This window comes from Natator depressus, chromosome 3, assembly GCF_965152275.1.
Source record: "Natator depressus isolate rNatDep1 chromosome 3, rNatDep2.hap1, whole genome shotgun sequence".
In the NCBI taxonomy this organism is placed as follows: domain Eukaryota; kingdom Metazoa; phylum Chordata; order Testudines; family Cheloniidae; genus Natator; species Natator depressus.
In genome coordinates, this window is record NC_134236.1 from 191,404,122 (window position 1) to 191,476,210 (window position 72,089).

Sequence of the window (72,089 nt, forward strand, 5' to 3'; positions counted from 1 at the left end):
TCGTGGAGCCTGTCGCTGTCTGGGGACTCTACCAGCAGGTTCCCCAGCATGGCATCCATGAGGTTTGGCAAGACCCTATGCAGATCCTGCAAAGCAAGGGAGAGCCATGGGTCAAAGATAGGGAAACTGGGGCTACACCTGCCACAGGATGGGAAGAAGGGTCTCTGGGATGCGCTGATGAGACCCCCAAAACACATATCCTGGCCTCCCTCATTCACATCCCACTGCAGGCAATTAGCCAGGATTCATGGCAGGATGACAGCAGGCTCTTTGATCCATGATTTAAGCATGATCTACCTGGAGGTGGGTGGTGTCCTTCTCTGTGCCCAGGATGAAGACAGCATGCGGAGCAGCTCGAAGGAGGTGGTTCTCTAGCTCTGGCTCCAGGGCAGCTGTCATGGTGCTGGCAAGAGAGAGGAGCTGGTATTAGACTGGGCAGTGCGGAGGTGGCACTGGCACCAACCCGGACGTGAAACTGCAGGGAAATAGACACATCTTGATGAGAATGGAAACTGAAGCACCGAGCCGGGGAATGACAAGGCCAAGGTTTCCCAGACAGACAGTGACAGGGTAGGAATAGAGCCTGTTCCCTGGACCCTACTGCCCCCTCCTCTATCTGATCCTGGGAGTGAGCCTCTCCCCAAAGCCATTGCAAAGTAACTGGAGTGAAAAAAACGGCCCAGCCAGGAGCATGTGAACCTTCCCAGCACCTCTGCCACAGGAGTCACCCTTGGGAGGTGACCGGGGAGTGGGAGGGGCAGTGATGCTTAGCCGGGGGCCTCAGCAGCACCAGGATTAGGGTAACCAGGCAGGAGGGTCTCGGTACCTGAGGTTGCCCACAGCAATCAGGGAGTTAGCAAGGATGGCGCTGGGTGGAGAGATATCGGGCAGCTCCTCAATGAGCTCCTGTGAGACCCAAAGGAGACAAAGGAGCGTGAGATTTGGGCCTGACTGACGCTTCTCAGTGAGGAGATGACACAGCCAGCACCCCAAACAGCCCGCAGGTCCCCCCACCTGCCACCCGCTCCTCCGATTCCTATGCATCAATGACCAATCTCAGAATTTCTCCCATCTCTTCTCCCCAATCTTCAGCCCCAGCAATCCCTGCCCTCAGCTGCCTCTCCAGCACCAGCCATCCCCCATCCATTAGGCCGGGGTGACCCCTGCCCCTCCCATATCTCTGTCCTCCCTCCAGCAGCTGGGCGCTGTGTCTCACTCACCACAATAATCTCTAAAACAGCCACCCTGCAGCAGGGCGGCTCCAATGTGTCCTGCTCTCTCTGCTGTGCAGCGAGACATGCGGGGTGGATGGCATGCAGGAACATGAGCTGCTGGGCCTCGTCCTGCACCCACCAGGAGTGGGGTTAGGGGAGAGAGAGCCAGTTAGCCAGGGACCTCCCTGCCCCACCCACCCCAGCTGCAGGACTCAGGCCTGAACGGGGTGTAGTCCAAATCACCCACGACTCCTACACAAACAGGGTCAGGAACTGGGACAGTGCCTGTGAGGGGAGGAGACCCCGGCTGGAGTGTGACAAACACCCCCATCTTGGGGGTCCCAGATGATGGTGGAGAAAAGACCCTGTTACGGCTGGTGGATCATCAGAGACAAGACCCTCTGCAGGGGGTCAGGGTGCTGGGAAGGGGCAGGACAATCTCAGTTCCAGCACAGCTGGGGAATGTTTCCACCTCCACATTCTCATGTCCACGGCCGCCTCCTCCTCGGCCATCTGCATTCCTCCTCCTCATCCTCTGAGTCCCTGGCGGTCCCTGCACCAGGGAGAGAAGGGGACAGGGTGACTCATAGAATCATAGAATCATAGAATATCAGGGTTGGAAGGGACCTCAGGAGGTCATCTAGTCCAACCCCCTGCTCAAAGCAGGACGAATCCCCAATTAAATCATCCCAGACAGGGCTTTGTCAAGCCTGACCTTAAAAACTTCTAAGGAAGGAGATTCTACCACCTCCCTAGGTAACGCATTCCAGTGTTTCACCACCCTGCTAGTGAAAAAGTTTTTCCTAATATCCAACCTAAACCTCCCCCACTGCAACTTGAGACCATTACTCCTTGTCCTGTCCTCTTCTACCACTGAGAATAGTCTAGAACCATCCTCTCTGGAACCACCTCTCAGGTAGTTGAAAGCAGCTATCAAATCCCCCCTCATTCTTCTCTTCTGCAGACTAAACAATCCCAGTTCCCTCAGCCTCTCCTCATAAGTCATGTGTTCCAGACCCCTAATCATTTTTGTTGCCCTTCGCTGGACTCTCTCCAATTTATCCACATCCTTCTTGTAGTGTGGGGCCCAAAACTGGACACAGTACTCCAGATGAGGCCTCACCAATGTTGAATAGAGGGGAACGATCACGTCCCTCCATCTGCTCGCTATGCCCCTACTTATACATCCCAAAATGCCATTGGCCTTCTTGGCAACAAGGGCACACTGCTGACTCATATCCAGCTTCTCGTCCACTGTCACCCCGAGGTCCTTTTCCGCAGAACTGCTGCCTAGCCATTCGGTCCCTAGTCTGTAGCGGTGCATTGGGTTCTTCCGTCCTAAGTGTAGGACCCTGCACTTATCCTTATTGAACCTCATCAGATTTCTTTTGGCCCAATCCTCCAATTTGTCTAGGTCCCTCTGTATCCTATCCCTTCCCTCCAGCATATCTACCACTCCTCCTAGTTTAGTATCATCCGCAAATTTGCTGAGAGTGCAATCCACATCATCCTCCAGATCATTTATGAAGATATTGAACAAAACCGGCCCCAGGACTGACCCCTGGGGCACTCCACTTGACACCGGCTGCCAACTAGACATGGAGCCATTGATCACTACCTGTTGAGCCCGACAATCTAGCCAACTTTCTACCCACCTTATAGTGCATTCATCCAGCCCATACTTCTTTAACTTGCTGTCAAGAATACTGTGGGAGACCGTGTCAAAAGCTTTGCTAAAGTCAAGAAACAATACATCCACTGCTTTCCCTTCATCCACAGAACCAGTAATCTCATCATAGAAGGCGATCAGATTAGTCAGGCATGACCTTCCCTTGGTGAAGGGAAGTCATGCCTGACTCCTGCTGCCACGCGGGGAAAGGACAGGGCATGGTGGGGCAATGTGTCCCCTTCCCACCACCAGGACTCGGGGCAGATCAGGCCCCACACTCACGCCTCTCAGTGATGCCTTCAGCCCCCAACTCCTTCAGGAGCCCATAGCACAGAGGCCTGCCCCCACGGTGTCCTGGACTCCCTGCGTGGTGTCTCACCCGCCCCCACCTGGAGCATCAAGGACCAAAGTGGCAGCATCTAGTATCAGTGGGGTTCATGTGGATCAGGCCACACACCTGGGCTGGGGATCCGCCCCCACAGCACTGGTCAAGTGCCTGGGCCCAGGGAGTTCACAGCCCCCTCCTCACACCTCCCTGAGCCCAGCCTGGCTCATCACCTGGAACAAAGCAGCGGGACACCTCGGGCTCGCTGCTGCCTCAGTCCTGGCGCTGCTGCTGTCCCATGGGGAGCGGGCCGAGCTGCTGGTGCTTCTACAGGGTTCCTCCACCTCCTGCCTTCGGGAGGCTGGAAGGTCCTCAGTGACCGGGCAGGGCGATGCCTCCTGCTGAGAATCAGGGCTGGGCTCCTGGGGCCTGTGCTTCCCACACAACAAGCCCGAGAGCCACCCAGCCAGCTCCCGTCCTGGGCTGAGTCCTGCCTGCCCAGCCGCATCCTGGGACAGATCCATTTCCGCCTGGCCGGTGCCCCTCCCACATCGGCGCCTGCCCCCGGAGGGGGTTTCCTCCGCCAGAAGGCTGGGCGCTTCCACCTCCTGGCTCGGCCAGGAGCTCCTTCCCTGCCAGAGGGAACAAAGGGACTGCTCTGCTCCTGGGGAAGATGGCAGCTGCTTCCCTCAGGCTCTGGGGCCACCTGCAGAGCCTTCTTCCTCAACATCCTCAGGAGTCTGGCCATCCTGGAACCGAGCGGGGAGCAGCCGTGAGTCTGGGTCCAAGGCAGCCTCTCACTAACCAGCCTTTTTGTCCCTCCCCATCCCTGTCCCTGCCAGAGCAGCTCCTCCTACCCACGCAGGGGTGCAGGGAGTGCAATCTACACACACTGCCAGGAGTTCATTGCATCATCTGCTCCCAACGTTGCCCCTCCTCATCCCTGGTGCAGCAATACCCTCAAGGGGAGTCGCCTCCTTTTCCAGCACTGGGGTCAGTCACAAAGACCACCTGTCACTTTGGACAAGCAGCTCCCTCCTGCCGTCCAGGGCCACACTCCCCATCCAGGCTAGGAAAGGAACAGAATCCAGGAGTCCAGACTTCTCCTGGGAAACCATTCCCCACGTCAAAGTCCCTAGGCATAGAAAGCACAGGGTGTGACAAAGTGGGACTGTTCTTAATGTTTCCTCTGAATATTAAGGGGGTGCCTCAGTTTCCCCTATGCAGTTCTTCAGTATCTAGGTGGTGGGAGAAGGGTGTAAGATCGTTGCAGAGCCCTAGAGGGCAGCTGTGTGAGGGGTCTGGACACAGAGAATGGCCGACACCCTGTTTCCTGGCAACTGATGGCCTGGCCCTTCCCCCCTGCAAGGTGAGAGCTAAAGGGTTGGAGAACAAAGGTATCTGGTGACCTCCTGACCTGGGAAAGGAACAAAGCCCAGAGGAGGAGAGGCTGGAGAGAGTTTCAGTTTGGGGCTGGCTGGGGACATGGAGTGAAGTGCAGACGGGGTTGTCTGGCTCACTGACCCCCAAAATGGACCCAGCTGAGGGGTCTTGTTCTCTGCACCTACAAGCTCTGGTTTAGACCATGTTCCTCTCGTCTAATAAACCTTCTGTTTTACTGGCTGGCTGAGAGTCACGTCTGACTGCGAAGTTGGGGTGCAGGACCTTCTGGCTTCCCCAGGACCCTGCCTGGGTGGACTCGCTGTGGGAAGCACACGGAGGGGCAGAGGAGGCTGAATGCTCCGAGGTCAGGAAGATGGAAGCTGTGTGAGCTGTGTGTCCTGAAGACAGACTGCTCACAGAAAGGAGACTTCCCCACAGTCCTGACTGGCTTCGTAGGGAGCAGTTCCAGAGCATCGCCCAGGGACTCCGTGACACAGGGTCCCCTTGTTTCCCATTGATTTCCATGCTCAGCAGTTCCCAGGGTCTGGCCCAGTTCAGAGACTCTCAGTCTTGGGAACAGCCTCCCACAAGGGAAGGGCTGGGATCCCCATTGCTGGGACCTTTCCAAACACACTGGAGATGGCTCTGGAGAGACTCCTGGCATCGGTTTGCAAACCCAATCTCCTTTGGCAGAAGCCCCTCCATGGACTGAGAGCGAGGGGCTCCTGGGGTCAGTTTGCAAATCCGATCTCCTTTCGGAGAGATTCTCTCCCCTCTTTCTGCCTCTCCGCAGACAGACGGGGGATGCCAAAGAGGAACCCTAAGGCCTCTCACTTGCTCTAGGTGATGCAGCGATGAAGGGCGGATGTTCAGGGTCGCAAGCTGTCGCACGCCCTCCTCCTTATTCACCAAGCCCAAGGAAGGCTGGAAAGGGTGGTGACCTGAGGAATTACCCTGCTCAGCCAGCAGGCAGGGTGATGACACTGGGTGATCGACTGGCTGTGAAAAAAGAGTCTGTCTTATTGCCAAGGGACGGAGTAACTTAGCCAGCAGCAGGGGGTGCAAAACACTACCCTAGTGCGGGGGGGACAGCGCCTCCGAGTTCCTGACACCCCAGCACTTTACACACCTTCCTAGAGCCTGCTGCTCTTAACAATTTCAAAATAATAAAATACAAATAAAATAGAATATTTCAGCTCTTCTATTATCTCATAATCTGATTTGAGAAAATGTGATAGGACACCTCTTAGCCAATCAGGGTAGAGGGGTGGGAGGCTGCGGGTTCTCACCACAGAGCCCAAAGGGTGGCCCCGGTCACAGGTGTGGATCACTCTCTGAGCACTATTTCAGTCCCACATTTTTGGGTGGACATCCCACAATGGGAGCTGCAGAGCACCCCCCCAGGACACACACACACACAGACACCCCTCTCCTGGTGGTGGGAGGGGAAAAAGGGAAAGGACAAAAGAATTAAGAGATGAAGAGAAAGGAGGGAGGGATGGAGGAAAAGGTAAAACCACACAAAGGAGAAACCCTAATGTCCCCAGTGATTCTAAGGGACAAAATCCTAGGTGTTTGGCTGAAAATTCTGCCACCTTCAACTAGTGTTCTCCATGCCTAGATTTCTGCTGGCAACAGATGGATCAGGCTGAACAAGTTCCAAACCTCTCAGAGGCTCTTACCTTCTCAACAGGGACGTCTGTTTTCTAGTAAAATCAGTAAAAGGAAAGGAGAAAACTTCAAAGAGGTTCCTCCTCGTGCTCACGAACGTGAACCCTAATACTCTCTCAGTCCTCAAAGAGAGACCTCGAGAAGGAGACTTGCTGAAGCAAAGCCACAGGGATCTCTTGACGTTCCCCTGGCCCTGCGCCCATGTCCTGCCTGGCTGATGTCAGCATCTCTCTGTGAGGTCACCACCTCCCCATCACCTTGGACCAATAGGCTGAGCTCCTGCAAAAGGCCTTTGTGATCTCATTGCCACACCCACCCCTCCCCTCCACAGCTAATGTCCTGCTGCTGGCCAGACTCAATGAGGGTTTATTCTGGGAAGCAAGCCAGCTAGACACAAGGGTGCAGGAAGTGCAACCTACACACACTGCCAGGAGTTCTTTGCATCATCTGCTCCCAACGTTCCCCCTCGTCATCCCTGGTGCAGCAATACCCTCAAGGGGAGTCTCCTCCTTTTCCAGCACTGGGGTCAGTCACAAAGACCATCGTTCACTTTGGACAAGCAGCTGCCTCCTGCCATCCCAGGCCACACTCCGAATCCAGGCTAGAGAAGGAACTGAATCCAGGAGTCCAGACTTCTCCTGGGAAACCATTCCCCACGTCAAGGTCCAACTCAGCCAATCGGGGTAGAGGCTGAAGGGCAGGGGGCTGCGGGTTCTCACCAGAGAGACCAAAGGATGGCCCCGGTCACCGGTGGGGATCACTTTCTGAGCACTATTTCAGTCCCACATTTTTGGGTGCACCTCCCACAATGGGAGCTGCAGAGCACCCCCCGGGGAACACACACACACACACCCCTCTCCTGGTGGTGGGATGGGGAACTGGGGAAAGGACAAAAGAAGTAAGAGATGAAGAGAAAAGAGGGAGGGACGGAGGAAAAGGTAAAAGCACCCAAAGGACAAACCCTAATGTCCCCAGTGATTCTAAGGGACAAAATCCTAGGTGTTTGGCTGAAAATTCTGCCACCTTCAACTAGTGTTTTCCATGCCTAGAATTCACCTGGCACCAGATGGATCAGATGGAACAGGTTCTAAACCTCTCAGAGGCTCTTACCTTCTCAACTGGGACGTCTGTTTTCTCGTAAAATCTGTAAAAGGAAAGGAGAAAACTTCAAAGAGGTTCCTCCTCGTGCTCACGTACATGAACCCTAATACTCTCTCAGTTCTCAAAGAGAGACCTCGAGAAGGAGACTTGATGAAGCAAAGCCACAAGGATCTCTTGACGTTCCCCTGGCCCTGCGCCCCTGTCCTGCCTGGCTGATGTCAGCATCTCTCTGTGAGGTCACCACCTCCCCATCACCTTTGACCAATAGGCTGAGCTCCTGCCAAAGGCCTTTGTGATCTCACTGCCACACCCACCCCTCCCCTGCACAGCTAATCTCCTGACGCTGGCCAGACACTTTGGAAGTGTGAGCTACTAGTACCCTGTGGATCACCCCACTCAATGAGGGCTCATTCTAGGAAGCAAGCCGGCTAGACAGTAAAACATCAGAGGCTGCTCCCAATGCTACTCTCAGTTTTTCAGAAATTAGGAGACTGTATGGCCAGAAGAGGCCATTAGAGCATCTCATCTGACCCCCTGCGTATCACAGGCCTCCTGTAGACCACAATAGCTCCTGTTGGGGCAAACACATTCCGGAAAGGCATCTAGTCTTCATTAAATGACATCAAGAGATGGAGAATCCACCACTTTCCTTGGTAGCTAGTTCCTGTGGTGAATCATTCTCGCTGTTGAATATTTGTTCCTTATTTGAAATATGAATTTCTCTCTTTTCACCTTCCAGCCATTGGGTCTTGTGATGCCGTGCTCTGCTAGATTAATGAGCCCCTTCATACCCTATATTTTCTCTCCATTAAGGCACTTCAACACTTCAATGAAGTCACCTTTCAATCTTCTTTCAATAAGCTAAACAGGTTGAGCTCTTTCAATAGCTCACGAGAAGGCATTTTTCTCCAGCCCTCAGAACATTTGGTGGCTCTTTGCTGCCCCAGCTCCAATGTCTCAACATCTTTTTCAAATGAGAACACCAAAACCGTATTCCAGGGTATGTCTACACTACAAAATTAGGTCGAATTTATAGAAGTCGGTTTTGTAGAAAGCATTTTTATACGGTTGATTGTGTGCGTCCCCACACAAATGCTCAAAGTGCATGTAGTCGGCGGAGTGTATCCACAGTACCGAGGCAACCGTCCGCTTCCGGAGTGTTGCACTCTGGGTAGCTATCCCACAGTTCCCGCAGTCTCCGCTGCCCATTTGAATTCTGGGTAGAAATCCCAGTGCCTGATGGGGCTAAAATATTGTGGCGGGTGGTTCTGGGTACATATCGTCAGGCCCCCCTTCCCTCCCTCCTTCCGTGAAAGCAAGGGCAGACAATCGTTTTGCACCTTTTTTCTTGAGTTACCTGTGCAGACGTCATATCACAGCAAGCATGGAGCCCGCTCAGCTAACCTTCACCGTATGTCTCCTGGGTGCTGGCAGACGTAGTAATGCATTGCTACACAGCAGCAGTTTATTGCCTTTTGGCAGCAGACAGTGCAGTATGACTGATAGCCGTCGTCGATGTAGTCCTGGGTGCTCTTTTAACCGACCTTGATGAGGTCAGGGGCGCCTGGGCAAACATGGGAGTGACTCAGCCAGGTCATTTCCCTTTTAAGTTTCGTCTCATGGCGATTCAGTCCTACCGGCAGTGCACTGTCTTTTAATCAGCAGCCAGCAGATGATGGCCAGCAGTCATACTGCACCATCTTCTGCCGAGCACCCAGGAGATGATGATGGCTAGCGGTCGTACTGCACAGTCTGCTGCCAGCAAGATGTATAAAGATAGATGAAGTGGCTCAAAACAAGAAATAGACCAGATTTGTTTTGTATTCATTTTCTCCTCCCTCCCTCCACGAAATCAACGGCCTGCTGAACCCAGCTTTTGAGTTCTATCCTTGAGGTTTTGAGTTCTATCCTTGAGGGGGTCATTCTGTTTCTCGCAAAGCCACCCCCTTTGTTGATTTTAATTCCCTGTATGCCAACCCCGTAAGCCGTGTCATCAGTCGCCCCTCCCTCCGTCAGAGCAACGGCAGACAATCGTTCCGTGCCTTTTTTCTGTGCAGACACCATATCACAGCAAGCATGGAGCCCGCTCAGATCACTTTGGCAATTAGGAGCACATTAAACACCACATGCATTATCCAGCAGTATATGCAGCACCAGAACCTGGAAAGCAAAACCAGGCAAGTAGGCGACGTCAGCGCAGTGACGAGAGCGATGAGGACATGGACACAGACTTCTCTCAAAGCACGGTCCCTGACAATGTGGGCATCATGGTTCTTATGGGGCAGGTTCATGCCGTGGAACGCCGATTCTGGGCTCAGGAAACAAGCACAGACTGGTGGGACCACAGAGTGTTGCAGCTCTGGAACGATTCCCAGTGGCTGCGAAACTTCTGTATGCATAAGGGCACTTTCATGGAACTTTGTGACTTGCTTTCCCCTACCCTGAGGCGCACAAATACCAAGATGAGAGGAGCCCTCACAGTTGAGAAGCGAGTGGCAATAGCCCTGTGGAAGCTTGCACAGCTACCTGTCAGTCGAGAATCAATTTGGAGTGGGCAAATCTACTGTGGGGGCTGCTGTGATGCAAGTAGCCAACGCAATCAAAGATCTGCTGATATCAAGGGTAGTGACCCTGGGAAATGTGCAGGTCATAGTCAATGGCTTTGTTGCAATGGGATTCCCTAACTCTGGTGGGGCCATAGATGGAACCCATATCCCTATCTTGGCACCGGAGCACCAAGCAGGCGAGTACATAAACCACAAGGGGTACTTTTCAGTAGTGCTGCAAGCACTGGTGGATCACAAGGGACGTTTCACCAACATCAACGTGGGATGGCCAGGAAAGGTACATGATGCTCGCATCTTCAGGAACTCTGGTCTGTTTCAAAAGCTGCAGGAAGGGACTTTATTCCCAGAACAGAAAATAATGTTGAAATGCCTATCGTTATCCTTGGGGACCCAGCCTACTCCTTAATGCCATAGCTCATGAAGCTGTACACAGGCAGCCTGGACAGTAGTCAGGAGCTGTTCAACTACAGGCTGAGCAAGTGCAGAATGGTGGTAGAATGTGCTTTAGGACTTTTAAAAGCACGCTGGTGCAGTTTACTGACTCGGTTAGATCTCAGCAAAACCAATATTCCCATTGTTATTACTGCTTGCTGTGCGCTCCACAATATCTATGAGAGTAAGGGGGAGATGTTTATGGCGGGGTGGGAGGTTGAGGCAAATCGCCTGGTTGCTGGTAACGCACAGCCAGACACCAGGGCGGTTAGAAGAGCACAGGAGGGCACGGTGCGCATCAGAGAAGCTTTGAAAACCAGTTGCATGACTGGCCAGGCTACGGTGTGACAGTTCTGTTTGTTTCTCCTTGATGAAACCTCCCGCCCCTTGTTTCACTTTACTTCCCTGTAAGCTAACCACCCTCTCCTCTTCCCTTTGATCACCGCTTGCAGAGGCAATAAAGTCATTGTTGCTTCACATTCATGCATTCTTTATTAATTCATCACACAAATAGGGGGATAACTGCCAATGTAGCTCAGGAGGGGTGGTGGAGGAGAGAAGCACCAGGAGGGGTGGTGGAGGAGGGAAGGACAAGGCCACACAGAACTTTAAAAGTTTAAAACTTTAAAACTTATTGAATGCCAACCTTCTGTTGCTTGGGCAATCCTCTGGGGTGGAGTGGCTGGGTGGCCAGAGGCCACCCACCGTGTTCTTGGGTGTCTGGGTGAGGAGGCTATGGAACTTGGGGAGGAGGGCGGTTGGTTACACAGGGGCTGTAGCGGCAGTCTGTGCTCCTGCTGCCTTTCCTGCAGCTCAACCATATGCTGGAGCATATTAGTTTGATCCTCCAGCAGCCTCAGCATTGAATCCTGCCTCCTCTCATCACGCTGCCGCCACCTTTCAGCTTCAGCCCTCTCTTCAGCCCGCCACTTACTCTCTTCAGCCCGCCACCTTTCCTCCCAGTCATTTTGTGCTTTCCTGCACTCTGACATTGTCTGCCTCCACGCATTCGTCTGTGCTCCGTCAGTGTGGGAGGACAGCATGAGCTCAGAGAACACTTCATCACGAGTGCGTTTTTTTCGCCTTCTAATCTTCGCTAGCCTCTGGGAAGGAGACGATCCTGTGATCCTTGAAACACATGCAGCTGGTGGAGAAAAAAAAAGGGACAGTGGTATTTCAAAAGACACATTTTGTAGAACAATGGGTACACTCTTTCACAGTAAACCTTACTGTTAACATTACATACATAGCACATGTGCTTTCATTATAAGGTCACATTTTGCCTCCCCCCACCTCGTGGCTAACACTGGGGAACATTTCTGTTCAGCCACAGGCAAACAGCCCAGCAGGAATGGGCACCTCTGAATGTCCCCTTAAGAAAAGCACCCTATTTCAACCAGGTGACCATGAATGAGATCACTGTTCTGAGGATAACACAGAGAGATAAAGAACGGATGTTGTTTGAACGCCAGCAAACATACACTGCAATGCTTTGTTCTCCAATGATTCCCTAGTACGTGCTACTGGCCTGGAGTGGTAAAGTGTCCTACCATGGTGGATGGAATAAGGCTGCCCTCCCAAGAAACCTTTTGCAAAGGCTTTGGGAGTACATTCAGGAGAGCCACGAATGCCAGGGCAAATTTTTCATTCAACATGCTTGCTTTTAAACCATGTATAGTATTTTAAAAGGTACACTCACCGGAGGTCCCTTCTCTGCCTGGTAGGTCCGGGAGGCAGCCTTGGGTGGGTTTGGGGGGTACTAGCTCCAGGTCCAGGGTGAGAAACAGTTCCTGGCTGTTGGGAAAACTGGTTTCTCCGCTTGCTTGCTGTGAGCTATCTGCAACCTCATCATCATCATCTTCTTCGTCCCCAAAACCTGCTTCCGTGTTGCCTCCATCTCCATTGAAGGAGTCAAACAACATGGCTGGGGTAGTGGTGGCTGAACCCCCTAAAATGGCATGCAGCTCATCATAGAAGCAGCATGTTTTGGGCTCTGACCCGGAGCGGCCGTTTGCCTTTCTGGTTTTCTGGTAGGCTTGCCTCAGCTCCTTAAGTTTCACGCGGCACTGCTTCGGGTCCCTGTGATCGCCTCTGTCCTTCATGCCCTGGGAGATTTTGAAAAATGTTTTGGCATTTCGAAAACTGGAACGGAGTTCTGGTAGCACAGATTCCTCTTCCCATACAGTGATCAGATCCCGTACCTCCCGTTCGGTCCATGCTGGAGCTCTTTTGCGATTCTGGGACTCCATCCATGGTCACCTCTCCTGATGAGCTCTGCATGGTCACCTCTGCTGATGAGCTCTGCATGGTCACCTGCAGCTTGCCACGCTGGCCAAACTGGAAATTGAAATTCAAAAGTTCGCGGGCCTTTTCCTGTCTACCTGGCCAGTGCATCTGACTGGAGAGTGCTGTCCAGAACGGTCACAATGGAGCACTCTGGGATACCTCACGGAGGCCAATACTGTCTAATTGTGTCCACAGTACCCCAAATTTGACCCAGCAAGGCCGATTTCAGCGCTAATCCCCTTGTTGGGGGTGGAGAAAGGAAATCGATTTTAAAAGCCCTTTAAGTCGTAAAAAAGGGCTTCGTTGTGTGGACAGGTGCAGGGTTAAATCGATTTAATGCTGCTAAATTCGACCTCAACTCCTAGTGTAGACCAGGGCTTACTGATGCTGTGTCACCTCCCTATCCTGCTCACGGCTCTGCTCCTACGTCTAATGATGGCTTTAGTCCTGTTCACCACAGCATCACACTGGGAGCTCATGTTGACGGGCTTCTCCACTTTGGCCCCAAAATCCCGTTCAGAGTCACTGCTTTCCTCGACACACTTCCCCATTCTGGAGGTGTGACCGGCATGCCCTGTTGCTAGCTATAGGACCTTGCATTTGGCTCTGGTCAAATTTCTTTGCTTTGAATGGGTCCAGTTTATCAAATGAGCCAGATCCCTCTGTATAACTGCCCTCTCCTCATCAGTAATTACCACGCTGCCAGTATTTTGTCACCCACCAGTCTTCTCAGCAGGGATTGTATGTTCGCTCCTAAATCACTGATAAAAATTATTTTAAAAAATTTGTCCTTGAGAGCTTCTTCAGAGCCTTAGTACCCAGGACCTGCGCCCCACAGCACAGTGAGAAAAGGCCGTCCAGCCCTGCTGGTACATAGGGGAGAAGCACAGAACAAACACACCTTTAAGACCTGTGTTGTCCATTGGCTCTGAAAAACATGTGGGGATCAGCAGCTTACAAATGCACCGCAGGCCTGTAGTGTAGACAGGTCCCAACTGTGTCTCGGTTTCCCACCCTCTAAAATGGGGAGGACCAACAAAACCTTGATTAGCTCTATTTGATAGTTGGGGAAACCGAGGCACCCAGCAGTGAAGAGACTCACTCCTAAGCCCAAAAGCAGGAATAGAAAATGGCAGGTCTTCTGATAGCCAGTCCTGGGACCTAGCCCCGCTTATCCTGGCCTCGCTGCTCTAACTTTGGTCACAGCCTCCTTGTCTTTTCCTCCATGTCCCTTCACCCCATGTCACTGCAGAAGAAAGATTTTCTGTTAGCCAGCTGGCTCTAATGCACGTGGATGTCATTCGAAAAGACGTGGTCTTGCTCAGTCCCATGTTATGGTTGGCTGAAGGAACCACTTGGTGACATTCTAGGGCCTGAGTTATACAGGAGGTGCCACTAGATGCACATAATGGTCCTTTCTGACCTTAACATCTGTCAATCTCTACATTTTCTGCTGCTAGGAAGATAACTCTGGACCTATTTTCTCTCATTCACTTTCAGTTGGAATGATTTAAATCCAGGCCAAAGGATTTCCTCTTCCATTGTGTCTTCAGCATCTTTGAGAGCAAACAGTTACTGTTAGCCCACAGGTTTCCAGTTCAAACCTGACCCAGGGTGACATGGCCAGGAAAGGGGTTGGAGCTGAACTGCACCTAGCCCAGGTTATGCAGCTCCCTAGGGTGAAGGCAATAATTCTGGGGGTCACGTGACAAGAAGCAGCATATGACTAGGACCCAGGCCTCCTGAGAGATATAAGGGCAACCTGTGCTCAGCCAGAAGAGAGACCCCAAGGGGAGCAGGCATGGGACGGGCTTGGATAGTCCTTTAAAGGTCAGGGACAATTTGTGTGCAGGTGGTTCCCAAGCTGGATTGGGGAAACTGCCTCCTATTTGCACCCCCCGCTTCCCCTCTCCCACAGAGTCGAATTCAGAGTTTAGAAACAGAAAGGGGTATTTCTCCAAGGTGCTCCAAGGTCTCTTTGAACACCATAGCTTGTTTACAAATATAAATGCACGGTGCTCTGAAAGGGTCCATGATGATAGGATCTGCCAGAACTCAGCTCTATTCATTTCAAAGAATAAAGGACATTTGCCCCCAGGATCACTATGGACGTTAAAGGTTTGAAGATTGCTCCAGTTATCCCGGGAGACCCATCTTATTCCCGGCTTCCCTGGCTCATGAGGCCATTCACAGGCCACATGGACAAAAGGAAAGAACTGTTTAACTGTTGCCCCAGTAATTGCAGAGTGACAGTGGAGTGTGTGTTTGTCCGTTTTAAAGGAAGATGGTGCTGTTTGCAGAATAGGTTGGAGGCAGGAGAGAAAAGTGTGTCAAAGATTACAGTGGCATTTGGTATTTTGCCAAATATTGGGGAGAGTAAGGGAGAAAATATTAGCAGTGGGTGGGAGGCTGAGGTGCAGAGACATGCTCATTGGGTCCTACCAGCAGCATGTGCTGCAACAGGGCACTTTGGCTTTGAATTGCCTCCAGGAGCTGCCTGTGCCACTCCCTATATTTTTCCATGCTGTCTTTGGCCATGGCGACACTGTCCCTGGCAATTGCCACCTTGTCTTTGGCCACTGTAACGATCTCCCTGGAAAGATCCCTGTCTGTTTCCCTGTCGGTCTCCAAATTCCACCTCCACTTCTCCACTGTTTTTAGGTATTTGTGGTAGGCGGGTAGGGAACTCTGCAATGAGGTCCATAAACATTTCAACTTTTTTTTCCCACTCAGGCTAGACAGCCAGTCAGCATTGATAGAGGCCTGTCCTTGAGAGTGTGGCCACTGAGCTTGCTGTGACTCAGGGAGTAGGAAAAAACCGACAAGTTGTTATTGTTCTTATTCCCAAGAGGGTGGTATCATTTTTACATGCATTTCAGACTTACCCTCCTGGAGATTCTTCAGAGATGGTAAGTGCTGTGTGCATGAGGAAGGCTAGATCGGGATATTTGACTGTGCAGTATCTGCTCTTTGAGTTTGCCATTTGCATCCGAGACTGCAGAAGGCTGGGAATTGTGTAATTGGCATTGTAGTTGTGCAGTGCCTTCGAGGTGCTTATATAATGTCAGAGGGCTAAGTGGAAGGCATCTGGGAGCAAGCTGGATTGCAAACCCCTCGACATCTCTGAAGGAGGCCACATATCCGTTTTTATACTGGACTGTCCCCTTTTTTGGTCCGATACACAACGGAGGACGTCATTTTGAAGAGCATGCCACTCTGCCCCCGCTGGCATGCAAGGTCACACTGGCAAGTGCAGGGTAGTGCACTCTTCCAAATGACATCCCCCAGGTAGCGTGACCTTACATGCACCATGCGTATGAGGTCGCACAGGTAGGGGCAGGGTCATGCCATTCCTGGAAGTGCCAGAATGTATGGTATTCCAGGAACATGTGAGTGGCCCCTGTGACAGGTTTAGTCACAGAGATCCCCTTGGGACTGTCACCTGAGGTGCTGCAATTACCTCAGTTTTCCCTGCCAGCCTGGGACTCCAGAACCCTGCCTTGATGAGCCAGACATGCTAGCCTGCTGCAACCCAGACTCAGGGTCTGGGCCACCCCCCAAAGCTGCAGACTTTAACCAAAAACAGCTCAGCGGGTTACTTCTCCAGCACCCAGACACCCAGTTCCCAATGGGATCCAAACCCCAAATAAATCCGTTTTACTCTGTATAAAGCTGATACAGGGTAAATTTGTAAACTGTTCACCCTCTATGTCACTGATAGAGAGATATGCACAGCTCTTTGCTCCCCCAGGTATTAATCACTTACTCTGGGTTTATTGATAAACAAAAGTGATTTTATTAAGTATAAAAAGTAGGATTTAAGTGGTTTCAAGGAATAACAGACACAACAAAATAAGTAGCTAAGCTGCTACTAGACCTCTCAAGGTCCCTTCCAGATCTATGATTCTATGAAAAGTAGCACTAGAAACCAACCCCCCCCCACCCCCGCCGCCCACACACACACCTACCCACCTGATCTCCAAATGTCTCAGGTGGCTAGTGTGAGGTGGGAATAGACCAAGAAGAAGGGGAATATTGTCTCCCCAGTGAAAGAAGCTGTGAGGCTGGCGATCAGATCACCATTATCTGGGTTGAAAAATGTAACTTGCTCAGTTTCATAGTTTACATAGATCCGTACCTTCTTGGGTGGCTCACTCAGTGGCAGGGGGCTCTCAGGGGCGGTGAGAAGTGAGTAGTGATCCCTGGTCTGTTCTAGCCCCCAGATCCCCTCCTCAGGGGTAAATTTGATTTGTTCTTTCCTCCTCACAGACTCTCTGGTGACCCCTATGACCCAGATTCTCCCCATCTCCTCCACTTCCCAGTAAATTCTCCCTGAAGTGAATCCCTCAGAGCCCAGCACACAGGAAACTTGGTCAAATCTCTTGAGATTCTCACACAGAACCTGAGGTTTGGATTGCCATGTCACAGTCTTCAGGTCCTTAGACAGCTTCAGCCTAGGATTAGCTGTGGATGGATCCAGAGTCACCTTCACTTCTGGAAGAGAGAATCAGAGCATCAGAGGCAGAGCTCAGCTCTGGGGGAGGACTTAGCAACCCTGCTCTGGCCAGGACAGCCCCTAATTTTCTGTCTTGCTGCCAGGAGCTGACACTACTAGAGCTGGCCAAGGATTAACTGCAGCTCCCTCCGCCCAGGTACCTGGATCTGCTGCTGTGCTGTTTGCAGGTCTGGGATGGCCGGGTCTAGGCCCACCCAGGACTAAGGCCCATCCACTCAACTAACGGAGAGGAACCACTAAGCCCAGGCCACAGTTGAGTACCTGGGACAACAAAGGAGAAACCAGGAGCAGGAGTGAGCTAAAATATGAGGGATCTGGAGGGGGACACCGAGCAGAGAACCCCTGCTGGCACCCCCCAGCCCCCACCCGCCATAGGCCTCTCAGAAGACAGTGGACACTGGCCAGAGGTGTGATCAGACAAGGGAGAGTAAAAAGGCCACACAGTCACAGAGCACCACCCCCGTCCAGCTTCCACCTCCTGGCGTGATGGATGCTGTCTTGGCCAGCACCAGGAGGAGGCTGAAGAGGAGGTCCTGTGACTTATCTGCCTCTGCCTCTCTCCTCCCTTGCTGTCTCTTCTCCTTTGGTACTCTGCTGACACTGGTCCTGGCATTTGCTCACGGGCAGCAAACGAGGAGTGGGGGTATCACTACACTCCTGCCAGGACCCTTTGGCTTGCGCAGAGGTAAAGAGATCCCTGCCCGGCTTTGGGGGAAGAATGGGGTTTCTGTGGCACTAAAACCCCATTCAAAAAAAAGGGCTTGAATGCCACTCTGGAGTGTTCTGGCACCATTCCAGAGCTGCCTACCGCTGCCATTTCTTGGGGAAGATTGTATTGACCAGGTGCACATTATTTGTAAATACGCAAATTAGCACAAGAAATAATTTGTAGACATTTCACACATGAAGCTTCACAAAATATTGCAGCTATGGTTGTAACAGCTCTGGCCTTCTTCATGGGCATACACACACAGATTTGCATCAAAATAACTAAGGATGTGATATCAAACTGACTGAGTTATTCTGGTTCCAGTTACCAGGTCGGCAAACTCAAAAATCTACTAGGCCCAGAGAATGAAGTTAAGATCCCAGGGGGTTTCAAAATGCTTAAGTGACTTAGTCAAAACACTTAGTACCTCAGGGCTCAGTTCTGCTTGGGGGGAGATGGCATGGTATGGTATTGCCACTCTTACTTCTGCGCTGCTGTCTGCAGAGCTGGGCCCTCAGTTAGCAGTTGCCACTCTCTGGCCACCCAGATCTGAAGGCACAGGAGAAGTAAGCGTGGCAATACCGCAATCCCCCTAAAATAATCTTGTGACCCCTCTGCAACTCCCTTTTCGGTCAGGACCCCCAATTTGAGAAACACTGGTCTCCACCATGAAATCTGTAGAGTATAGGGTAAAAGCACACAGAAGATCAGTTTTCACAGGGGAAGACGAGATTTCACAGTCTGTGGCGTGTTTTTCATGGGCGTGAATTTGGTAGGGCCATAACTATAGTTATAGATATCTTGCTACTAGGAAGAGAATATTCAGCAACTTAATGATTAGATAATGTCAATACAGGGTCAATATTCGGCATAAAACAAGGACTAACCCGAAAATGCATGGCTAAATTCAGTGGAGAATTAGGTCCATAATGCCTAGGAGAAAATATCCCCTCACTACTCACCGCTTTACCAAAAGGGCACATCCCTAGTCTATAAAAAAACTAGGGAACCATCCGTCTCTTCCCATCCCCACTGAAATTACTATTTTTAATCCTTTACTTTTCACGTGAGACTCACTCATTGTAAAAGAGGGGGAAGCAGAGAACTATTGGGGTCAGGTCAGATTTTGACACTGGTAAAACATCAGCTTTATTTACCTCGATATACTTGAGTTTTTCTCCAACCTGAAAACAAGCACAAGCATAGAGATCAGAACTCCCCTGAACACAGATAGTCTGACTATGACAACAATGCTTACAGAGTTTAGACTAAAGATAAAAGGAACTTACAAAGATCAGTCTTGAGCTCGTCTAAAAAACAAATAAAAAGAAATTAATATCTAATAAATTACAAAGAAGCTCTTGTTCAAGTAAGTCCATATTTTGATAATGGTTTTGCTCATAAAGAATTCCTTTACTTAGAAACTGAAACCAAAAACTTAGTTAACTTTAAGTTAAGGTTAATATTATCAAAACAAACTGTATAGTCTAGTATGGTGATAGACAGACAGACAGACAGATAGATAGATAAGAGGATGCATAGAACTCCTTCAATAGCTGTTTCACTGGAGGAATAGAGATGAGAACTCTACTGAACACAGACAGATTCATAGATATTTAGGTCAGAAGGGACCATTATGATCATCTAGTCTGACCTCCTGCACAACACAGGCCACAGAATTTCACCCACCACTCCTACAAAAAAAACCCTCACACCTATATCTGTGCTATTGAAGTCCTCAAATCGTAGTTTAAAGACTTCAAGGAGCAGAGAATTCTCCAGCAAGTGACCCGTGCCCCATGCTACAGAGGAAGGTGAAAAACCTCCAGGGCCTCTTCCAATCTGCCCTGGAGGAAAATTTCTTCCCAACCCCAAATATGGCGATCAGCTAAACCCTGAGCATATGGGCAAGATTCATCAGCCAGATACTACAGAAAATTCTGAGTATGATAACATTTCTTGCAGAGTTTATACTAAAGATAAAAGGAACTTACCAAGCTCAACCTGGAGCTTTACTAAAAAAACAAATAAAAATAAATTAATACATAACAAATTACAAAAGAGCTCTTGTTCGATGAATACACATTTACCTAGCTACTGAAACTGAAAACTTAGTTAATTTTAAGGGAAGGTTAATATTTTCAAAACAAACTATAGAAGTATATCTCTATATCTATATAGCTATATAGATCAGGAGGATGTGTAGGACTGGTCAAATAGCTATTCCATGGGAGGAATAGCAGCTTACACCTGCTGCCCTCTAATGTAGGTAGTCCTTTAGCTCAAATGGTAGTGGGGCATACTACAATATTAAAGGGCTGGGATGCAAAATTTAATGATGTGGGCTGAAGACATCTTAATTACAGATTTTTTTAAAACTAAAAACCTATGAACCTATTAACAAACTATGTTGAAATAATGTTATTTAGGTTGCCAGGTCAAGCACTCAAAATTAGAAAATGCCAGAATTAAGTTTCCTTGTACAACTTTAATTCAGGCCCCTTTTGCATACGCATACAGTCTTTAATGAAATGATCACATAGTAGTTTTTTCACAGGACTCTTGTCTCATTCCATACACAGGCCTATTCAATCCCCATGTAAACCAAAAGGGCCTCCAGGACCAGAAAAAAAAACATGGATCAATTGATTCTGGGGAACAACAACTGAAAAAACAGGAATGGAAGTGCGGGTCACAGGTTTACAATCAGGGTTCCAAAGGGAAGACATGGAGCAGAGAACATTGGAAAGTGCACACTGCTCCTCAAAAGAGTCCAGGAAGCTAGCTGATACCGTGCAGAGGAACTCTGCCGAGAGATGTGAATGGACAAGTGCACAAAATTGAGTCCCACAGTCTTAGTCGCAGGGAACTCCTCCATCTAACCCCTCCTCCCTGATTGATATATGGCCAACAGGAGGTTGAGGAGGAGGTTCCACAACTTCATGGAGCCAAGGATAGGAAATGCATAAATAAAAAGGTACAGGGAAAAGCGCAACCAGAACCTCAACAAGAGGTTCTGGAGGAGGCAGAAAAGAGACTGCAACCTGATGCACTGTAGGTATGCATGTGCCAGGGCCTCCATCTCACCACAATAAAAAACATCCGGGGAGTCTGAAAACCACATCAGCAACACATCCATGAACTGGGGTTCAGCAAGGAGGCCTACACACTCGGTGACTACAATGGACCTGGCTGCAGAGATCAACTTCCAGGTCCTGAGGAGGTTCTTGTGAAAGACCAGCAGCCTTGAGAGATCTTGAGGGAGACCTCTTGGATGGAGATAAAACAGCAGCCAGTCATATCAGAGCCTTTGGAGGTGGCTGAGGAAGGTGTGCTCCATGTCAGACTATGCTCAGTATAAAGGAGATCCTACAGGGCCACAAGTGGAAAGCATGGACTTTGTTGTGAATGCAACCTATGCCGTGCCCTCCCTCTTCCAGAGGGAGGCTCGCAATACCTTCAGAGACCTAGTGCTTCCCCAGGCAGAAGAAACTCCAGGACTTCCCTCTGGAGGTTGGCCAGAGTATCCAGGGGTGGGTTTAGGCTGTTGAACTGGTGTCCAAATGACTGGAGGATAGCTAATGTGATGCCAATTTTTGAAAAGGCCTCCAGAGGTGACCCCAGCAATTGCAGGCTGGTAAGTCTGACTTCAGTACAGGGCAAACTGGTTGAAGCTATAGTAAAGAACAAAATTGTCAGACACACAGACGAACATAATTTGTTGGGGAAGAGTCAACATGTTTTTTGTAAAGGGAAATCATGCCTCACCAATCTACTAGAATTCTTTGAGGGGGTCAACAAGCATGTAGACAAGGAGGATCCAGTAGATAAGTGTATTTAGATTTTCAGAAAGCCTTTGACAAGGTCCCTCACCAAAGGCTCTTAATCAAAGTAAGCAGTCATGGGATAAGAGGGAAGGTCCTCTCATGGATTGGTAACTGGTTAAAAGATAGGAAACAAAGGATAGGAATAAATGGTCAGTTTTCAGAATGCAGAGAGGTAAATAGTGGTGTCCCCCAGGGGTGTGTACTGGAAAAAGGGGTAAACACTGGGTTATCTGCAGCACAAGAACAGGAGGCAAAAGAATGTTGTAGATGGTACTGCAGACTTGAAGTATCCTTTCTTTCACATATAGTGCCACTCCCTCACCAGCATGACCTGCTCTGTCCTTCCGATATATTTTGTACCCTGGTATTACAGTGTCCCATTCATTATCTTCATTCCACCAAGCTTCTGTGATGCCTATTATATCAATATACTCATTTAATATGAGGCACTCTAGTTCACCCATCTTATTATTTAGACAGCTAGCACTGGTATATAAGTACTTGAAAAACTTGTCACTTTTTAGCTGTCTCCCATTACATGATGTAATTGAACGGGACTTTTTTTCATTTGACTGTTTCTCATCAGATCCTGCCTGTATTTTATCATCTTCCATCCTCTCCTCCTTACTAGGACATAGAGAATCTCCATTAAAAGATTCTCCCCTAAGGGATGTCGCTGTCCGAAGGACATGCTCCTCCGCACCTGTCGGCTTCCCCCCAGCCCTTAATTTAAAAACTGCTCAACGACCTTTTTAATTTTAAGTGCCAGCAATCTGGTTCCATTTTGGTTTAGATAAGTTCATGGAGGACAGGTCCATCAATGTCTATTAGCCATGCTTTGGGTGTCCCTTAACCTCTGACTGCTAGAAGCTGGGACCGGATGACAGGGGCTGTATCACTCAATATATTGCCCTGTTCTCTTCACTTCCTCGGAAGCATCTGGAACTAGCCACAGTTGAAAGACAGGATATGGGGCTTGATGGATCATTGGTCTGACCCAGTATAGGCTGTTCTTATGTTCTTATTAGGAGCATCAAAATATTTTGGTTCAACAGTATAGACACGTTTTGTTTCATAGTGTTAAAATGTTTGATTTCAAGTTGCTTGTGTTCAGTTATTTCATTTATACCTGTATATTACATTAAAATATTAAATATGGAGCACAGACATAATACTATACGTATTATATAAATACAATATAATTTAAAAATAATATTTTAATATAATATAAAAGTCAAAACAAAATGAATTAAAACGATGATGTCAAAACAAAACATTTTGACGTTGTTTGACGTCACATTTCATCTTTTTCCTATTGAAAAGTTCATCAAAACATTTAAATGAAACTTCATCTTTTGTTGGAAAACTCTTCAGTTACAAATTCTTTGACCAGCCCTAATTGTTGCAGGACTGTGTGTCCATTGTGTCAATCTCTTTCATTGTCCTAAACTCAAGGTTTAACTCAGGAAATAGCTATGTCTAGGAATCACTGGGCTACTAGTAGTCTGTCGACAGACTCCAGGAGGAAAAGGTTCGGCCCAGACCATTCATGGTGCCTTTGCTGACAGAGTCAGAGAGGGTTATGACTGGGCTTCAACCGTGGAGAAGGGCATCACCAAGATCTTCCAGGCCAGTTTGGGCCTCAAACACCCAAGAGACACCCCCCCGGTGGTCTTTAAATTTCCATCCAGGACAGATCTGTGAAATGCCACAGGAGACCTTCTCTCCGCTGGTGAGTCCTTTCTTGCTCAGCCAATTGCACCTCTATCTGCCAGCCCATGAACTGTTCCTGCTGCTGACAGAGCTGGGTTTGCAGCAGCTGCAGCCATGCAGTGGGGTCTGCTGCTATAGCTAGGCAGGATCATGAGATTGTTGCATCAGTAGAAGAGATCTTCCATGATCCCTCATCCCATTAACCACATCATCCAGAGAAAAAGAGACAAACTCTCATTTTCTCCCCTTCTTTGGAGACATTTACATACAATTGCTAACACATTGTCACTGGCCCGAAACGTTTACCTCTCTCGCTCTCCATTTCTGATTTAAAGAAAAAAAAGGGAAAAATATGCAATCTCATGCTGTCAGGTACCTGAGGATAATTCAGACTGTAATTTAATGTAGCTGAGCTGTGATTATTAAAGAGATTGACTGACAGTGTGACATGGATAGACCTCACTTTGGAGGCCAGAATACAGTCAATCAGAAGCTAGAATATCTTAATGTAGATTTAGTTGGTGCTTTATTTTATGTCTTTGTAAGTAGATGAATTTTGATGTGTTCTTTCAAAATTATGATGAGAGCATCACCCTATGAGCTTGTTTTTCTCTAATTTGTCAAAAAATGCAAATATGCCCTTCCTTATATCTTGCATACCATTCTGTAGGGCACATTTCAAAGAACATTACAACAAACGCAAAACTTCCCCAAACTGTTTTTAAGCCTGAACTCCATGCTGAGCAGATGTGCCACCAGCCTTCCCACCCCCCCAAAAAAAGTCAAAAAAGAAAGTATTTTAAACTCTCAAACTTTTATAATTGTGGAAATTAAAACTTACGGTTCCACTTTTAAAAATATTAAAAAATAAAACTACTGAAAACCATACTTAGTCACCCAAACAAATTGAACTCTAGCAAGAAGTCAATATAGGAGTAAAGCTTGTGAGTAGAGAACTGAAATCTTGGCACTGGTTCTACAGCATACTTGCCTCTGATACTAAATGTGATCCTTCAACATGACCCTGATCTCATTCTGTGTTAGTGCCAGAATGTTATGATCTCAGCTTTGGAATTTATATAGAAATGCTCAAGCTTAACTGGAAACAAATGGTTTTGTGTTGGAATATCCTTGTTTTGTGTAAGTGTAGGGATGTGGGTGTGCATGGAGTTGGCAAGGGTCAATGTTGGTGAGGTGGTGGGAAATGATTGTGGGGGTCATGGCAATGTGGAAAGGCAAGTAAGAGTCATGGGCCAGGATGCGACTCACGAGTGAGAGTGTAGAGGCAGAGTCAGGCAGCTGGCAGAGACCATCTGAAAGTTGAAGGGCAGAGGGAGACATGGGCGAGGAAGACAGAGGGAGTTGGGGGATGTGTAATGTCAGGTCGGGTGGGTATGTGGATCAGGGAAGTTGCATCCCCTCGTGGAACAAGGTTTATAACAGGGAGAGGGTTATGACACTTACCAAGGTCATCAACGAGTTTCCCTAAAAACAAGAACAGAATGTATTGTAGGTTTCTCAATAGCACATCACATAAATAATTCCATAAGAGTTCGGGCTCAGGGCCTACTTCAGTCCCATAAAAGTCAATGGAAAGACAATTATCCCAAATGGAAAATGCTGTTAACTTTAAGAACTTGAGGCTGTGGTTAAAACAAACCATAAAATAATGTTCTAGTGAAGAAATTTACCAAAACACAAGTTTAAGATGTCAGAAAGGCTGGAAATTCACAGTTCTGCTTCTGAGACTGACCTTTTCCCAGCCACTCTGCCCCAGCCACCATCTACATAAAGGTTATGTTATAAACTTAGGAGGAAGTGAAAAACACCTTCACCTCATTGACATCCCAGTGAGTGACAGAGTGAAGGGTCACTGTAACGTACACTTGCCCCCACCCAAACTCCTGCCATCCTTGGGGCTCTTTGGGGTGCACTGCAGAGACTTGCAGGGTAGGAGCAGGGCGGGCAGCAACTCTGCTTTGCATGTAATAACTACCGAGCTGACCATTCGTTCATCAGAACCCCTAACAGAGGCCCGGAAGGCACCAGCAACTTGTTCCAAAGCTCGAGATGCCCCCCCCCCACTGCAGTTCCCATAGAAGAGCCTTACCTTTCTCTGCAACATGCGCCGCTATGAGAGAAGGGGAGAGACTTGTTAGAAAGGGGGAGAGTCCAGTACAAATGCTGCACGGTCTACAGAGCACTGGTTGGCTGGTAATGAACTGTATCAACAGACTTCCACTAGAACCACTCCCACTGACCCCCTTGTATTGTGTCTCACAGGGGCCTGCACTTGCCTGTCGTAGCGATCCTCCCGCCTGTGGTTAAAGTTCTCCTGTTCAACTGGAACCCAAACCCTGTAACATATTTGTGCAGCCTCCTCAACTGACTTGGGGAATAAAGATCAGCTTGGCTGGATTGGACTGGTTCTGAGCTAGGCCCAACAGCATGAAACTAACCAAATCTCCTCAGCTACCCAGGCTTCAGTCACAGCCCATTTCAATACTCCTGTGGAGAACAGCCTCCTGTGCCTGACTGGGAGCCAGCCCCTGAGAATGGCTATCCACGCTGAACTTGGGAGTACAGAAAAATACAGAATTGCTGGAAAGGAGATAGTGACTCCGCAGCCCCATAGGATTGGGCACCATTGCTTCACCGCTGTGCAGGATAAAACATTCTTTGAAAAACCGGGCTACAAGAGAGGAAATGGGACTGACACTACCAGAGCTAGCAGGCAATTTGTGAGTCTCAGACACTGCAGTGATGAACATCATGGGAAAGCCAATAAGGAAATGAATAGCTCCATATTCAGAGCAGGGTTTGGGTGGTGACAGTCAATAATGCCACGCTGCAGGAAGGGAAATAATAATTGCAGGTGTTATTTTTAAAGTGGTCTCTATTTAGCTAATCATTGGTCCTCTACCTTAGATCTTAATAAGCTAAAGGAAGGGGGCGGCCACCTTCGTAGACAGGGCCCTGAGAGGCAGGGGTTAGAACCCTAGCCTGGGACTCGCACCATGGCTCAATTCCTGGCTCTACCACAGACTCTCTGTGTGAGTGAGGGCATGTCATCAAGGGCTTGTCTCCACCTAAAAGTTGGGCTGCTTTAACCCTGCTGCTGTACAATACCTGGCTGTGCTCTCAGCTAAGGGTTGTGAAGTGCACAAAACCAATCAGAGGCATATGTAAGCCCAGAACTCTCATTTCCAAGCCCACTGCAGTGTTCTTAGGCTAAGGGCATTTTGACAGGTGAGCATCTCTCTACTGTGCTGCACAGGTGCTCTATTAGCACTCTGGTTTTCCAAAGGGAAGGGCTCATCATTTCATATTGTAAATCATGGACATTGGTTTTGGTATTTCGTTTCATCCGTTATTAGCTATGGGAATCCAGTGATATGTTTCATGTGGCTCCTAGGCCCTTCATTTATTTCCCAAGATATGGGCAAAAAAGTAATGGAAGACTTCAGATTTCCCTCACAAATTCCACCCGAGGGCCTGTCCTGAACTCCCAGTTTAGGGTAATCTGACTTTTCTTGAGAAATTTAGAGAGGCTGCAAAATGTGGCTTCACATAAAAATGTAGCTGCATCTTTAACTGTGGAGAAGCCACCTCCACTCTCATCTCATTTATATTTTAAAGCAAATCTCTGAGTACATTGTAGTGCCCCCTTATAACTTTACCTTTTGCCTTGTGTTGCTTCCAGAAGAAGTAGCTTGCTGTGAAAGTGAGAAAACCCACAACAACCAGGAGTATGTACACAGCCACCTTCCAGGGGTAGCCTCTCAGGAAGAATGGATCTGTAAGACAAAGCCTCATCCTCATTAACTTGGAAACATTGATAGAACAGATGTGTGCGACCTTTGTGATGATCATGGCATTGTGCCACTGGTTGGAAGCAGAGGTGGTCAGGAATTTTTCAACTAAATTGTTTTGGTTTTTTTGTCAGAAAATGCCACTTCATCATAACCAAATATTTTTACAGGAAAGGGTTCTTGGGTCCAGGATGGGATTTCTGGTCAAAACCAGAGAAGGAGTGAAACCCCTGAATATCCACTAGCCTAGTGGCAAGGACACTCACAGAGGATATCCAGGGTCAAATTCCTGCTGATTTGGAGCAGGGATTTGACCTAGCAGACTATTGTGACTCTTCTCTCTCTTGTTTTTAATGAAAACTTTTGAAAAGTGTCAGTTTTGTCCCCATGGGGAAAAGGAATTTGTTTTGAAAACTAGAAAATCTTCATGGGACAGGAAATCATTTCCCTCCCAGCTCCAGTTTGTGAGAGCCCATTCTGGCTGCACAAAGGGGCCTTTTCTACACTACAGAAATTTTCCAAGCCTCCCTGTCCATTGTGAATGCCAATTCAACTCCAGGCATGTTAACTGTGTTAACAATAATAAGACACACTATTAAACACTCCTCCCCCCAAAATTAGCCATGTTTCATTATACTTCATCTGCAGCTTGGAAGGCCGGTTCATGAAGTCTAACCTCCCCTAAATTCACCACACATGGTATTTAATGAATAGCCTCTGAGCAGCTCTATTCACATGCAGGTTGTAAATCCAACATTTAAATTAGCCCTAAACATACCCCCTTTTTGGTGAGTGGCTGAACTGTGTGGCTTTGATGAACACCAACCTGCAATGTAGACTACAGACTCTTTCCATGGGTTGAGGTGGGAGTTCCTGACAGAGCAGGACAGATCCTGAATGGAAGTTTCTGTTACAATAATGGAAATTTGTCCTTCAAACAGGCCGTTATCACGTTGAGTTATTTTTTCTGTCAGGGATGGTAAGTGCTTCCCACTGAGGTCTCTCCACTGCACCTGGGGCTCCGGGTACCATCCAGCAGATTCACACACCATGTGGATTCCTCTGCTCTGGTAGCTGTCGATAGAGATGCGAGGAGTAGAACCCAGACCTGGAGGGAAATGGAGTGAACCTGTGTGAACCCTACACAAGCATTATGCATCTCTTCAGCCTGGAAGGTAAGTGTTTAATTCTTCAGGAGAAGGGAAAAGTGGATCATTGTCCCTCCTGCAGAAGGGCAAGAGCCTTTCACTGTGTCACTGCCGGGCTCTGGCTGTGAGAAGTGTTTCATTATTGCCTGAGTCCTAAAGCTGGAAGCCTATCTCAATGTGAATAGCATATTTCAGCTCCAGGATAAAATGATAGGCCGTATCATTGAACAGAGAGAGCAGCCCAACTAAACTGGCTGTGAGCTCCAGGAAATAACAATTCCAGTGGCAGGCAGTTGAAGCCAGACAAAATATGGTGCAAATTTTTTACAATGTGTACTTAATCACTGGAACAAAGGACATGGTGGATTCTCCATCTCCTGTAGTCCTTCAATCAGAATTGTAAGTCTCTTCCTTAAAAATAAATTAATTAATAAATAATTGCTCTAGCTCACCCATAAGTTACTGGGCTGGATGTAGGAATCACTGGGTGAAATTCTCTGGCCTGTGTCATACAGAGGATCAGATTAGATGATCATAAAAGTGCTTTCTGGCTTTAACATCTATGATTCTATGGAATGTTTGAGGGGCTGAGGATTAGAAACCTTAAGTACCAAGCTGCAGTAGCAGGTGAGCAGTTACTGCACAGCCTTAGTACAGAGTAAGGGAGAGGAGCATATGTGGCCTGTTGCCTCTCCCCGGCCCCCACTCTCTCTCACACACACACACACACATTTGCGACCAGGACTCGTATGACAATTGTCTAGAGAGATGACATGCAGAAGCAGATTGAGCCAGTGGTAAAAATTAAGTGCCAGCAGGTTAAGAGTTAACAATCTCAGATCCACGCAGGTGAAGATTTAACAGCAATCAGTGCTGTAATTCTCTACTCATGCCTCAGGCCTGTTTATTTGAGAAGTTCAGTTATTTATTGGGACAAGTTTAAAGAATGAAGAAAGGGTGATGCAGCAGTATATTGTATTTATAGTCTCTTTAAAATTAGTTGTTTAATCACCAGAAGGCCTCCCATTTTCAGGGGTCTCTCACATGAAGCAGATACATGCAGGGGCTGTATGCTGAAAGTTTGTAGGAGCCATCTTGTCATGTCATAACAAGAGTTCTGGTTTAAACTTTATATCCCTGGTCCTGCTCTGTTTCCTGACGTCTGTAGCACACTCATAAGGAAGATACTCTCAGAAGCCTGACAATGCTAGAAAGCAAGACAAACCTAGTGTAGACACGGTTATACTGGCAAGGATGCGACCATTCCCTGTAAAACTTGATTTGCTCAGTGTGGGTGAAATAAGGTGTTACAAAGTCACTTTGCCAGTATAAGCCACCAGGAACACTTTGCCGGTATAGTGTATGTACTACAAAGAGGGCCTGAAACATAAGCCCTTGTATCAGAGGCCTGGTGTGAGGCCTGAGGCCTGAACTAAAGTAGTTTTGTTGATATAAAGCAAAGAAGCAAAGTCGGATTTTGCCTGCTTGGAAGCAGACAGAAAATGGCAAGAATAGGGCTGATATTGCAGAAACACACATTCCTAAGTAGTATTAGGCACAAATATATGCAAGCACATTCCAGAAAGGTGGCACCAGAACACCTCGATAGCAAACACGTTCCCCAAAGAGAACAGGAACACACTGAGCCATCTTAAGGAAAAGGTCAAGATGACAGCATGATGGATAGCAATTTTTTGATCGAACCAACATGTACAAGCTAATGGGTGTCTCCTCGATACGTCAATGGGTGGCACCCTAATACGTCAGAGGGTGGCACCGTGGCACATCCTGAGTAAAGTGTAACTTGTTTGTATCTGTGTATAAAGATGTATCTCAGAAGGCGTGTCTTTGTCTGGCCGAGGGGAGAATGGAAAGTCCCGCCATTCACTGAGCTGGTCCATTGTCACGGGCATACATGTGTTAGTGTACCATAACGACTGAGCTGGTGCCTTAGCACCATGTCTTGTCAGCAATAAACCTGACCAAGTACCTTTGCTGAAAACCGAGTCTGTGGATCTATTGGGTGGTTCAATCAAAGTCTGCTGTCTCTGCTATCTGCGCAGAGCTGGAAAGCATGCTGAAAGAACACACACACAGCCAAATATCTATCAACATCTGACGACAGTGTACTCTGGGAACAAACTCCTCGGGTAGACCTGGGCTGTGGCACCATGGGCTGCTGCAGGTTTTAGTGACTAAGTTGCTAAACATAGGCCTTGTGAAGCAGCAGTGATTTCACACAAGGTGTGAGTTTAAAACCATCTAGTTAAACAAATATGGAACTGATTTTTCCATAAGAGAGGCCTTTTAGAATATAGAATATCATAGAATATCAGGGTTGGAAGGGACCTCAGGAGACCATCTAGTCCAACCCCCTGTTCAAAACAGGACCGATCCCCAGTTAAATCATCCCAGCCAGGGCTTTGTCAATCCTGACCTTAAAAACCTCTAAGGAAGGAGATTCTACCACCTCCCTAGGTAACCCATTCCAGTACTTCACCACCCTCCTAAGTGAAAAAGTTTTTCCTAATATCCAACTGTAGCGGGGTAGTCACCCCGCTCCGGCCCTGAAGGGGTTAAAACAGCCCAGGGAGAGGGCTTCCCTGGGGAGTCAATAGTAAAAGCAGCCCTGGAGAGGGCTGTGGCTGAGAACAGCTAGGCTGATTGGGGGAAGCAGCCACAGCTGGGGCCACGCCCCAATCAGGGCCCAGCTGGTCCTTATAAGAGGGCTGTGGGCCAGAAGTTGGAGGAGTCTCACTCTAGCCCTGGAGTGGGAAGGGCTAGCTGCCTGGGAGTAAGGTACCTGAGGTGGAGCAGTGCTGGGGAATGGCAAAGGAGCTGAGGAGCTCCAGCCTGGCACCTCTCCAGACTGAGGCCTTGTTGCAGGCCTACAAAAGGTACTGGGGCTACAGAGGTGCAAGCCTGGGATTAGGCAGAGGCAGCAGGTCCTAACCCCTTGCCAATGATGAGTGGCCATTACAGTCTGCAGTCTGCCCCAGTGAGTGGGGGCTAGTTGATGACTGGCAGTCACCACTGAGACAACGTGGGGATAGAGCACTGGGGATTCCCTGGGATGGGATACCCAGACTCCAGGGGTACTGCTGGGGCAGCACCCCAAGGTAAAGGGGCATTGGGGTCTGGGAGGAACACACTGGCAAGTGAGACATCAGCCTGCAGAGGGCACTCTGTAAACTGGAAAAGAGCTAATTCCCAGGTGACCAGCAGGAGGCGCCGTGCCGGTGAGTCTCACCCTCACTACACCAACCTAAGTCTCCCCCACTGCAACTTGAGACCATTACTTCTCGTTCTGTCATCGGCTACCACTGAGAACAGCCTAGATCCATCCTCTTTGGAACCCCCTTTCAAGTAGTTGAAAGCAGCTATCAAATCCCACCTCATTCTTCTCTTCTGCAGACTAAATAACCCCAGTTGCCTCAGCCTCTCCTCAGAAGTCATGTGCTCCAGCCCGCTAATCATTTTTGTTGCCCTCTGCTGGACTCTCTCCAATTTTTCCACATCCTTCTTGTAGTGTGGGGCCCAAAACTGGACACAGTACTCCAGATGAGGCCTCACCAATGCCGAATAGAGGGGAATGATTACGTCCCTCGATCTGCCAGCAATGCTCCTACTTATACATCTCAAAATGCTGTCAGCCTTCTTGGCATCAAGGGCACACTGTTGACTCATATCCAGCTTCTCATCCACTGTAACCCCTCAGTCCTTTTCTGCAGAACTGCTGCCTAGCCACTCAGTCCCTAGTCTGTAGTGGTGCATGGGATTCTTCCATCCTAAGTGCAGGACTCTGCACTTGTCCTTGTTGAACCTCATCAGATTTCTTTTGGCCCAATCCTCCAATTTATCTAGGTCACTCTGGACCCTATCCCTACCCTTCAGCATATTTACCACTGCTCCCAGTTTAGTGTCATCTGCAAACTTGCTGAGGGTGCAATCCACGCCATCCTCCAGATCATTAATGAAGATATTGAACAAAACCAGCCCCAGGATCGACCCTTGGGGCACTCTGCTTGATACCAGCTGCCAACTAGACATGGAGCCATTGATCACTACCCGATGATCTAGCCAGCTTTCTATCCACCTTATAGTCCATTCATCCAGCCCATACTTCTTTAACTTGCTGGCAAGAATACTGTGGGAGACCGCATCAAAAGCTTTGCTAAAGTCAAGGAAAAACACGTCCACTGCTTTCCTCTCATCCACAGAGCCAGTTATCTCGTCATAGAAAGCAATTAGGTTAGTCAGGCAAGACTTGACCTTGGTGAATCCATGCTGACTGTTCCTGATCACTTTCCTCTCCTTGAAGTGCTTCAAAATTGATTCCTTGAGGACGTGCTCCATGATTTTTCCAGGGACTGAGGTTTTTCCAGGGACTTCTGTTTTGTTTGTTTTTACCTCGGTTTGGAACAGGTTTAATTAAACCAGTGATAGCTGCCTTTAAACAAGGGGTCTCAAAGTCCCGTCCTGCGGGCCAGGGCCATCCCTAGACATTTTTGTGCCCTACATAGCCCTCCTGTGGGGAGGGCTGGCCCCAGACCTCCGCAGGGGGAAGAGGGGGGCGTCCCAGGCCTCCACAGGGGGGCTGGTCCCAGGCCTCTGTGGGGAAGCAGGAGGAGGCTTGGAGGGCAAGGGGGAAATCACCCCCCAGCATGAGTCAGTGGAGCGGAGCAGGTTGGGGCTGGCTCACTCCACTTCCCGCCGACCTGTGAGTACAGGGCATGCCTGACCCCTGCTGCAGTCCCCCGGGATGTAGCTCAGGGGAAGGGGTGGAGTGGGGGCGGGGCAGGGGCTTTGGGGAAGAGGCGGGGTGGGGGCAGAGCCAGGGCAGGGGCTTTGGGAGAGAGGCGGAGCAGGGGCAGCTTTCCTGGCTGGCTCAGCAGGCCGGGGGATTGACCTAATTTGGTGCCCCAAATTTCCTGGTGTCCTACACAGCTGCACAGTTTGTGTATGGGTAAGGACGGCCCTGCCACTGGCCATCTGCAGCCCTAGAACCTCCCCACTGCGGCCCATGGAGGACAGATGCATGCAGACACGCTGCCGGCAATGTCTGCTGCAGGCGTCGCGCCCCCCCCCCCCACAGCTCTCATTGGCTGGGGGAGAGGGACAGAGATACCATCACTAGTAGCTGGGCAGAGTAAGCCATGGAGGCAGCAGCACTTTTTTCCACAATGAATATAAACAAGTCTAAATACCGAACACAACTATCTGACGCGCACCTTGATGCAATCCTGAAGGTTTCAACTGCTCAGTCACTGAGGCCAAACATCAACAAACTGACAGAACTGAAGCATTGCCAGGTGTCTGGCAAACACTAAAAACTCTCCGCCGTCAGGCTCTAACAGCATATTCATCAGGCCCAATATCCTGTCAGTTATCCTGTATTGTCAGCAGCAAAGTAAAATAATTGGGGCAAATTAGGTAGTATGAACATTGCACTTTGTCTTAGTAAGCAGGGACAAGATGAATAGTGCTCCAGACTGACCATCTGACAGCTTGTAAGTGTGAGGTCCTTGTGACGGGGTCCCTGGGGTGCAACATGGACTGTGGGACCACTGAGCCCTCTGTCCCTCCAACACAGGGTGCCCCTCACACTGTGATGCTGTGTCAAGCCACAAGCCCCTGGCAAGCACTACACTTACACAGCCATCCATAGACAGCAACACACCCAGCTGAGTTACATGAACGCTTCTCCCAGTCACTCATGAACCGACAATAGGGAGGCTCCAGCCAATTCCCCCCGGCTCCACAGCCATGCACACCATGTACCGTCTTGCCCTGGTCAGAAGCCTAACCAGTATAAGTTCATTATCCAAACTGCCCCTGCTTTGATGTAAACTGAGCTGAGATTTCCCAGGCACTTCAACCAAACCACACTGTTTGAGGTAAAATATAAACTATAGAAAGATAGATTTTAAGTCATTATAGGGTAGCAAGCGTAGAGATCAAAGTTGGTTACCTAAGAAATAAAAGTAAATTCACATTCTGAGTTCTATAAACTAGACAGGATTTGAATAAAGCAGTGTCTCACCCTGACAAATAGTATAGTTCCTCAATACACAGACTGGGACTCTTTTTCCAGCCTGGAACTGCCCACCACGTACAAAGTCTTTGTCCTCCAAACCTGTTTCCAGGTGTTGAGTTGTGGGGGGAGTGAGGTCAGGTGATCATGTCACTTCCCCTCTTTTACAGTTTCTTCCAGCTTGCTGGAAAAATCCTTTGCTGTGGTGTGGGGATCAGGTAGTCTCCATTGGTCAAGCAGTCTCCATTATCTACATGTTCTCTCTGAGAAGTTTCCATTGTATACAGTTTCTGAGATCCCTTCCTTGATGGGTGTTGATGAGCCAATCACCACTGTCTGCCTCCTCCATTGTTGCACCTGAAAGGTTGGTTGTTGGTGTTCCCAACCTCACAACATATTTCAGTAACACATACATAGCAAAACTTCATAACTTCCCACACCATGATAGCACATACAGTCCAACAGGATATTAATGTTCAACAGATCAAGACTTTTAAAATGATACCTCTCAGGGCAGACTTTGTACAAAACATATCATAATTATATGACAGTGATGAATATGGGAGGTCCAGGGTGCTACTCTGAGGTACAGAGTGTCAGTCCTTTTTAGAAACAATTTTCATTTGAGAAGTGAACCTGGGTTCTCCTTTTCCTAACATTCGAGGTTTTCATACTTTTATAAATAAACCACATTTGAATTTCAATTCCCTGGCCCCACAACATTTATCTGCATCTTTTATTTTTGTAGTTTCCACTGAACTGTTTGTCGGATATCCGGCAGCAATGATATATGAGATATAGGCTGGTGTAATCCAGCAGTGTTTAATTTAGTATGCACCTCTCTACCGTGCAATAATTCAGCAGGTGAATTTTGCGTTGTGGCATGGCATGTAGCCCTGTAGATTTATAAGTAATTGTTATGAAGGTTGTCCACACTTTCCTTTCCAGCACAGCTGTCTGCAGACTGTCTTTCAAACTTCTATGGAATTGTTCAATTTCTCCATCAATTTGAGGGTAATACATGATGATTTTCTACATCTAAAGTTAAAGTGTCATAGAATCATAGAAGATTAGAGTTGGAAGAGACTTCAGGAGGTCATCTAGTCCAACCCCAACTAAATCATCCCAGCCAGGGCTTTGTCAAGTCGGGCCTTAAAAACCTCTAAGGATGGAAATTCCACACCTCTCTAGGTAACCCATTCCAGTGCTTCACCACCCTCCTAGTGAAATCATTTTTCCTAATATCCAACCTAAACCTCCCCCACTGCAACTTGAGACCATTACTCCTTGTTTTGTCATCTGCCATCACTGAGAACAGCCATGCTCCATCTTATTTGGAACCCTCCTTCAGGTAGTTGAAGGCTGCTATCAAATCCCCCCTCACTCTTCTCTTCTGCAGACTAAATAACCCCAATTCCCTCAACCTCTTCTCATAAGTCATGTGCCCCAGCCACTAATCATTTTCGTTGCATGCCACTGTACTCTCTTCAATTTGTCCACATCCCTTCTGTAGTGGGGGAGCCCAAAACTGGATACAATACTCCAGATGTGGCCTCACCAGTGCCGAATACAGGGGAATAATCATGTCCCTCAATCTGCTGGTAATGCTTCTACTTATGCAGCCCAATGTGCCTCCTTCTTGGCAACAAGGGCACACTGTTGACTCATATCCAGCTTCTCGTCCACTGTAATCCCCAGGTCCTTTTCTGCAGAACTGCTGCTTAGCCAGTTGGTCCCCAGCTCTAGCAGTGCATGGGATTCTTCCGTCCTAAGTGCAGGACTCTGCACTTGTCCTTGTTGAAGCTCATCAAATTTCTTTTGGCCCAATCCTCCAATTTATCTAGGTCACTCTGGACCCTAACCCTACCCTCCAGCATATCTACCTCTCCCCCCAGCTTAGTGTCATCCACGAACTTGCTGAGGGTGCAATCCATCCCATCATCCAGATCATTAATGAAGGTGTTGAACAAAACTGGCCCCAGGACCGACCCCTGGGGCACGCCGCTTGTTGCTGACTGCCAACTAGACATTGAGCCATAGCTCACTAGCCTGATGATCTAGCCAGCGTTCTGTCCACCTTATAGTCCATTCATCCAATCCATACTTCTTTAACTTGCTGGCAAGAATACTGTGGGAGACCGTATCAAAAGCTTTGCTAAAGTCAAGGTATATCACGTCCACCACTTTCCCCATATCCACAGAGCCAGTTATGTTCCCTTCTGCCAGAAAGGTTTCAAATTCCAGTGAGGAAAATTGTGTTCCATTGCCCAACACAAATTTTTCGGGTTCCCTTCCCTGCTACAGTCGACACGAACTTGATGAGTGTAGCAGAGGTGACATATAATAATAATAATAATGGACATATAATATCAATGGCAAGCTTTTCCCATGCGGCATCTGGAAGAAGAACAGCCTGAAATGGTGCCACATGCATCACCACCATCTTGTCATGTAACTGGCTAGTAATGCTTGTTTTTACAGCTGCTTCAACCTGAGCATGCATTCTCGGCCCCCATACAGGTCACATAGACACTGTTTCATTCTTTCAGCCTCTTGATGTGTATCATGTGCCAGATGTATGAATTTTGTCTACAGTGTGTCCGGTATAATCAACCAGTCAGTACCTCATAATACCCATCCATCTTGTACAGAAATTTTTTGAGTACTCTACAGTAAAGTGGCAAAGCTACATCAAGCATTTGGGGTTGTGTGGCCATTTTGTTATCAGCTGTTCCCGCAATCTTTGTTGAATGGGGCATGCTAAGCAAGCAGCTTTGAATTATTCTTGTGTAACAGCTGTGGGTGTGCCTGCTATAAGTGCAACTATATTGTCATCATCTGTCTGTTCGTCAGGTGAAGGCAAGGGCAGGCAGGACAAACAATCAGCCATCACATTTTGAATTCCAGCCTTTATTCTGTGACATACTTGAAAGACAGTAGTCTTGCTGACCATCTAGCAATTTTGCCTCCCACTCATCCAAATCCTTTAGAAGTTAACAGTGTCATCAAAGAGCTATGATCTGTATGTCACTTGAAAGTCTGGCCCCAGAGCTAAGTTCTCCATTTTTCCACAGTCCATAGCAAGCAAGTGCTTTCTTTTCAACAGATGAATACTTCCTACCAGCTTCTGTAAGTGTTCAAATGCAACAGTCTCCTCCATGTTGTCGTCATGGATTTGAGTAAGTGTTGCTCCCAGTCCATAGTCTGAGGCAGGGTCAAACAATGCAAGTGCTGGACTATTTTCAATCAAATCTTTCACTGTTTCAAAACAACTCATGCAACAGTCATCCAGGCCAAGCTTGAGATTCCCTGGCGTATGTTTGTAATGATGACTGAAGTGTTGTTCAGAATAAACTTGGCATACCATGACGTAAAAGCTAAGAAAGCATGTAAGGTTTATGTGTCTTGGAGGTGGTGCTTTTGTAACCACCATGACATGGTCCAGGTCAGGTTTCAGTCCAGTTTCCAAAATTATGCGCCCCAGAAATAACAACTCTGTTTGTCAGAATTGGCATTTGGCCAAATTCAGTTTCAGCCCTGCTGTTTTGATGTGGTGTAGTACTGCATGGAAATGTTTTTCATGTTCCCCACAAGTCTTCTCAAACACAATAATTTCATCCAAATAATACTGGACTCCAGGCTGATTCTTCAGAATCACTGACATCTTTCTTTGGAAAGTGCTGGGTGCCAATACAAGTCCGTATGGTGCACGTTTCAAATGAATAGATCCTCAAGCATAATAAATGCTGGGAGATCTCTCTGTCCTCCTGTAGTATAACTTGGTGATATGCATTCTGTAGATCGAGAGTAGAAAATATCTTTGTGCCACAAAGATCCACCAATGCTGCTTCTATGTGTGAGTGGATAGCTGTCAATCACAATGGCTTTATTAGCCTCCCTTAAGTCTATGCTAAAACAAATACCTCCAGTCTTTCTTTTTGTCACCACTATTGGTGAGACCCATTCAGATGATGCAATCTCTTCAATAACATCATTCTGTACTGATTTTTTAACCTCTTCTGCTACAGCATCCCTGACTGAGAACGGTAGAGAGGTAAACTCTGTCCTACAGCTGTCACTTGAGGTCAAAATTTAGTTTTGTGAGCAAATCCCAATGCACAGCCACGGGGCTCCTCTGTACCATCCTCCTTAAGAGCAGAGACCAGAGTTTGTGCTATAGTGGTGCCAGGTGGGGCAAAAGCAATGTGCCCATTGACTGCCTACATGTTTGGTGAGGGAAACAAATCGCTGTTTAGGATAGCCGTACCCCAGGCATAAGACAGAATTCTGCCGGTACGCGTTATGTACCAAAAGTCTCGGTTGCGGGTAGTCAACCAAGCACAGGGATGCAGTTCATCAAGAAGCACGCCAGGCGTAAGCTCAGCGCAGTAACTGACACGTGTCCAAAGTATTGCGGGCAAATCAATTCAGGGAGTATAGAAACTGCTGAGCCCGTGTTCAACATCCATTCCACCACCTGGGGCTTCACTCCTGCTGCAGCAGAGACATGGACAGCACATGTTATTTTATCCACAATGTATGCGGTGCTGCTTCCATCCACACTCAGTGCAGTAACTTCAGGCATGGTAACTGCACACACCTGTTGATTAGGCTGGGCTGCTTCAGCATCCCTTAGGGAAATGTCCGCTCTTTTTGAAGGCCACTGAGCTCCCTCTGCAAGCCCTCCTGTGTAGTCTGAAGTGTGGTGTGTACATTCAGAGTGGTGACATTCTTTTCCTTGTATGTTTTGAAATCATTGGGCATGTTACTTCTTATTTACATTGCCATTGTCATTTTTGAACTGCCTTGTTGTAGTCCAGATGCAGTGGTTCCCTGGTTTGCATCGGACCCGCTGTACCTGAGCTCATTATTTTCACCTCCACCATCTCTGGCTCGATGGGATTGGCAATGGTTATGGCTTTCTGTAATGTCAATTCCGATTCAAGCAGTAGGTGCTGTCATAAATATAAAGGGAAGGGTAAACCCCTTTAAAATCCCTCCTGGCCAGAGGAAAAATCCTCTCACCTGTAAAGGGTTAAGAAGCTAAAGGTAACCTCGCTGGCACCTGATCAAAATGACCAATGAGGAGACAAGATACTTTCAAAAGCTGGGAGGAGGGAGAAAAACAAAGGGTCTGTGTCTGTCTGTGTGATGCTTTTGCCGGAGACAGAACAGGAATGGAGTCTTAGAACTTAGTAAGTAATCTAGCTAGGTATGTGTTAGATTATGATTTCTTTAAATGGCTGAGAAAATAGCTGTGCTGAATAGAATGAATATTCCTGTCTGTGTGTCTTTTTTGTAATTTAAGGTTTTGCCTAGAGGGATTCTCTATGTTTTGAATCTAATTACCCTGTAAGGTATTTGCCATCCTGATTTTACAGAGGTGATTCCTTTTTACTTCTATTAAAAGTCTTCTTGTAAGAACACTGAATGCTTTTTCATTGTTCTAAGATCCAAGGGTTTGTGTCTGTGGTCACCTATGCAAATTGGTGAGGATTTTTACCAAACCTTCCCCAGGAAGTGGGGTGCAAGGGTTGGGAGGATTTTGGGGGGAAAGATGTGTCCAAACTATGTTTTTTCAGGAACCCAGATAAAGTTTGGTGGTGGCAGTGGAAGTCCAGGGGCAAAGGGTAAAATAGTTTGTACCTTGGGGAAGTTTTAACCTAAGCTGGTAAAAGTAAGCGTAGGAGGTTTTCATGCAGGTCCCCACATCTGTACTCTAGAGTTCAGAATGGGGAAGGAACCTTGACAGGTGCTCTCTAATACGAGGCACAGCTGTTTTCTCTATGAGCTGATTTCGAATAATTTCATGCCATGTTGCCAAAATCACAGGTGACAATCAGTTCCCTTAAAGCAGCAATATACCGATCTGTCAATTCCCCTGGTTTCCACGCTCGTGGAATTTATAGCAGGCAGCTACCACATTCACTTTAGACACACACACAAAAATTAATGCAGTAAGTGCTGTATCATATTTATTATTCAGAAGGGAAGAGTGTAAAATATACGCTGCCCTTCTGCTCCAAGGCACTAAATAAGCAAAGCACATTTTCTTGCTTCAGAGAGTTCTCTGTCATTAATTGCAAGGACATAGTACTCAGATACTCTTATCCAAGCATTAAAGGCAACTGGAAGCTCTCCTAGGCTTTGAAGAAAGGGTGCAGGTGGATTCAGGGGCAGGAGAGCCATCCTAGTCACCAGTTTGTTGAGCAGTGGAGGCTGAGACCAAAAGAGTGAAATCCAACATCAAGCAGCTCCAGAAGCAGCTGCTGCAGCAGCCGCTGGCCTCAGAACATACATATGCACTTCCCCTTCCTGCTAGTTTTCTAACCTCAAAGACTGCAGCTCCCAGAAATCAATACTGTATCTAGCAATATCGCACTGTGCTCCACTAGGCCTTGTTTGCACACTGTGGGGAGTTGGGTTGGGGACTCTCAAGTATTCACAGAATATCCCCACAAAGCATGGCAGGGAGGCAACTGACCATTCATCTAATCAGAGAATCTGCATTGCCTTTGTTGTAATAACCTGGAGCTATCCCCTCTCTGAGCACTGAGTATTTTTCCAGGGGAACCCCCTCACTTCACACGAGAGTCCCAAAGTGGATTTGGATCTCAGTCAGTGTAAGTCAAAGACAAAGAAACATAATCAAAATAAGAAATAAAAGATCTGGTCCTGCTGATGTAGCCCTTCCAGCCCTTTCTAGGATGGACACTTCAAGCCATCAGAAAAGGATGTTTCTCTTTCTCCCGCACACACCCTTAGAAGTTGTGTGGCAAGAAACAAGAGCTGATTTTAAAGTATTTTTCTTCACCTTTTTATCTCCTCTTGCTGTTTTCTCCAAAATTAAAGGTCTAATAGTCTTTAAAAGGCTTTCATAGGTTCATTCATAGATTCCAAGGCCAGAAGCGACCATTGTGATTCTGACAGCAGACCTTTTAGAAAAACAGCCAATCTTGATTTTAAAATTGCCAGTGAAGGAGACGCCACCACAACCCTTGGTAAGTTGTTCCAATAGATCAGTGGTTCTCAAACTTTTTTTTTCACGGACCACTTGAAAATTGCTGAGGGTCTCAGCGGACCACTTAATGATCTTTGCAAATGTTGTTTGTACCATTAACTGACTATTGTAAAGCGCTTTGGATAACAGCGCTATATAAAAAACCACCTTAATAATAATTAACGTTTTTTTGTTCTACAAATAAAAGCACACAACTCATATTTTAATATAAGTATTCTTACCTTTCTAATGCGATGGATGTACCTCTCTCCCCTGCCGCGGCAGCCCCCGAGCTGGGGCTGGGAAGGAGAGCCTTCTCTCCCCAGCAGCCGCAGCCCTGGAGCAGGGCTGCAGCAGCCAGAGAAAGAGGTGACTTTCCCTAGCATGTCCCAAATTCCCCCCACCCCCTCTTCTCACCCCACTGCCCCCTCCCACCTAACCCCTAGTTCCCCCAAGGCCACCACCTCACCTTACATGCACATTTTCTCCAGGGTCCAGGCACCTAATTAGCGGAGCCACGCCCGCGCAGCTTCAGTAATTAGGTGAGTGGCCCTTCATTCTTTCACGTGCGGCCGCCCAGGCGCGCACCTTAGAGGGAACTATCCGCAGACCCCCTGAATGGAGCTCGCGGAGCACTGGTGGTCCACGGACCACAGTTTGAGAACCACTAATTAATTACTCTCACAATTAAAAAAAGTATGCCTTATTTTCAATCTGAATTTCTCTAGCTTCAACTTCCTGCCATTAGCTTGTGTTACACCTTTCTCTGCTAGACTGAAGAGCCATTATCAAATATTTGTTCCCGTGTAGGTATTTATAGACTTTCTCACAGTTCTTGCACAACAAAGTTGTGAAAAAAACATCCAGAGTGTGGAGAGACACACGTTGAAATCTGTCAGCTTATGCCCAGGGCATAGGCTCCTGAACAACTGATGGGAAATAACTGGCAGATAGAAGGGAATTCTGGATACTGGCATGAAAATAAGACACATCTAGTTCCACCTCAAAATAAATTATTATTCTGCTGAGAATTCAAATTAGCAGCCCAAGTTACTGACCTGACACCTTCAGTTCCAGAACGGCTTCTGCATAAAAGCTGTGTGATTGGAAGGAACAGATAAACTGCCCATGGTCAAAGGGGGTGATGTTGCGTATACGCAGGACAACGCTTCCATCCACAATACCATCCTTCAGAAGCTCTGTTCTGCCCTGATAATTTGGTATTTGCTGCTCAGGCTGATCTCTTCCATCCTGATACAGATGGACAGGTTCAGATGACGTGAATTGGTACCAGCGCACCTCCATCTTCTGAGCACTCATGCTGGGGGAGAGGTAACAGGGCATCTTCACCTGCAGAGGCCATGATGGGATGATCAGGTCCAATCACCTTGAAATTCACTGTTAAAGGAACCAAGACAAACAGAAAATTAGACCAGAGGGGAGCTGGATTGCTTTCATAGGTAATAAATGCTGATCTCTCACAATTGCCTAGGCTGCAACTTGACCAGCTAAAAGTGAGCTAATGGTGTCTCAGTGTATCTGCACTGGAAAACAGGTCAAGTTAGGACAGGCTTAGCTAGCACATTAGCTGACCGTTGAGCTAAACTCACAGCCACTTTTCCTAGTCAATACCAATCCAGAGAGGATTAAAAAATGGGTGATCTCTGTTTCTAAATTTTGTGAGCTGGTTAATGTCTGCAACCAGAACAATTAACCTGTGGAAGACTGGTTTCAGAGTAGCAGCCATGTTAGTCTGTATTCGCCAAAAGAAAAGGAGTACGTGTGGCACCTTAGAGACTAAAAAATTTATTTGAGCATAAGCTTTCATGAGCTACAGCTCACTTCATCGGAGGCAGACTGTTTGCTAGACTGGAACCAAGGCAGGTGGCCTCTAGAGAGAAGGATGATACAGAACACCTGAAAGGAGAGGCTGTCTGTGACATGCTATGGAGCTTAAGGCCTGGTGTACGTGGGAAAGTTTTACTAGTTATGCAGGTGTAATTATACTGGTATAACTCCTATGTGGACATCCTTATTCTGGTATAATAGTGACCTTTTTCAGTTTGCCTTAAACCCCTTCCCCAGTGACATAAGCTAAACTGAAAAAAAAAGTATTTTGTTTTATATTTGTAACTTGCTATGTATCCTTTCAAATATAGGTATTTGAAAAACAAGAAAAAATAGTACAAAATCCTTCTTTACCCCTTCCACTTTTGACATTCTCTACTTGGTAGCACATCACACAAAATGAATTTACAGCATGTGTCAGTTACATTCAGCAGCACAAGAGCCAGCAAACAGAGCTGTAAACAGGGGAGTTTGAGTGGGAGTTTGCAATGGGAATTTGGGGGGAAGACTGAGAGAGCCAGGGAGAGGAACAGACAGGCTAGTGACAGGAGTGTGTGGTGGTCTGGCAGTGTTTTGGTGCTCGTTGAGGGTTTGTTTTGCTGTGGGTGGTGGTGTTTTGATTTGGTTTGTGTTTCCCGGACTAACAGGATGTAGGTGAGAAGGCTATGACAGATACAGAGGCAACAGTGGTAGTGACCCAAGCAGTGGAAGACATAATGAAGACGACTGGATGTGAAAGCTGCGGTATGTACACGATCCTGGAGGGGGTTCCTGAAAAGAGTATCGTCTGCATGAAGTGCCGCCTGATAGAGCTGATGGAAGAAAAGATCCAAGGATTGGAGAAGCAGGTGGAAACTCTGGCTGAGTTCAGAAGGGTGTTCAAGCGGATGATGGAGCAAAGACATGAGGAGGCTGAAGGGAAAAGCTCAGACTTGCAGATGGAAGCAGGACCAAAGAACTCTGAGGGGAGACTGCTGGGTGAGGAAAGTAGACAGTGGAAGCATAAGAGACTAACAGACGAAGAGAACCAGGCAGAGGAAAAGATGGGCTAGTGAAGGAGAAATAGAGCTCAGGAACAGGTTTGCCGAGTTGGAAAATGAAGAAGGGTCAGAACATGTAGGGATAAAGTGAGAAAGGCCAAAAGCCATGTAGAGTTGGACCTTGCAAAGGGAATTAAAACCAATAGTAAAAGGTTCTGTAGCCATATAAATAAGAAGAAAACAAAGAAAGAAGAAGTGGGACTGCTAAACACTGAGGATGGAGTGAAGGTTAAGGATAATTTAGGCATGGCCCAATATCTAAATAAATACTTTGCCTCAGTCTTTAATGAGGCTAATGAGGAGCTTAGGGACAATGGTCGGATGACAAATGGGAATGAGGATATGGAGGTAGATATTACCACATCCGAGGTAGAAGCCAAACTTGAACAGCTTAATGGGACTAAATCAGGGGGTCCGGATAATCTTCATCCAAGAATATTAAAGGAACTGGCACATGAAATTGAATGCCCATTAGCAAGAATTTTTAATGAATCTGTAAACTCAGGGGTTGTACTGTATGACTGGAGAATTGCTAACATAGTTCCTATTTGTAAGAAAGGGGAAAAAATGGTGATCTGGGTAACTACAGGCCTGTTAGTTTGATATCTGTAGTATGCAAGGTCTTGGGAAAAAATTTGAAGGAGAAAGTAATTAAGGACATTGAGGTCAATGGTAACTGGGACAAAATACAACATGGTTTTACAAAAGGTAGATCATGCCAAACCAACCTGATCTCCTTCTTTGAGAAGGTAACAGATTTTTTAGACAAAGGAAATGCAGTGGATCTAATTTACCTCGATTTCAGTAAGGCATTTGATATGGTTCCACATGGAGAATTATTAGCTAAATTGGAAAAGATGGGGATCAATATGTAAATTGAAAGGTGGATAAGGGACTGGTTAAAGGGGAGACTACAACTGGTCATACTGAAAGGTGAACTGTCAGGCTGGAAGGAGGTTACTAGTGGAGTTCCTCAGGGATCGGTTTTGGGACCAATTTTATTTACTCTTTTTATTACTGACCTTGGCACAAAAAGTGGGAATGTGCTAATACAGTTTGCAGATGACTCGAAGCTGGGAGGCATTGCCAATACAGAGAGGGACTGGGATATCATACAGGAAGATCTGGATAACCTTGTAAACTGGAGTAATGGTAATAGGATGAAATTTAATAGTGAAACGTGCAAGGTCATGCATTTAGGGATTAATAACAAGAATTAATAAACTGGGGACGCATCACTTGGAAGAAACAGAGGAGGAGAAGGACCTCGGAGTATTGGTTGATCACAGGATGACTATGAGCCGCCAATGTGATATGGCCATGAAAAAGGCTAATGCAGTCTTGGGATGCATCAGGCGAGGTATTTCCAATAGGGATAAGGAGGTTTTAGTACCGTTATAGAAGGCACTGGTGAGACCTCACCTGGAATACTGTGTGCAGTTCTGGTCTCCTATGTTTAAGAAGGATGAATTCAAACTGGAACAGGTACAGAGAAGGGCTACTAGGATGATCCGAGGAATGGAAAACCTGTCTTATGAAAGGAGACTCAAAGAGCTTGGCTTGTTTAGCCTAACCAAAAGAAGGCTGAGGGGAGATATGATTGCTCTCAATAAATATATCAGAGGGATAAATACCAGGGAGAGAGAGGAATTATTTAAGCTCAGTACCAATCAATCCCCTCCATAAGCTTCAAGTCTAAACTTCCTGATGGCCAGTTTATATCCATTTGTTCTTGTGTCTTCTTGGAGAAGGCACATATGCATTGGGGCAGCCTAGCCCACTGTCACAGCAAGGATCTTTCTAGCAGCTAGAAGAAAGCATAAAAGAGAGACCGTGACATCATCTCTTGGCCTCTCTCCCCGCCACCTCCATCTCAACACTTGGAAGATCGTCTAGAAGACAAAGATTTTTAACTATGGAGATTGGTCCCAGGCTGGAAGGATGTCCATCCGTGTATTAAGGAACTGTAAGCTACCTGTAACATCTGTTAGGGTGAGAGACTACTTGATTCAAATCTTACCTAGTCTTTTAAAGTTAAAATTTAGACTGCATTTCTATATTTATTACTTAGGTAACCAACTTTGATTTCTATACCTGCTACTTATAATCTCTTAAGATCTTAGTTAGCCTTTTTTGCATCTCCATCACATTGTTGACTTGTATTTAAGGCAAAGATTTTGATATGGGTATTTTTAATAAAAGTCACGGGCAGGCTGTGGGCAATAAACAATAAATCATGGAAGCCCAAGCTCCGCCATATGGGGCTGGAGTCTGAGCGCCACCTCCCAGGACTGAAGCCTTAGCTCTGCCGCCCAGAACTGAATCATAATTTTCAGGAAGTCACGGAGGTCCCATAAAATCATGGAATCCATGACCTCCCTGACTGACTCGTAGCCTTATTCATATTCAATCGGTGATCCACGATAAGCCCTGGATCCTTTTCAGTAGTGTTACCACCTAGTCATTTATTCACCATTTTGTAACTGTGCATTTGCTTTTTCCTTCCTTAGTGAACTGCTTTGAACTTGTCTTTATTGAATTCCATCCTGTTGATTTCGGACCAATTCTCCAATTTGTCCAGGTCATTTGGAATTCTCATCCTGTCTTCCAGAGTTCTAGCAACCTCTCCCAGATTGGTGTCATCTGCAAACTTTATCAGCGTACTCTCCAGTTCATTATCCAAGTCATTAATGAAAATATTCAATAGTGATAGGTAGAGTGGCACAAGTTTAAGGTGAAACATGATGTAAAAGTCCACTGAGTACGGGTTACACTGAGACCAAGGGGAGTAAAAAGGAAGAAAAATCAATATCTTCCCCTGCCTCCCCTCCAAAAAGAGGATTTTATTTCTCAAATTTACATAAAATGTTCTTCTTATGAATTGTTTCAAAATAACAAAAGATCAATGGTATTAAAACTGTTGAGAGAAAGTAGAATACACTCTGTGACAAGAGGCTTCCTACCTGGTTCCAGTGTAGAAACATGGACCATAAAAAAGAAAATGAGGTAACTGGACAGAGAGGGGTTGCCCATGGCACAGTGCGAGTGGAAGAAAATCCTCATCTTCATTGTAACGTGATCCAGACATCAGAAAGGAAAAGAAAAAACAAATGCCAAGTGAGCAACATGCTGTAATTTGGGATACAAATTAATTGAGCACAATATGAACCCTAGGACATGTGCTAGTTAATAATTGCATCAAAATATGCATGCTTGCTACTGTTTTTGTCAAAAGACATGTTACAAGACATAGCAAAACTCAGCTTCACCGTTCACCATCTCAAATTACAGTCCAATATTCTGGACAAAGGCCTTAATACTAGCATTTGCAAAATTGATTGAAAAATATTATCACAAAAATCACTAACTTTTGTAGAGTAATAGTCTGGTTGTAGAATTATAAAGAGAAAGTCACCAAAAAGAAAAAACCCTTAATGTATTTTGTATCTGTTTTTATAATGCAGTGTGAGAAAAGGCATTGCAATTTGTAGGTCTGGGTCACTTGGATAAATACAGATCATCTAAAATCATTAATGAACCTTTTCAAGTAGAAAAAGAAGCATTTTAAAAACAAATTAAAGGATGAGAACTTCCTGCCACCTACCTCATGAACCCAGGAGAAACTTCCCAGCAGTTACAGGATCACTGGGACATTTCCAGCTTCTCATAGTCAGTGAAATGGACCCTTGGTCCGGGAGGTGCCTTACAATGAAAGAATTCATGTTACAGTATAAAGCAAAAATAATTTAGGAAAAGAGAATCAGTTCAGTATCGTCTGTCCTTGTGCAATTTTATGACAATGTTTTGTAAATAGCAGCAGAATTTACTCTTTTCTCCTGCATGTAGCAAGGTTGAAGATGCAAGTGAAATTGTAAAGCAGAAAGCCACCATTATCATTTAGATGGTGATATGAAATTAAAGAGTCCTTATGGAAATCTGCACACAGAAATGTGCTTATCCTCTCAAACCCAGAAGGTTTAGCCTCACACACATCCCGGTTGGATCAGAGTCTGCTTCATCCCAGTATGATGGAGTGATGATAGTCATTCCATAGTTTAAGACTCTAATAGTTTCCTTTATAACCCTGATTTTTGACCCTACATCTATAAACTACAGGAAGATCCTATCCACTTCAAAACTGGAATGTTAGATCTGGGGCTGAAGTAAACTATATCTACCAAATTTGATGTGAATTGGACAAGTGGTTGCTGAATTATAACATCCTGTAAAAGAGGGTTCACCAAAATTAAAAAAATCTTTTTTTGCTGCTTTATAGCATAAAAAACAAATACAACCACGTATTTTGTTATGGTTCCCCGATCCCTCTGCTCCCTGTACCCTCTACAGCAGAGGTTCAGGGGCTGCCCCACATATCTGATCCCTGGCACAGCACCCTAACCCTCTGAACATTCTGCTTTACGAGACTTGCCCAATGCTTGGCTCTTACTGCAGCCTTGTTCACGTGGCTGGGCAGGGGTAGCTCCATTGCACAGACAGCATAGCTAAGCACATAGATTTGGCACACTCATTGCAAAAGGCAGTGGCTAGCTGGGAGTGACTTGGGTCTGCCCCAGGAGAGACTGACGTTCTGTTCCTAACTCTGCTAGAAGTGACCTTGGGCAATGTCTCAGGTCCTCAGTTAACGCCTCTGTTAGAAGGGGGAGGCCTCCTAGAATAGGGACATGGGGTGGTATTCACAAAGGTACTTACGTGCTTGAGTCCCATTTTTAGGCATTGCTGAGACCCACAAAACCACTGCTTGGCTGCTCCCCAACTCTATAGGTGCCTTAGCTCACTTGGCTGCTCAGTGCCAAAGTTTCTGCAGCACATATTCCCTATGTGCCTAAGTTTCTGCCTCCATGCATGTGCACTGCTGCCTCCTTCTAGGGTTCCAGATGCCTATCCCCTGCCTAACCCCCAAAACAAACCACTCCACTGGGAGACAGCAGCACCACATTCAATCCCCGCTCCTTCCTCAGCAGAGAGGGGGATGTAAACCATGGGTTCCCATATTCCAGGTGAGTCTCTCTAGCCCCTGGGCTAACGATTATTTTGTGTGACACTAGGCAGCCCCTGAGCCCAGATTGGGCCCCACACCCAAGTTGGACAGAGGAGCACTTATCCTCTCTTGGCTCTGGAATCACTAGCAGACCTAAGCACATTCCTGCAGTCTGTCTCCGAGGGAGGGGCAGGGCTTAGCACACACCCCTTTTGCTTTGCTCCCTCTGGTTATTCACATAGCTGGAGTAATGTAACTTAGGTCGACTTACCCTGGTAGTGAAGACAAGCCCGAAGATTGTGAAGTGCAGAGGAACGTTAACACTAGAGGTGAGACTCAACCACATGATCTCCTGGCTCCCAGCCCACTACACCTCCCTCTAGCCTCAGGGTGTTAAACTCATTCTGTGCAGGGGGCCAAATTCCATGTTTATTATGATCTCTGTGCTAGGGCATCCATTTAGGGCTCACCACTCTCCTCATTCCAAAGTGGTGCCCCCATCAACCCCAATGGGAGACTGAGAGCAGAATGCAGCCTTTATAGAGTAAATTCACTGTTCATTATCATCAGTGTGTTACTTCTTCAAGGCCTTGTTATCACGCTCACCATCACTCAATGGGGAAAATGCTCACCACCATTCTCTCTGTCCTTTCTTTCTCTTTCTTCCCCATCTTCCTTTTTCTTTTTCTCTTCCCTTACTTTGTGGGTCTCCTCCTGTCTTCCCTCAGCATTCCTTCCCTTCTGCTACCACCACTTCACCTTCAGGACTTCCCACCCACCCCCTTCCCTATCCCAGTGGCTAAAATGGGTGAAATAGTTAATGCTAAGGTACTGACAGAAAACAACCCCACATGCACACCCTACACACCATTGCAATAATGTTTGTACAAGGTATGCCTTCTGAGGTGTCATTTAAAAACTTATCATTTGCTGATCAATCATATCATGGCAAAATGTGTGTAGGAGTGTTTTATGTTAAATTATCAACATAAACTAAAATCATAACTAAAAATATGTTTTCTAGGTAAATCTGCAGAGTGGCCAAACTACTTCCTCAGAGATAAAGGGCACGCTGACGCCTCAGCCAGGTGAAAACAAGGCTGATGGACCGTTACCTGCTAAGTGGCCACTCTTTGGCACGGAAGGGGGAGAGACAAAAATCTACATCCTGGCAAAGAAAAAGCATGGAGTTTCCATCTGCACAGACTGCCTGTCACCTTGCTCCCAGCTGGAAATGCTTTTCAAAGGGGGGACGGCATTATAAAAAGGAGGGGTGGACAACTCTAGGGTCCCTCCTCTCTCTCTCTCCCTGCCAATCACATTTTCTACACCTAAAAAGACATAGGAAGCAACTGTTGGACTATAGGGAAGGGGTCCTGATTTAAAGAAATTGGTCTATAAGACTGCTGAAAGCATAGGTGAAAAACTTGTCTTGAATCTAATATAGTTTGTTAAACTAGACGTTAGTCAGTTTTCTGTCTGTATTTTTCTTGTAACCATTTCTGACTTTAATGCCTCATTACTTGTACTTACTTAAAATCTATTTCATTGTAGTTAATAAACTTGTTTTAATGTTTTACTAATCACAGCCCTGGAGCACCCATGGAGTCAGTGCCTATGTACAAGAGGGTCCTGTTTGAACTTCACTGAGAGCAGTTCCAGAGCACTGACCCTGTGCACACCATGAAAAATGGCATGGGGTCTTAGTTGGGGAAAGAAAACTGAGCCTCCTTCCGGATACAGTGAAGCGGAAACACAGATCCAGCTCTTGGTCTGCAAACAAAGGGTGGCAATGTATCTATTGCTTTCTGTATTCTGTATAGTGCTGTACTAATCTCTGGTTGATAATCTTAGATTAAATAATTCCAATTGAGCCTGATATTCAACAATCTTGAGTCACTAACTCAGACACGCAACACTACTTTGTAAATGGAGATAACCACACATTCCTTTGTTTAAGATGGACCTCTTTAACAACTTTTGCCTAGGCAGGTCTCTGTGGTTTTGAACGTGCTAATAACATAATACAGGGGGATGTCATAACTTTACATATAATGTTGCTACAAACATTTCACCAGGATATTACTGACCAGCGAGATTTTTTCAGAAGATACCTCACAAGGCATATTCTGTACAAAGATTATTACAATGGTGTGTAGGGTGTGAACACAGGGTGCGAACACAGGGTGCATTCCCTCACACCGACACAGTAGATCTCAGCAGTGGGAGTCCAGGGCGTGATTTATGTGTCTCCTCTCCTCTACAAGCGTGTAGCACACTTGCCAGACAAACCAAGGGGGAACCCCAAGGAAACATGAGACAATATTGGCCAACATGCATCCAGACACTAGATGGATTCACCACATGTTCTGGTTTTTAAAAAGCAGGAAGGAGTGTGGGGAAACATACTGCTTCATTACCGCATAGTTTCTCTCCTTCACGCAGTTACTCAATCCTTCATGCTGCCACATGGCTTTTGTCTTTTCAAACATTATTTTTTATTGAAACACACATGGAAATATAGCGTATCTGGAGTGACATTTCCCTCAGTGCTTTACCTAAAATTTTATTGTAAACCCTCAGTTGAAGAGTGTCATGTTCAGGGTCTCAAACGTGTGTGTGTGTGTGGGGGGGGTGTTAATGGCAGAAACCCATCTCAGTGGCTCCTTGGGAGGAAAAGGAGCCAAAGGGGCCAGCTAAGCCATGGCAGAGAGCCCAGGGCTGGGGTTACCTGGACAGACCCCTCAGATCGCCTCCTGTTGCAGCAAGCAGGGGTCTAGACGGAGACACCGCATGCAATGAGCTCAGAGCCCATTGGTCCTAGCTTGAGTCACTGAACCCCTACCACAGGGATCAGGCTGTCCCTCCCTTGCGGATCAGGGGAGTCACAGGAGGGGACTCCTTTTATTCCTATGATGTGAGTAAAAAAGCATTTGAAGGCTAGTGGGTGTTGAAATCAGCTCATTTGTCAGGTGCTCCAGCTCTGCAATGCCTTGTCCAAATAACTCCAGATTTCCCCACAAACACAATCTCACCCCGACCTTCGGCAGAGCTGACTTATCTTTTGGAATTTAGAGAAGATGCAAAAGCTGTCTTTAAACAAAAACTTTGCTGCAGACTTAACTCTGGAGAGGCTGCTGCCTATGTCTCCAGCTCTCCTCCAAGGCCCACGCTGATTTCTGCCAGCCGCTACCCTGTAAGGGTTTCCAATGGCAGAGGGTTTACCAGGAATCCAGGTTACGGTGGCACTTGTTGTGTTCACAGCACACACAGAGAGAAGTTAAATAGCAATATAACTTTTCTTCTAGGAATTCAGAACACACAAGAACGCAACACTAAGAGAGACAGACAAAGTTGGCTGCTCCCTAAAACAGGGATGGGGTGGAGAGGAGATGGGGCATGGGATGGGGAAGAGAAGGGAATAGGGGAAGCGGGGGCAAAGGGAAGAGGCAGAGGTCGGATGGGAATGAGATGGAGTGGTGGGGAAGGGGCATGGGATGGGGAAGAGAAGGGGATGGGGGAAGCAGGGGTGGGGGGAAGAGGCAGTGGGGACAAAGGGGGTGAGGTGGGAAGGAGATGGAGTGGTGGGAAAGGGGCATGGGATGGAGAAGAGGTAGTGGGGATGAAGGGGGTGGGGTGGAGAGGAGATGGGGCACTGGGGAAGGGGCAAGAGGCAGGGGTCAGATGGAAATGAGATGGAGTGGTGGGGAAGGGGCATGGGATGGGGAAGAGAAGGGGATGGGGGAAATGGGGGCCTAGCATGCGGAGCCCCTTGACAGCAGCTGGGGCTCCCCTGTTAAGTAGGCCCATCAAACCCTTACCCTGACAAGCCCCACCTCCCCTGCATCTGTACCACCCCGATGAGCCCCCCCAGACACCCTCCCCACTGAGCCCCAACCACCTACACCTGGACCCCCACCTCCCCTGCACCCAGACACACACACACACACCCTGCTGAGCTCCAACCACTTTCACTTGGCCCCCCCCTGCAGACTCCCATTGCTCCTGCACCTGGAACCTGGATCCACTGAGCTGCCTGCACTCAGACTGCCCCACACAGAACCCTCTTACCCCCATCTGGATCCCCCCACATTAAAGTCCCTCTGCACTTGGATCCTGCTGCCAGGCTGAGCCTCCCTGCCCACATCTGGCGTGCCTAGCGCAAAAGGGGCAGGGCCCCAGGGTGTTTCTGTGGCAGGCCTGGCCCTTGTGCTGGGTCAGGGTCAGGTTCAGCCTCACTGCCAAGTCCCTGTCCCAGGGTAGGCGGGGGAGGCTGTGGGGTATTCTCCCACCTCCATGCAGCCAGTGGCCTGTGTTCCCCACTGCCATGGTGGAGCTTCCACATTTATTTATTGTAAAAAAAAAAAAAAAAAAAAAAAAAGAAAGCAGAATTTTGAAATATTATGCACAGAATTTGATGCAGAATTCCCTCAGGAATATGGGGCACTGTACAGCTGTGATGGTGGGACTGTGAAGGGGGTGCTGGACAGCAGGGGATCTGTAGGTGGGGGAGCTGGGCAGGGGGTATGGCATGTAGGGTGCTATGCAGTTGTGGTGGGAGGTCAGCAGGAGGAGTCTCTGGGCAGGGGGTGCTGGGCATAGGGGGTCCGGGGGCACTGGAATCTGTGGGGGAAGTCTCTGGGTGAGGGGGTGCTGGGCATAAGGGCAGGGCACTGGGCAGGGGGTCAGTGTGGAAGGGGCACACTGGCAGCACAGGGCTGGGTGGGCCAGTGTGTGTCTAACAGTTGTGAATTTGTAAACAGTGCCCTCGTGCTGGACTGAGTGGGGCCACTCCCGCTGCGCCTCATTGCCCCCAACTGGCCCCTCGCTCTGCAGACCGTCCCCCATCACATGCCCTATTCCCCAGTGGGGGCCCACAAATATGTTTGGTGCCGGGCCCACAAAAAGTTAATCCGGCCCTGGGCCCAACGTGCTGGAATTGACCCCTCCCTGCACCAGCCTTATTGAATCTGGCCTACGGCATTTCCCTTCTTCTAGTCTCTTAGAGCAGAACTTCAGTGGAGTGAGCTGATGGCAAATACACACAGTCACCAGAGAAGGAGAGAGCACACACTCCTCTGCTGTCTCTAATTCCAGGAAATCATGCAGAAGAGCGAATAAACAGACACTATTTCAGTCTCTGTTACAGGGTAACGGAAAAGGGCCCCAAAGGTCTCTGAGCATTTTAAACATTTCTGCAGCAATACCGAAAGTAGGTAACAGAGCCCCAGATGGACTCCCACCCATAGGAACAGCTCCTACGAAGAATAACAGAGCCCTCACCCACAGCAATTGAGGGCCGACACTCACCTGCCTGCTGGATCTTACAGGGATGGGCTTCCAGCTACAGCTGCATTGCCCCCGGGCACGTCTGACTCCAGTCTGTTCAGACAACTATTGCTGGATAAAGTACAGCAATTTTATGGGAAATGAAACATTCTCCGTGCACCCAGCAGCTCTCAACTGAAAGTGAAAGTGAAAACACACAGTCCTAGGGCAGTGACAGTTTTCGTTTTTAAGGCTTTTCCCTGCTTGCTCAGAGTCACAGTCACAACAATCAATTATATTTCTGTCGTACGTACGTACACACACATACACCCCCCCCCCCAAGGCTGTCTGCCCCTACGAGCACTACACTTTTCAGACCAAAGCAGTGTGCCAGAGGGGTGCAGAACTAATCAGACCTCAGCAGTAGTCCTTGGCCAAGGCAGGAAAGGCCTCCCTATAGTTGCAGGTAATTCACAAGTTTTCTGGTGCAAAATAAAACAAACTCTCTGAGACACAGGCCACATTCTCCTTCCACAGTGGGAAACAAACAACAAGAGCCATACTCTGCCTGGCCTTCACGCAGGTGGGTAGTGTGAGTTTAGAGAGGCTTTCCCTCCCTGCTTGCATGGCCTAGATAAAGTCCCCCCGACCCTGTGCCAGCAGGACTAGAGCAGGGCAGGCAACCCTATGAAGTGGTGCAGCAGTTGGCATGCTCCCACTGCATGTGCTCTAACCCAACCAATATCCACCTACCTCCAGAGCTCTCCGTCCTGGTTTCTAATCAGAGAGGCCCTGTCTGGCTCCCCGGTACAGGAGAAGGGACCAGCCCCTTCACCAGAGCCTAATGGGTCTTTCTTTATTTGATAGAGTTATGGGGGAGGGTTGAGGGTTGTTCCTGGATGGCTAGCAGGGCTGTTTTGCAGCTTTGATTTATTGCCTGAGTTCATTCACTGTGTGTGGGATGATGCTTTCCTGCTGGGTGGGCACCATTAGCTGTTCATAGAATATCAAGGTTGGAAGGGACCTCAGGAGGTCATCTAGTCCAACCCCCTGCTCAAAGCAGCGCCAGTCCCCAATTTTTGCCCCAGATCCCTAAATGGCCCCCTCAAGGATTGAACTCACAACCCTGGGTTTAGCAGGCCAATGCTCAAACCACTGAGCTATCCCTCCTGTTGGAACCCTAACGAATTGGTCAGGCACCCGGAGCTCTTTGCAGGTGTATTTTGGTTGGTATTTCACGCTAAGAAAGGCTAATAGTAAATAACAGAACTGGTTTTCCATGTTTTCCGCCAGGGGAGGTGTCAGAATGCAGCAGTGTCCCACAACTCAGCCAGCCTGCCCAGGAGACTGGGCTCCCCCACGGAGGCTCCCCCGCTCATGTTCACACCAGGGCTGTCCGCCTCTGATCCAAACATTTCATGTGAACTGCTGCTGGAGGCGCAGGGAGAACTGGTAGCTGCAGGGCGGTGAGGTCCCAGCTCCATGCAGCCTACCGCTGCCCCATCCACCTGCTTTGGCATGTGAGTACACAAATGAAGGATGCTGCACAAAGCAAACAAGGTGTGTGGCCAGTACCCACAGTACCCAGGGACAGTAATTGCACAGAAAGAGCCTGATTGGCTCAGTGCCAAGTGGGATAGCTGGTCTGGGCTGGTCTCTCGCACCAAAAGAAGCTGGGCCAATAAAAGATATTACCTCACCCACCTTGTAAAACAATAACTGGAAATCCAGGCTCAGAGCTCAGGGTCCTTCCAGCCTCTCTCTGCTCTTCCCCATCCCACCCCCCAATACACAAGGGACCCCAGGCTTCCAGCCCTACCTGCAGGGTCTCAAAAGTGTGTGTGTGGCGGTGGGGGGGGGGGTAATGGCAGAAACCCATCTTAGTGTCTCCTTGGGAGGAAGAGGAGCCAAAGGGGCCAGCTAAGCCATGGCAGAGAGCCCAGGGCTGGGGTTACCTGGACAGACCCCTCAGATCGCCTCCTGTTGCAGCAAGCAAGGGTCACTGCACAGATCTGCCCTGATGTCACCTCCCCTACTGCCATGGATCCATACGATTGGTGCTACACTCCGGCTTTGGAACAGTCTCTCAGGAAGCCCTTTGATGTGCCAGACCCCTCCCCAGAGGTCTCACTCCTTCCTCCAGGGTCATCACACGGCTTCTCTGGGCCTTCAGCACTCCTGCTTCACACCAAGAGCAGCGTTCAGCAAATCCAGCTGAGAGACTCCTGATATGGACTTGTCCACACTTCAGGGATTAAGGCACCTCACCAAGCATTTGCAGTGACATTCAGAGCATTGACAACAGAGTGACCGCCTGTTCCGAATTGGGCGGGACAGTCTCGAAAGGCAGAGACCAAGTGTGACAGCAGGACACTTCAGGACAGCTTCTCCCTCTGGGTCATTTGTTGCTAGGTGTCAATGCCTGAGCAATTCGGTTTGCCATCTTCTTCTCAACTGCTCCATTGGTATGGGGAATAAGGCCCAGAAAGCTAGGTGACATCCACACTTGTGTCTCTTAGCCTGCCTCGAGAGCAAAAAGTCATTTTTCGTACCACTGGGTAACAATGCAGCATATGGGGTAAACTGAGGCACACACAGAATTCATAAAATTATTACCAAAAAATCCCCACTTCATCATAGCTCTTCCCCCTTTGAGACCGAACTGAGCAGGGTCACATTAACCAAGGACCTGGGGAACTCTGAATCCCAAATGTTATCCATAGATGTCAGCATCTTTCCAGTCTCCTTGGTAGCTGTCCTACCAGGAACTTCCAAGATTCTTACAGCTTAGTTGCTAATCAATCAAGCTCACAGTTTTCAAGACACAATTCAGCACAGTGTCATGTCCTCCCTTAGGTCTGGTCTGGTCGATGACACTAGCAGGGTTTACATGGGGAGTTTTCATTGTGCCCCATCCCCTTTTGCCACCCCAAAATCTTTGGGTTTGGAGCTGGAATGCCATTCCCTCCTCCCCATCTGCCAGGGAGTAAGGAGGGCAGTGACCCCACATTCTTCCATGTGTCAGCCATCTTGGCTGCAGCCTGGGGTGCCCTGACCTCTAGGCTGGTGTAGAAAGTGACCCCTTAAGCATTTGGTCTTAACCCAGCCATATGTCTGGGGTTCTGGTTTCCAAGGATCTGGTGAGGCAGGTGTGCAGGGTAGTCCTGCACACTGACTGGCCCCCTCTGGAGTCATGTTCCAACTCCAGGGCTGTGCATATGCAGGGAGCCCATTTCCCCTCTTGGAGTTAACCTGTTGCCCTCACCCCCAGGACAGTCCTCTCTCAGCTTCCCTTCCTCCACCCCCTGCCTGGAGGGCTGTGGTTCAGTTTCTCTTGGTTAAAAGAACCTACCATGGCCACACTCCAACTCAGTGTCTTTGTTACCAGCAGTGACCTTCCAGCTGCTTTACCTTCTCTGGGGCTTCTCCCACTCCTGAAGAGGGCAAACATGTCTGGCGGTCATCCTTCCCTTCCCTTGTCTCTCCATGCTCAGCTGGGGTTTCAGCTACCACCATGATCAGCTCTGCCTCTACTTCCCCAGTGAGAGTAGGCTGTGTGTCCTGAGCTTAACAGCCTTTCTTGTGTGCTGAAAGCAAGGGGGAAAAAACCCCTCCTTGTCCCTGCCAACCAAGCTATTTGCATTGTCATCCCCACCTCCTTTCTGAGCCTTCTGGCTTGCTTGGTTCGAATCCTCAGCTGGTACAGAAACTGGGACTGAATTTTGTCTCAGAGTGATAGTCATTCCCCAGAATGATATCCTGGAGAACCCCAACTACCCCCACACCCAATCCCTCCTGGGTCTGCACAGGGACCTGAGCCATCGGTAGGGCAAACAGCTCCACATCTGGGACTTTAGCCCAGGTCACAGTCCTTCATCACTTGATGGGGTTGCACCATACAGGGTGTGACAAGGGGTCTCTCTGTCCCAGAATCTTTCCACCCCGGATGTCTTTCCATTATCCACCACTTCCACTCCCACTGGGGGTCAGCTGAGTAAACTAGCACATGTATACTGGTGCCTGGAGTGGGAACCCACCCATCCCTGCCCCGAGAAGCTGACTGGGTGACTGCTTTCCTCCAAATGTTCAGTCACTTAATTCACTCTCTGAGCATGAGCTACAGATTGCCTAAGAATACCTAAAAGCAGCATATAGATAAATCACTGATCACACCTCCAGCTGCACCAGGTACTGCACAGGGCACCACATTCTGAAAACAAAGGTAAGAGAAGACTACAACTCCCATGCTGCATCAGGGCCCGCTGTTCTAAAGGCATGCATTAGAGACAGCAGTAGCTGTAAGTTCTCCCCACACACACACTGCAGATCTGCACAGACCGCTAACGACACCCATGTCTAAATCACCACAGGACACGCACAAGGGAACACCTCTCTGAAGGGAGGCTGTAGAAGACCAGGCAAGGAGACCGAGCATGTTGGCCAGCACACTGGACAGAAGAAGTAAAGGAAGGACAAACTCAGCACCTGCACTGATAGCCGTCGATTTCGTAAGTACTCCGGGGCTGGAGCACTTATGGAAAATGTATTGGGTGCTTAGCACCCAATGACAGCCAGCTCCCACACCCCTGCAGTGCCTCACGCCCGGTGCCCTGCCAATCAACTCCTCCCCCTCCCTGGGGAGCACGTGTTTCCCCTGGACCAGCAGTGACACCCGGTGGCCAGTCGGGGTAATGCACAGACTCTTTCCCCTGGAGGAGCAGTGACACCCGGTGGCCAGATGGGGAAATGCACAAAGTGTGTTTCCCAGAGAGGAGTAGTGACAAGCTGTGGCCAGCAGGGGCAGCGCCAGCCTCTTCCCAATGGGGGGCTGAGGTGGAATAGACAGAAAATTGTGGCAGCTGCACCCTCCTCTCGCCATGAGTCCCTGCTGCTCTCTGTGGCCCCACTCCCTGCAGCTCCTCACTGAAATGTCAGCCCCGCCTCTGCCCTGCCAAGGCCACGCCCCCTGCCCAGGTCAGAGGCCAGAAGCCAGAGCCGGGCGGGGCGGCTGCTGCACCAGCTGGTGCCATGGTGCGGGCAGCCACAGTGCTGCCCGGTCTTGTCCTCCTGCTTCTTGGGGCTGTGACTGCTCCTCAGCTCCCAGCTGCCACCCTTCGACTGCTTGCAGCCCATAAGAGCCACCTGGGTGGGGAACCAGGCCCCGGTGCCAGCAGAGACCCTGGGGAACAGTGACCATGGCTGGCAGGACCCAGGACCTGGGCTACAGCAGGTCAGTCCAGCATACTGTACAGAGCCGTGGACCCTTCACCTGCCCTCGGTTGTGCTCCCTGGTTAGTGGAGACATGGGCCAGGGCCTACTCTTGGGCACCCCTCTGATGACCTCTGAAGCAGGCCACAGTCAGTAGAGGGAAAGACTAAAGTGCTGTGACCAGGGAATTTCGCCCAGTGATGTAGAAGGAAGAGACTTGAGCATCTCTGGTTACAGGCAAGTGGCTCTCTACAAAGATACTGTCCTTCAGGAAGACTCCATAGCAGCTGACATCTCCTTGAGAGGGCACAAAGGCCTTCCCCAAGCTTACTGGGCCGCATTTAGAGGAAGAGGCCTTTACACAGGGACCCACCCCAGGCTAACATAACAAATTCTCTCCACAGACAAGAGTCTTTGCAGCCTTCTATACTTCACTTAAGCAAATTTCTGCAGATCACTGTCTGGTTTCCAACCCCAGGGATGGGCTCAGGTGGTCGCTCCTTCTTTTGGTCTCTGCCACAGGTTGGCCATTCTGTCGTCTACCCAATGTCATTAGGAACTGAAAAGAGAAAGCAAGAACACTTGTAAGCTAGGCCAGAACTGGTGCATGGCAACTGACAAACACACACGTGTCACCTGGCTGCTGCTTATTGGAACCCCCTTCTCTATTCCTCTCCAGCCTACCCAGGGCCTAAAATGCTCATCACTTTTAGGGTACCTACAGCCCCCCAGGTCTCTCCACACCCTCAGCCCATGCCTGCACAGAAAGCTCTGGTCCTCTAAAGAAAGGGATGATTGTTCTCCAGTTTCATACTCAATGTGGTGCCCAGTCACTCAGGATCTCCAAGCTAGCAGTGTGAATTACCGGAACCCAGCTCAGCTGTATTTGTTCACACAAAGTGACTGCCTTAAAACAAACCCAAACCTTTATGGAAGTAGCCACAACTACTCATTCAAAACACACCCACGCACCCTCTCCCGTTAGAAGGGCAGAAAAGTGGCATCACAGAACACCAGGGAAGATAATGTGACCCACATGTCGGGCGTTAGAGGGATGATGTTGCACTGCCCAAGTGTGAGGCTGTCATGTCATCCCCCAGGCCCTGCTGTGCTGAACACTGCTCACTCACCCTCACTATGTGATCCCTTAAGCTCCTGGTCTCCAGCTCCTGTGGAGCCAGTTTCAGATTCCACATCCTCCACCGAGCGTCTCTCCAAGATGGCTGAGCGTGTTATCTCATCCAGCACCTGACTAGCCCCCTATCCTGAGAATGATGCTTCCAGCTTGCTGTCTGCACAGGGCAGAGAAATCCTGCAAACACCACAGTTTTGACATGATGATTGTTTACACGGCTCTCATGCCAGCCCTTCCCTCCTGCAGACTGGGTATGGGATGGGGGTCAGGGGAAGTCTTTAACCAGCAACCCAAACCCATTCCTTACCTAGGCCTGCAGCAGAGCCAAGGTGACATGAGAGGTATCCATGGAAACAGCAGAGCCCTCCCTTTTAAAACTGATGGGGCCATGGCCCCTTCATTGCTGTGCCCCTGGGCCCCACAAGCATTGCCCCGCCTGCTGGCCAGTCAAGGTAATGCATAGAGAGAGTTTCCTAAAGAAGAGCAGTGACACCCAGTGGCCAGCAGGGGCAGTGCCAGCCCCTTCCTAGTGCGGGGGGTGGGCTGAAGTGGGCTAGAGTTGTGGGGGCTGTGCCCGCCCCCTGCCCCCCCACCTGTCTCCATGGCCCTGGTCCCTGCTCCTCAGTTTAGTGCCAGCACCGCCTCCTTCCCCTCGCCCCCTGTCCAGGTCGGAGGCCGGAAGCTGGAGCTGGACAGTGCGGGGCAGCTGCTGTGCTGGCTGGTACTCACACCACCTTCCCCCCAGCACTCTGACTCGCAGGACCCAGCATGATTCTCTTCCACCCCTCCCCATCCTCCCATATTGCAAGCTCCCAAGACCAAGCAAAATTAGCAGATGATACAAAACTACTCAAGATAGTTAAGTCCCAGGCGCACTGTGAAAAGCTACAAAAGGATCTCACAAATCTGGGTGACTGGGCAACAAAATGGCCGATGAAATTCAATGTTGATAAATGCAAAGTAATGCACATTGGAAAACATAATCCCAACTATACATATAAAACGATGGTGTCTAAATTAGCTGTTACCACTCAAGAAAGAGATCTTGGAGTCATTGTGGAGAGTTCTCTGAAAACATCCACTCAATGTGCAGCGGCAATCAAAGTGAACAAAACGTTAGGCATCATTAAGAAAGGGATAGATAATAAGGCAGAAAATATTATATTGCCTCTATATAACGCCATGGTATGCCCACATCTTGAATACTGCGTGCAGATGAGGTCACCCCATCTCAAAAAAAGATATATTGGAATTGGAAAAGGTTCAGAAAAGGGCAACAAAAGGATTAGGGGTATGTAATGGTTTCCGTACGAGGAGAAATTAACTTTTCAGTTTGGAAAAGAGACAACTAAGGGGGGATATGATTGAGGTATATAAAATAATGACATGCGTGGAGAAAGTAAATAAGAAGGATTATTTACTCCTTCTCATAAGACAGGAACTAGGGGTTACCAAATGAAATTAATAGGCAGCAGGTTTAAAACAAGCAAAAGGAAGTATTTCTTCATACAACGCACAGTCAACCTGCGGAACTCTTTGCCAGAGGATGTCGTGAAGGCCAAGATTATAACAGAGTTCAAAAAATAACTAGATAAATTCATGGAGGATAGGTCCATCAATGGCTATTAGCCAGAATGGGAAGGGATGGTGTCTGTAGCCTCTGTTTGCCAGAAGCTGGGAATGAGCGACAGGGAATGGATCACTTCATAGAATCATAGAACTGGAAGGGACCTCAAGAAGTCATCTAGTCCAGTCCCCTGCACTCAAGGCAGAGCTAAGTATTATCTAGACCATCCCTGACAGGTGTTTATCCAACTTGCTCTTAAAAATCCCTAGTGATGGAGATTCTACAACCTCCCGAGGCAATTTATTCCAGTGCTTAACCACTCTGACAGTTAGGAAGTTTTTCCTAATGTCTAACCTAAACCACCCTTGCTGCAATTTAAGCCCATTGCTTCTTGTCCTATCCTCAGAGGTTAAGAACAACAATTTTTCTCCCTCCTCCTTGTAACAACCTTTTATGTACTTGAAAACTGTTACGTCCTCTCTCAGTCTTCTCTTCTCCACAGTAAACAAACACATTTTTTTCAGTCTTCCCTCATAGGTCAAGTTTTCTAGACCTTTAATCATTTTTGTTGCTCTTCTCTGGACTTTCTCCAATTTGTCCATATCTTTCCTGAAACGTGGCACCCAAAACTGGACACAATACTCCAGCTGAGGCCTAATCAGCGCAGAGTAGAGCGGAAGAATTACTTCTCGTGTCTTGCCTACAATACTCCTGCTAATACATCCCAGAATGATGTTTGCTTTTTTTTGCAACAGCATTACACTGTAGACTCATATTTAGCTTGTGATCCACTTGACCCCCAGATCCCTTGCTGCAATACTCCTTCCTAGGCAGTCATTTCCCATTTTGTATGTGTGCAACTGATGGTTCCTTCCTAAGTGGAGTACTTTGCATTTGTCCTTATTGAATTTCATCCTGTTTACTTCAGACCATTTCTCCAGTTTGTCCAGATCATTTTGAATTTTAATCCTATCCTCCAATGAACTTGCAACCCCTCCTAGCTTGGCATCCGCAAACTTTATGAGTGTGCTCTCTGCACCATTATCTAAATCATTGATGAAGATATTGAACAGAACCAGAAACGATCCCTGCAGGACCCCACTCGTTATGCCCATCCCGCATTACTGTGAACCACAGATAACTACTCTCTGGAAACAATTTTCCAACCAGTTATGCACCCACCTTATAGTAGCTTCATCTAGGTTGTATTTCCCAAGTTTGTCTTTGAGAAGGTCACGTGAGACAGTATCAAAAGCCTTACTAAAGTCAAGATATACCACATCTACCACTCCCCCCCACCCCATCCACAAGGCTTCTTACCATGTCAAAGAAAGCTGGTTTGACACGATTTGTTCTTGACAAGTTTATGCTGACTTATTTTTCACCTTATCTTCTAGATGTTTGTAAATTAATTATTTGCTCCATTTTCTTTCCGGGTACAGAAGCTAAGCTGACTGGTCTTTAATTCTCCGGGTTGTCCTTATTTCCCTTTTTATAGATGGGCACTATATTTTGCCCTTTTCCAGTCCTCTGAAACGTCTCCCGTCTTCCATGACTTTTCAAAGATAATTGCTAATGGCTCAGACATCTCCTCAGTCAGCTCCTTGAGTATTCTAGGATGCATTTCATCAGGCCCTGGTGATTTGAAGACATCTAATTTGTCTAAGTAATTTTTGACTTGTTCTTTCCCTATTTTAGACTCTGATCCTACCTCATTTTCACTGGCATTCAATATGTTATACGTCCAAACACCACCAACTTTCTTGGTGAAAACTGAAATCATTAAGCATCTCTGCCATTTCCACATTTTCTGTTATGGTCTTTCCCCCCTCATTGAGTAACAGGCCTACTCTGTCCTTGGTCTTCCTCTGGCTTCTAATGTATTTGTAGAATGTTTTCTTGTTTCCTTTTATGTCCCTCATTAGTTTGATCTCATTTTGTGCCCTGACTTTTCTAATTTTGTCCCTACATATTTGTGTTATTTGTTTATATTCATCCTTTGTAATTTGACCAAGTTTCCACTTTTTGTGGGACTCTTTTCTGAGTTTTAGATCATTGAAGTTCTCCTGGCTAAGCCAGGGTGGTCTCTTGCCATACTTCCTATCTTTCCTACACAGTGGGATAATTTGCTTTTGTGCCCTTAATAATGTCTCTTTGAAAAACTGCCAACTGCCTTCAATTGTTTTTCCCCTTAGACTTGCTTCCCATGGGATTTTACCTACCAACTCCCTGAGTTTGCTAATGTCTGCCTTCTTGAAATCCATTGTCTTTATTGTGTTGTTCTCCCTCCTACCGTTCCTTAGAATCATGAACTCTACCATTTCATGATCACTTTCACCCAAGTTGCCTTCCACTTTCAAATTCTCAACCAGTTCCTCCCTATTTGTCAAAATCAAATCTAAAACAGCCTCCCCCCTACTAGCTTTCTCCGTCTTCTGAAATAAAAAAAAATGTCTCCAATACATTCCAAGAACTTGTTGGATAATCTGTGCCCTGCTGTGTTATTTTCCCAACAGATGTCTGGGTAGTTGAAGTCCCCCATCACCACCAAGTCCTGTGCTTTGGATGATTTTGTTGTTTAAAAAAAGCCTCAGTCACCTCTTCTTCCTGGTTTGGTGGTCTGTAGTAGACCACTACCATGACATCACCCTTGTTTTTTACCCCTTTTATCCTTACCCAGAGACTTTCAATAAGTCTCTCTTATTTCTATCTCAACCTCACTCCAGGTGTATACATTTTTAATATATAAGGCAACACCTCCTCCCTTTTTTCCCTGACTGTTCTTCCTGAGAAAGCAGTATCCTTCTATACCAATATTGCAGTCATGCATATTATCCCACCAAGTCTCCGTAATTACCTTGATGATTACCTGTTGTGTTCATTCCCTCTGAGGCACCTGGCATTGGCCACTGTTGGAAGACAGGATACTGGGCTAGATGGACCTTTGGTCTGACCCAGTATGGCCATTCTTATGTTTTTAAGCCTGTCGGGATGCACACCTGCCCACATCCTATGAAGGGAGACAGGACAAGAGCAGACAGGGAGAGTGTGTGTTGATCAACACAATAGAGAAGAGACGGTGGGGGGAAATAGGAAATTAACTCAGAGCTGGTGGATACTTTCCTGGATCCAGACCTCTGCTGGGGAAGACACATTACTACTATCTCCACCTGCACCTCAGCTGATCAGGAACCATTTCCTAGAAACCCAGGCTGTAGCAGGGTTAGTGGCCTCCAAAGCACCCTCTTGTGACCTGGGGTAAATCTGCACAGCACTGCCTCAGTTTCCCTTTTTTGCTCAGGGCCCTTTACAAGTCCTCACAAGTTAGATAAATAATAAAAGCATTCCCCTTCTGGGGTCCATTTTAATAAATCCTGCAACTTCTCCACCTCAGTCCCAAGCTGAGCACAGACCTTCAGCCCTGACTGCATGCCTTTCCTGCAGAACTGAAACACACTCCTCTTCCCTTCAGTCAAGAGTCCCCAGCCCTCCTTCCCAGAGCTGGCTTCACTTCAGTCTCTCTCCTGGTATCTGGAGCCCCAGCTCTCCTCAGAGAGGGCTTCTCTTCCTTCCCTCCCTGCAAGAGCCAGTTTTGGTCCTTACAGCACACTCCTACAGCTACTTCCTCACTCCAGCTACAGCTTCTCAGGCATGTGCCCTGCCTGAGACCCACTTAGCTAAAGTTAGGTTCCCACCTGAATTCCTTTCCCCAGGGAGTACCCCAGGAGCCTGTCCCTTCCTCCCAGGTGTCTCCTGAGTTAGTCACATGACCTCCTTGACTCTTACTCACCTGGGGAGGAAAGCTAAACTTGTCTCACATGAACCTTAATTTTTGCAGCTGTGAGTCTGAGCCTACAACTGGGTAACAGCACTTCCATATATAACCATCTGCAAGGATGGGCCTAATAGTATCAAAGCAATGATGTGGTGCAAGGTCAATGAACAGACAGTAAATGTAGCACTGCCATGATCAGCTTCAGTCCTCTTCCTAGATCAAAAGGTTTAACCTTGTCTAAAGAGAAAAATACTTGATACAGTTACACAATTGTTAGACAAGCTTTTTAATTCAAAGATCTATTTTGAGCCCCACATTGGAAGCCAGGTAAATATGGGATAATTACTGTTTGAAATGGATAAGCATCACAGAGCTTTGGTTACTGCTTGAAAACAAGTTCAGTATGAAATGTATTTTATAAACAATTGATTAATAATTTGGAGCATCCCTTAAAGTTTTATTACTGGGGGCAGGAATAATTAACAATCAAACCCAGTGTCTTCATTTTAATTTAAAGGGTCAGTTTCCATATGATTCCACATAAGGAGGGTTATTGGCCACATATTTTCAGATTTACTATGAAACAAGGGCTTTTCTGTCCTTATGGAGCACCTCTATGCTTTGCCCAAGGGAGAAGGCTCTTGAAAAAGAAAAGCAAACAGGGTGAGGCAGCGAAGTAGCTTCCTACTCCGTAAAGCCTCCATCACACACACACACACCCCTGCTAGTAAAGGGCTGTTAGAAAGAGTGCTCTGTTTCCCAGCGTGTAACCCGGGGATGACAACACACTCCTGCCTTTGAGCCGGTGAAGGCAAAGCCCCGCAGAGCAGCCAGCCATCCTGATGGTGCTGACACTGGACCCCAGTGCCCCGCACGCCTTTGATGGCTGCTTGTCGTGGTGCCCTTAGGAGCCCCAACCCCCAGCACACAGCGCCCGGACGCTGGTTTGTGCCGCCGGCTTTGTGGCGGGAGATTCCCCAGGGCTCTGGCTCGGAGGGCAGCCGCGTGGCCTTCACGTGCCTGGGCCCCCAGAGGGCCTGGCCGGGCTGGTGCAAACCCTGGTGCGCGCGAGCAGGCCAGCCCCTGGGGAACGGGCAGTACAGCCACATGGGGCCGGGCCGCAGCTGGGGGCGGGGGGGGTCTAGGGCGACCCTCGGGCCCCGCCTGGGCGACGCCGACCCCACAAGAGCCGCAAACGCAGCTCGCAGCGGGTCGTGAGGCCGGAGGTGATGCTGCCCCAGTGCTCTCGCTATTAGAGTCCAACCTGCAACTGGGACCGGAAGCTATGTTGCCCCGGTGCGCCAATATTAGAGTCCCACTGTCCCCGGGGACCGGAAGTGACATCTCTCAGTCACCCCCCCCACCCCCGCTCCAAGGGATTCCCAACGGGAACAGTGGGCGGAGGTTGCCCCGCTTCCATAGATGGGGAGCGAGTGGAGAAGGGCGGGGCTGGCGGCACTGAGACAGGGGGGCACCTGGCAGGAGCAGCGGTGTGGGGGTCCCGGCTGCAGTGCAGCCAGCTGGAGCCTGCACCCACGCGGCGCCCTGGGGATGGTGCAAAGCGGCCCGTGGGGGGGGGGGGGGGCCCTTCCCAGCGTCACGGCAGCTTCCGCGTCCGGCCTCGCTCTAGAAATGGGAAGGCGGGGCCGGGCCGAGCAGCTGCTGATGGGAGTTGGAGGCAGGGGAGACACTACATCTCCCATGGTGCTACGGGGCCCGCAGTGGCTGATGGGAGATGGAGGCAGGGGAGACACTACATCTCCCATGATGCATTGCCTCACTCCCCTCTCCCTGCCCCCCCCCTGCTTCTTATAGCAGGGGCAGCCTCACCCAGTTACTGAGCTTATGGCCCCTCCCCGGCCCGGAGCCCCCCGCCCCCAGGCTCCCTAGGGTTTGCAGGTGGGGTGCCCTGGGAGGTTGGGGTCAGGGGAAGATGGGAGGGTTGGCAGGTGGAAGGGGGCTGGGGAGCAACCCAGGTGGTGAAGGTGGCCACTCACATGGTCCCAGAATGCCGAGAGGCGGGGCGGGGAGGTAATATCTGCTATTGGAACAACTTCTCTTGGGGCGAGAGACAAGCTTTTGAGCCAGGCAGGGCGGGGAAAGGTGCTCAGAGCATCGCAGCTAAATACAAGGTGGAGTCCTCTGCCCAGAACAGCAGCCATTCCAGAGCTTCTGGGGACAGCGTGGGCCCATCCACACCCGAATGACCAGCCCTAGTGCCTAACCCAGAGGTGGTGCCTCTTAGCACAAGGCCTCCAGTGGTCACTGCTCTGCTGGGGGTGGTACACACAGGGCACTGCCTTGCCTAGTCACCAGAGGGCACTGCCACAGTGGTGGGGGTTTACCCAGGCCACTGCCCTAAATGACCACCAGGGATCACACAGAGTGCACTGTGTTAGCTGGCCACCAGAGGTCACAGCCCAACAGGTGGGGTACACAAAAGCCACTACCCCAACTGGACGCCTGAGATCACTGCAGTAATGGTGGTGCTGGGAAATATGTTCAGGGCACTGCCTGGCCTAGCCACCAGGGGGCACTGCCACAATGGTTGTCGGGGGAGGCAATTCACACAGGCCACTGCCCTACCTAGCCACCAAAGGTCACACAGCATGCACTGTCTTATCTACCAGGGGTCACTACTGCAATGGTGGGGTGGGAATACCTGCTGGGCTCTGCCTTTCCTGGCCACCAGGTGGCACTGCCACAATGGTGTGGGCAGATACATTTAGGGCTCTGCCACACGATGCCACTTGGGGGAGGGGCTGTCCTCCAATTGATGGAGATACCCAGAGGGCAGTGCCCCAGCTAGCCAGCAGAGGTCACGATCTCTGTGTGTGGGGGGGAATAACCAGAGGGCACTGCCTCACTTAGCCACCACGGGTCACTGCCCAAATGGGGGAGAAACACACAGTGCCCTGCCCCAGCTGGCCAGCAATGGTCACTGCCTCATCTGGGGACATATACACAGGGTACTGCCCCATTCTGGCACCAGTGGACAAGTCCCCATTGCAGAGCGGTGATATGCACTGGGAACAAGGGTCACGATGGGGTTGGAATATACCCAGGGTACTGCCTGACCTGGCCACCTAGGGTCACTGCCACCTTGAGGTGGGTTGGGGAATACACCTAGGGCACTACCCCATCTGGCCAGTAGTGGTCACTAGCCTCATGGGGGGGAGAGAAATACACACAGAGGACTGCCCCACGTGGCCAACAGGAGTCACGTAGTTGAGGGTGGGATACACAGAGGGCACTGCCCCAGTGGGTGAGATATACACAGGACACTGCCTCACCTGGACACCAGGGCTCACTGCCACTATGGTGGGGGTGGGTCACACAAGTAATTGCCCTCAGTGGCTACCAGGAGTCGCTGCAGAAATGGTGGGGTGTGGGTGGGGGTAATACATACAGGGTATTGCCCCATCTGGCCACCAGGGGTCACTGCTCCAACAGGGAGGCACCTCCAGGGCACTCCCTTGCCTGGCCAGCAGGGGTCACAGTGGTTGTGGTTCTTAGCATATGCGCAACCTGCCGCAAGTGGCATGTGACCAGGATTCATCACCGAATTTGGTCCGGTGGTTGGATCATTAGATTCCCTGGCCTGGGCTGGGCACTCACAGGGTGTGTGACATGAATGCTGATCTATGCCCTGCAGTGGGGGCGGTGGGGATACACATAGGACACTGCCACACCTGGACACCACATGGAGATATACAAAGGGCACTATCCCACCTGGCCAGCAAGGGTCACTGTCCCAGTGGGAGAGATATTCACCATGCACTGCCCAGCCTGGTCACCAGGGGGCACTGCAGCATGACACACGCCCGCTGAGTGTGGTGGAGCGTGTCCATATGTTATTCTGCACTTTAATAAACAACCCCAATGCTGCTGGTTGTCACAGATTAATTTTATTTACATTTGTGACGAAAAAGTTACAACCTCCACCTTGCCATGGACCTGCCCTAAGCTGGCGCAGTGTCCCTGAGGAAAGCAGCTGCCCCAGAACAGAGAGACTCAAAGGGGAAGGACCTTTAATGGGCAGCAATGAGATGCTGCTTAGAGACCCTGGTGAGGGGCACACGCAGCAATTCATACAAAATTTTATGCAAACTCCCCACTTCATCACACATATGAATTAAAAGAAAAGGAGGACTTGTGGCACCTTAGAGACTAACAAATTTATTTGAGCATGAGCTTTCATGAGCCACAGCTCACTGCATCGGGTGCATTCCACAACTCTGTGCTTTTACTGTTTTAGCTTGTTTCACTGGTGGGGGTGGGGATTTACAAAGTGCCTAAATGCCTTTTGAAAATGAGACCTAGGTGCCTAAATCCACTAGGCATCGCTATGCTGAGCGCAGCAGCACCTAAATACCTTTACAATCTGGGCCCACATGACTTGCCCAATATCCCGATTTTATAGGGACAGTCCCGATTTTTGGGTCTTTTTCTTATATAGGCTCCTATTACCCGCCACCTCCTGTCCCGATTTTTCACATTTGCTGTCTGGTCATCCTACCCAAGGGAGTCCTCAGTGGCACAAGGAACTGAACGCAGATCTCCCATATTAGCACCCTACCCCTGGGCCAGCCTTCCTCTGCAAGGCATGCTCTCAGCTCTCTCGAGCTGTGCTGGCATCCCCAGTGAGGGCTGTGTGACAGGGTCAGGCCAGATGGCTACCGGAGAGTGGGTTTTTTTGTTTTTTGTTTTTTTTCACACTTAGTTCAGTTTTATTCATTGCTGAGTAAAGTAAAAAGACATCTGATTACACTGGTAAAAACTCAACCATAGGATTTAAATCTGTACTCAAAAAAACACTACACATGCAAAGGGAACAATATCCTGCTAATACAACTTCATTTGCTGCTGCATTTGTCTAATATTAACAATTATAAACAGAGCCGTGCAACTAATATTTGGAACGATCCTTACAGTGTTAGAGTGCCAGGCACAAAACTTCACTTCTCTTCACACCACTGGTTCTCTTTGCATACCTGTGCTTCTTCCTCTTCAGTGAAGTCATTCTTGATGTTGAAGGTCTTGCGAATTTCTTCTGGAGTTTTCCCCTTAATCATATTTGCAACAGTCTTGCATGTGACATCAAGCAAACCTTTAATGTCTAAGTAATTTGCAGCCAGGATAAGTTCAAAAAGTGTCCCTTGGTCTACTTTCAGGAATTCTTGGTCCCATACAAGGAAGTCATCTGTTCATTTTTCCTTGTTCTCATCGTCCTCAGGGGGAGGTGGATCATCCTTGTTGTGGGTGCACCATTGGATCACCTTTTTTAATATAGCTGCATTAACATTTGGAAGAAGGACTGGGTCATCATCTCCTTCATCGTCCATTCCCAGATCTTCCAACATAGTCTTGATAGTTACAGATTGCTTTGCAATTTCAACGTCAACTTCAAAAATTTCTCCATCTGAACTCTGCAGTTTAATGGAAGGCATCGCAAGACGGCGCCCGGCTCCACGTCCCTCTGTGCTGACCGAGACCCGGTGGCGTTAAAAGGCAGATATATTAGTCCCCGATTAAGCAGGTCCATTTTCCCTGGGTAAGGTAATAGGGGCAGTTCCAGAATAAGAAGGAACTTGCTGGAATCAATTAGGGCAGGCTGGCTAATCAGGGCACCTGAGTTTAAAAAGGACCTCACTCCAGTTTGTGGCGTGCGTGCGAGGAGCTGGGAGCAAGAGGCACTAGTTGCTGAGAGTGAGAAGGCGTACTGCTGCAGGACTGAGGAGTACAATCATTACCAGACACCAGGAGGAAGATCCTGTGGTGAGGATAAAGAAGGTGTTGGGAGGAGGCCATGGGGAAGTAGCCCAGGGAGTTGTAGCTGTC

General features: G+C 48.2%; 2 pseudogenes; both read right to left on the reverse strand.

Moving 5' to 3' along the window:
- Positions 1-16,636: 16,636 nt before the first annotated feature.
- Positions 16,637-47,364, reverse strand: LOC141984570 (butyrophilin subfamily 1 member A1-like; annotated as a pseudogene).
- Positions 47,365-71,191: 23,827 nt separating this feature from the next.
- On the reverse strand, positions 71,192-71,744 carry LOC141984222 (S-phase kinase-associated protein 1 pseudogene; annotated as a pseudogene).
- Positions 71,745-72,089: the final 345 nt, after the last annotated feature.